Here is a 72089-nt window from a genome sequence, read left to right as displayed (position 1 = left end):
CACGCTGAAGGTTGCAGGAATGGGTCTAAATACAACATTTTCAGGTTGTTGTGGACACTATCGGAAAACAGAAGGTTCATCCATACATTCTACTGTTCCAACACAAGGTTCGGTTAAATTAACAACACATCATAATCTGGAGGATATTTTAATTATTCACACTAAGTGCTGACTTCAAGTCAATCCAACATGACTGATAAGCATGTCACTTCAGTTTGCAGTCAGCAGGCAGTCCATGATGACGACACCACCAGTACAAGCGAGGTCTCACTCAGCAGAAGTTCAGTAAAGGATTGGACATGTAAATATGCATCGTGGAAAGACGGCCCTGGTAACTGAGGCATTCGGGAACAGGATCCATAAATTCCTGAACAACGAAGTGTACGTATGTTACCACAGATACTGATCAATGTAAGTTACGGATGTAACTTAAAATCACACTTTTCACAAACTTATACATGTACATGGATTGTGATCAGTCTTCACTGTGGACTTGGATCCCGTAACAATGTTTTTGATTGTCTGTTTGCTGTTTAACGCCACAATCAGCAATATTCCAGCTACATGACGGCGGTCTGGAAATAAAATCGAGTCTGGACCAGACAATCCAGTGATTTACATCATGAGCATCGATCTACGCAATTGGGATCGATGACATGCATCAACCAAGTCAGCGAGCCTGATCACCCGATCCCATTGGTCGCCTTTTACGGCGAGCATAGATTGCTGAAGACCAATTCTAACCCGTATATTCACGGGTACCGTAACGGTTCAAGTCCCATTGATTGTGGTTCGAAATCCCAGCTTTTATCGTTCACACTCGTGCTCATTGATTTAACTCTAGTGGCACACCTCGAAGTGCTTCGTCATTTCGAATGGCAGTTAGGTTAGGTTGAGAAGTCTCATTGAAAGCGTTTGTTTTCATGCCGTGTTCGATTCCCAACATGCGTATTAGTGTGAAGTGCGTTCTTGATATTTCGGCAATGATATTACTTGAGCCTTGTTAAAACGGCCCAGAAGCCTACTCGTTCACTGACAGCACTAGTTGCCATCCACACCAAGGCTGCACATCTTGATCAAACTGACAGTAAGCTGAAATAGGTATTACACCGACTCACTTCAAGTTAGCAACACCCACTCACTGCTAGTAAGCAAAACTTACCTCAAAAGTCGACGAGTCGGGATGTTCATAGCGGGGGGAAGGCAGGTCTGTGCCGAAAGCCCAGCCCAAACCGTCAAGTTTATTATTATTGTACAACAGGAACATTGGGAAGAAGTCATCACAGCTCATGTCCTTCTGTATGTTGTACCAATAGTGCACTCCTGCAAAAAGTGCAATGGTGTTACATAGGTCTATAGTTTTGTGGCGGCATAAATATATTTGTAGTAATTGTCAGTGGCTCTAAATGATGAAACTAATGATAAAACGTTTCCAAGTGCTTTGCTGGTCAGATTTAACCCTCAGTCAACAGAAATGAATGGGGCTTTTCAGAATGTTTTTGTACTGTAATTAGAGTAATCTGCCCTTTCTGGGTGGGACCGTTTCTAACGGCTGACTGTACCAATATAGCAGCGACAAGAGGGCGATCTGGAAACCTATTTGGAAACACCGAATTTCTGCCAACATCAAACACAATTCGTGATTAAAGACAGGGTTCTTTCAAGTCATTCAACAGTGAAAATATTCTGAACATTCGAATGGAGCCGACTATTTGGGCTGGGGATTTGTACGGCGATTGGATATTTTTCAGCTACAGCTGCAAAACCAGTCCTTTTTTCATCAAAACGATGAGCCTAAATAAATATAAATTGTAAAAACATCTTGCAACAATGTTTTTTTGTGGATCACAATTTCTTATTTTTTCACAAGTCTGAAGCATACTTTTTGCATTCAAGCTTTTTCTCGGACGTTTTTGTTTCGTATAAAATCACAGCACTTGTTGCATGCAAAATTATACAACCCACAAAATCCGTCTGATTTGAATAAATCTATTAACGACATTTATGTCGATTGTAGGGATGTATAGGATATGTAATCCCTGTGCAAAGGAAGGGAGCAATTAGCATAAAATGTGGTGGTCCAATGTAAACTTACCCATTCCGAAAAAAACATTTTCCATTACCCCATCCGCTTCCCGCTCCGTCGACATCGTTCATTGGGATATTGATGACGTTCCTCGGTGTGGAGCCATTTTGAATCAGCAGCTGTGTTCCTGTTCCTTCAGATGAGAACATTTCAGCCGTCCGGCCAACGCTGCAAATGGCACCTGTTAAAATAGTGAGTATGGTTTTATGCCACTTTTAGCAATATTCAAGAATATCACTGCAGGGGACATCAGAAATAGGCTTCACACATTGTATCCATGTCGGGAATCGAACCCGGGTCTTTGGCGTGACGACCGGTCCAAAAGACATATGTTCAAATAATCCATAGTATCCCCGACTCAACTTTACATGTGCTAACTAATGTTGTAAGTGTAACATGTTTTAATTATCCATAACGTCCACGACGCAACTGTACATGTGCTGATTAATTTTGCAAATGGCACCTGTTAAAATAATCCATAATATCCACGACTGATATTTACATGTGCTAATTAATGCTGCGGGTGTCCAAATCAAACCATAAGTCTCTTTTTCATATAAAGATATGACATGGTCGTACTAGAACATAGTTTCTCTCCAGAGTAATAACGATGTACTGTCAGTTAAACTGTACCAGTTACGCTGAAAATATGTTCTAATTCTACGAACAAAAGTAGATGAGACAACCTTTTAAGAAATGTTCGTGTCGTAATTGGATATTTTGTAGCGCAAAGACTCACGTCTTACTTATAAGTAATATGATAATGTGCGTGGTGGGAGGCGTTAATAAAATCCTCGATTCATGGTAATTGAGAGTAGGTTACGCTTGAAAACCAGTTTATATTAGTCGACAAACGTCATTTTCAACGCTTGTTGCAATTGGTTGTGAAAAAAGCACCGTACGCAGTTATTTACATCAAACCGTCCACACAAAATAAGCGATACAATTTTCCACTGAAATAACAAAGCTTCAGGCACCGTCAACGCTGAGAGGACGTTTTGGTTTTGTATGGTGGGTATACGTAATACGTGTCCCGTATGCACTTTAAACATTACAATATACAATCATCAGAATTATATTCACGACAAGAACACACGTTAATAACCAGCACTTAATGAGGAAAGTCACTTTAAATGTTCGAAGCGAATGGTAGAAGACGTTTTTGACGAATTCACTTTGTTCCCTATGGTGTGTTTGTAATTTAGGGAGGGGAGGTAATTCTCATTACTGGAGAGAACTACCGTGTGTTTGCCTTATATGAGTTCACGGGTGTTAGTTTTGAAACAACCACATCAAGTAAATCTGTTTGTTACAACGATATATTTTGAATACGCTGTCATCTTGTTGATGACTGGAATTATATCAAGATTACTATGACAACTAGTGTGAATACTATCACCGCGAATATTTCAACATATGATCACTCACTCCTCACTTTTGGTTGATCACACGCACACATTCTTTATATAGAAGGTGTTTTAGATTTATAAAGAAATGAACAATATAAATCTCCGATCATTTATTTGTTTTGTTTGAGCAACTGTTTGGGATCCAGTACACCTGTTTTATTTTTTTATGTTTAGTGTCACTGTGTGCTCAATCACATGCATATTCTGACGTTTTCTCAAAAAACACATTTGACCTGTATTTCATTGTGCCTTATGAAGTGTTTTTATCAGACAGGATGACTCCAACACTGCGTCGACGAAAGGCTGGACTTTTATACAGATCTAACTATGAAGGCCAGTCCCTTGCTACCTCGTAACCGCAGATATAATGGAGAAAACTCCAGCTCTTTGATGTCAGAATAATAGAGACCAAACAAGAAGGATCAGTAACCAAGTACAAAGTTCACTGCATTGGCTGGCTCTCCAAGTATGACCAATGGGTTGAGGACTCAAACATTGAAACAAGGTCAAGCCTGGAGAAGACAGTCTTACAGGACATTTTCATCAAGGACAACCTCACATTTTCACGTGGTGTAGATTATTTGGTTTTCTGTCAACAAAAACACTTCAATCGAAGACTGGACAACTCTACAGGAGTGAATTCACCTTCGTTGATGAACACTCACCAGACATCCTCTTTGGACAGGACTGGTGACTTCGACTATATCAACAGGGAAACTGTCCGCTTTGGATACTAGGAGAGAAAACCCCGTGAAGCGTACACAACTGACATGAAATGAAAATTGGTACATCGCGGATTTATCTTCTTCGTGCAGTTTGTGAGGGAGAAAGGAAACATGATTCAACAAACATCATCTTGTTAGCTCATTTGTTTTGTTTGACAAAGTAGCACCTGTCCTACAGTCTTACTTAAAGAAACTAGTAGCAAAGACTTAGAGAGAGAGAGAGGGGGGGGGGGGTGGGGGGGGGGGGGTGTTTAAACATCTACTTGTAACCTGGGAAAATGAATTCTATGATCTCAAAGTGTGTTTTTTTCTGAACTTAAAAAAGGAGTATTTTCGCAAATATGGATCAGTGATCAGGTAGGCTAAAATCCAAAATTGTGACGAATGTTGTCTACAAAACGAAAATACTTTGTCCAGATCACAGCGTTACAAACGAAAACACATGTTGTAGAAGACTGTAAAAAAGCCTTGGCTTTCATAAACATTTATGAACTAGACCCAGTAAGGGCAGATGGTGTTTAGTTTTATGGTGTTTAACTGAAAATACTGTAACCAGTGATAAGGAAAATATTGACACCAATTTAGATAGACTTTTGCATGTCAAAGATACGCAAAATATTTCGACAAATCATATCATGAGTTATCACTGACAATACTGTTTTTACCAAGGTCACATGTTTTGTCTCAAAAGATGAAAGAATACAATGATACTTTCAAAATAGTTAACACTCCAGATCATAGTTTTGGTGTACAGAAACTCCTGAAAGATATAATAGTGAGTGTGTGTCACACATTTTGTAAACAGGGGCTAAAGAGAAGTGACCACGACGCAACATTACACGTACCAATTGATTTTGCAAATGGCACCTGTTAAAATAATCCATGATATCCACTATTCAACTTTACATATGCTAATTAATGCTGCGAGTGTCACCTGTTTTAATAATCAATAATATCCTCGACTCAGCTTTGTACATATCTGCTCAGAGCATTTCACAACGTATATGGCAAATTGATGATACAGAGGTGGCGTTTGTGACGTGAATGTTTGTGATCGTCATGGTTCAAATAATAAATTTGAAACGATTGACGAAAATTAGGCCACGCCCACTATCTGATAACTGTTTCCTGATTTGTTGACAATAGAATGGGCTGGACTTGTGTTGAAATATTGCTATGTCTATTGTTATTTTTGTGTAAGTCATTAAAAAGCAATCTGTGAAGTTTTAACTGTTGACGTAATTTATTAATAGTATGCACAATGCACAGTTTGCTCACCGTTGTTTTTACGTTTGTACTTGCATAAACGCAAAAACTATTTAAGTCAATAAGTAATATACAGCAATATATGAAAAGGAGAGTATTGATCAACAGTACTAGCAACACTTCCGATTCGCTAAGCGTCGACTATCGCAACTTTATAATTTAACCGTTGGGGTAGAGTAGTCTACTGGTTAGAGCGTTGGATCGTTACGTTGAAGACCAGGATTTGAATGGTAAAATGTGTGAAGTCAATTTGTGATGACCTGCGGTGAAACGTCAAGAACAGTGTCTTGCGCTGAAATAGGGTGAATTATTATACCGAACTTTGGTAGTGGCCCGGATGTGTGTGTGTGTGTGTGCGTGTGCGTGTGCGTGTGCGTGCGCGCGCTTGTCGGTTTATGGTACTAGTCCATTGAGGTAACATGCCGCAGTTTAACACGTATGCGCTACTCGAACACAGTTTACTGACTCGAGCCGAGCAGTCCTTGTTTTATCCCCTCAATACCTAACGGCAGGAAGGGTAACAACAAATAACATCTTTTAACGTCTTTTGGTTGGAGGCGGCAGGGATCGAACCACCGACCTCCTTCTCTCCGGGCATCCGCTCTATACACAAGGAGTTGGTCAGTTCCAAAACTCTGTATGGTCGATGTACTAGTATATGTGGTTATGTCCAACTAACTCACACAACCCCCCACCCACAACATCACCACCAGTCCAAAACACCCACACCCTCAGTCCCTTACTTGGGTCAGTGAAGTAGGCTGTAATGAAGCAGTAGTCTCTGTCCGTCACAAAGGGGTTGTTCATTATACGTGCAAATGAATAGCCGTTATGTTGACCAGTGGGAATCTGGAAGAAGCATTTTCGTTGCTATTCTGTTTCAGCCACCCATAAGCCCGTGAAGCTACGGGGTAGAATAGGTCTTCAGCAACCCATACTTGCCATAAAAGGCGACTGTGCATGTCGTAAGAGGCAACTAACGGGATCGGGTGGTCAGGCTCGCTGACTTGGTTGATACATGTCATCGTATCCAAATTATCGATGCTCATGATGTCACCCACTGGATATTCTGGTCCAGACTCGATTATTTACAGACCGCCATCATATTGCTGGAGTGAGTGAGTGAGTGAGTTGGGTTTAACGCCGCTATTAACATTATTCCAGTCATATCGCGGCGTGTCAGCTTAATGTGGGAGGAAAGCCCGAAGTGATGCAGGTCTCAGACGTTGACCACTTTGGTGAAACCCACGAGCACGGGTATGGTGCTGACAAACCTAGAAACATAATCGGGGCGAACCGGGAATCGAACCCACAATCATAGGTTTCTGGCGTGCCAAGGGACGCAACTCTGCTCAGCGAATCGCGGCGCCTTAGGCGACTGGGCCACCCGTGCCCCCTCATATTGCTGGAATATGGAGTGCGGCGTTAACAACAAACAAACCAAAACAACCAATCAACCACCCACGTGTCTACGTTTGTTTTGAATGCCGCAATATTCCAGCATTGTTAGGGTGTCCTGTAAACACTCACGGCCGGACACGACAAACCAATTATTGATATTTTGAGCTATGTTCCACACCGCTGCCGTACGGTGACACTCAATCAACCAAGTCACCGAACCTGACGGCGGATCCATATTGTCGCCTCGCGCTACAGGCATTAGATAGAGGGCCTATTCTAAACCGGAATCCGACCCGTGAAGAACCGGGATAGAATAGCTCTTCAGCAACCCATTCTTGGCGTAAAAGGCGACTATGCTTGTCGTAAGAGGCGACTAACGGGATCGGGTGGTCGGGCTCGCTGACTTGGTTGATGCATAATTTCAATCCCAATTGTGTGGATTGATCCTCATCATATCGATCACTGGATTGTCTGGTCCAGACTCGATTACTTACAGACCGCCGTCATACAGCTGGAATATTGCTGAGTGCGGCGTTTAACAACAACCTAAACCGGAATCCACATGGAGCTATTTTCAATGTTTCTACGTATGTGCCCACACCCAGGGATATGATATTAGCACCTACCCCTGCCTGTAGGCCAGCGATGTAGCCATTCACGTCGAAGATGAGGATGACAGCTGTGTCTCCGTCCTTGGCATAGCGCTTACCAGCAAACTTAGAGTTCTCTGAAACAACATACATGTATTGTACAGGAAATGTGGCAGATTAAAATACATATATAATGATGCAATGACATTATTATGGTCCTGGTGTCGGTATTGATCATGACATCTTTTGTCGAAAGGGTAAACAAAAATGCTGGGATAAAAACATTTTTGCCAAGAAATGAGTTGAGTTGAGTTGGGTTTAACGCCGCTTTTAACAGTATTCCAGTCATATCACGGCGTGTCAGCTTAATGTGGGAGGAAAGCCCGAAGTGATGCAGGTCTCAGACGTTTACCACTTCGGTGAAACCCACGAGCACGGGTATGGTGCTGACAGCCAAGAAATGAATTTTAGTTCTTGGATGTACTATAATGTATTGGTACATTTGCCGCTTAATAATAGCTCAATATCAATCTATGCTCGACAGAGGACATGAGTCGTAAAAAGCTGTCCATCTTTCCGACGACCTATTTTTTTTTACCTCCAACTACAGAACCTTGGCTCAGTTTCTTCATGTAGATGAAGACAGTAGGTACTTTTTGATTCAATGACCGATTAGGGCTGATGTTTGCGACAGTCATAACATGTCTTATTTTGGAAACGATAACGATATAATGAAGTTAATTAAGTATGTCTAGACATATACTAATATTAATAATTATGATTACTTTATATAGGAATAATACAATATTTCACACTGCGAAAGAAATTACTACTTATAATAAAAACTGAGACCTGGGATTCGGGCCAGAGGCCATATATCTCTTACACGTCAAACGAACGCACGTTCCCAGACAAACGAATTGCGACGTCTGATAGACCTTGGCAACACGTGCCAGTGGTGGTGATGATGATGGCGAAATAGCATTTTTCATATATTTTGTCAAAATTTGATGAAAACCTCCACAGTTTGAGATGAGAGAGTATCCGTCCTCGATTACGCCCGACTCTGTTCTCGGAAGTTTGGCGAAGACGTTTGAGCTCAATATATTTAGTCCAAATGTGACTGAAAGAAAAGAGGGAAACAAGGTATGGACAACATCAAGTATAATTAATAACTGTATGTGCATATTTCGTGTTATTATCAACAGTACTAACATGGCAATACAGGATTCCGTTTGTAAAATCCTAAACAGTGAAACCACTTCAACGAAGTTCGAGATCTTGTCCGTTTTGATAAATCCAATAAAATCATTTATATTGTTGAATTTTTTCTGTCTCTTTTGACACTAATGTGATTGAAAAGATTCAGGAAAACATGGCAAATATGCAGACCTCGCTTTCGAAATGTACGCTTGCACCCCATATACAAAGTTGTCCGACTCCTTAGCTTTGGTACCTCCCAATCTGTTGTCTGACATTAGGAGAGTGCCCTGGTTTGCTACCAGGAATACAGCCCTTCTGTAAATAATAATAATAATAATATTAATAATAATGAGACTATCCAGGAGATTGTCAGTGGATGCCCAGCTTTGGCATAAACACAGTATCCTAAGCGACATGATGGAATGGCTCGATCACTTTGTTACCGTCTTCGCCCTTCTTGTGGTTTTGACACAGAGGTCCATCTATGGTACGAACCAGAATATGTAGAGGGCGTCATGGAAAATGAAAAATACAAAATTCTTTGGAATAGGCCTGTATACAGCCTCAGGCGTATCCAGGCCAACAAACCTGATCTTGTCCTTTTTGATAAATCCAATGAAATCATTTATGCCATCGATTTTTCTGTCCCTTTTGACAAAACTGTGATTGACAAGACTGAGGAAACACATGGCAATAATGCGGACCTGGCTTTCTAAATGTCACGCTTGCATCCAAAGTACGAGGTTGTCAGACTCCCCATTGTTCTCGATCAGTGCCTTAGGTTGATTGACAGAATCTGACAATCGGGGCTGCCTGTAGAGGGGGGGCAAGGGCCCTGATCTGATCGGTGATGAGCCTAACCAGCCTGACCTTTGCTGCATTTAATTTATTTAATCCGTACATAATAATAATTGTCAGCGCTTCCTGGGAGATATCCCGCTCGCTGCATGTGGAGGGGGCAAAGGCCCTAAGATAATAATGAGCCTAACCAGCCGGACTGCCAGGATCACCCTAACCCTCTTTGTTGCATTTATGTATTTTAATCTGTATAATAATAATGGCGATAATAATACTAATCTACATGTAACCCACTCTCATTAATTAAATGCTGCTCTTTTCCAGCGTCACGGCTATGGACCTGAGACAAAGAGTCCCAGCCATCATAAAGTAATTAGGGTCCAATATAAACAATGCTCCGCCATACCTCATCACGGAAAGTCGTACTACAGACGGTTAATGTCAAATCACAATTAAAGCATTTGAATGGCAATAACATTTTCCAGGACCATGTATTCTCTTAAGACCATCGCATTTAGAAGCAATAGTCGTATAAAACAAGACAGATCTATTTAATCACAACAGTCCTCATGTTATTCCCACGTCTAAAAAGGAGACATTAGCAAATACATGTGCATTATCATTTTTCGTCAGGATAACAGAAATTTCTCTCCTTGTTACCACATGCAAGTTCAGCTTTACATGGGTCCTCCTTTGGTCAAAAGTTTGTTCCCCCTCTAATGAGTGTGTCACGCGTTGCACACGAGTAACGAACGGGGTGCACACCCGTGTGCAACGCGTTGCACACGGGTATCACACGCGTGGCGGACGGGTTCCACACGAATGACCAACGGGTTGCACACGGGTTGCGTAACGCGGTGCCCATGCGTGTAAGGGGAATGAACTAGGCAGTAGTGTATATATAAATAAATAAATAAAATAAGATAAATGAAAAATAATCACAAAACCACTATAATGTATTATAATATATATATATAATTCAGAAAGAAGCTGTATGCTTATATTTACGCAAATAAGCTAATTCAAGTTGGTTTCAATATAGATTCGATCATTTAAAACAGCAGCTTTAACAAATACCTTGTTACCTTAAGTTAGCATGGCACCTACCACACTCCTCGTGATTCACCCTAAAACGGTTCGTTCTGTTCACAATCTGTACCATGAGACATGACATTCGAGGTCCTGTTATTTGTTCCAAGGCAGGAAACAGAGCCGCGTTCAAGAAAACCCTTGCCGGGTTTTCATTCTGATTGTGGTCACTTTACCATAGATTGACCCCGAAAGGTAACTCAACAGTTGTCTCTTAATTAGGTTGGCAGTGTAGCACGGGTCCATGTCCCGGACATGTTAACCCAAAAGGCTCTGTTGCTTGAGTGGCACTAAATGCAACAGGGACAATTAGCATAGTTATAATAATCCCCATGCTACTCTGATTAGCCATCATGTAAGCCATCCTGGAAGCCATCACGTGCTGAAAAGGGTCAAAATTGGAGGCAATTTTGTTCACCGACTTCATACGGAAATGTCCGATGTTGTACAAATGCTAAGCTCATAGCAGTGCTTGGTAATAATTTATGATAGTCACAAATTACCCTGTATGGAGCTGATAAAACCTCCAAAATTCTGCACAGCGTGATCATTCAGTAAAGTAATTGCCTGTGTGGAGTTTATCTAAACATGACCTTCACTCAAAAGCTCCCAACAGCATCTGACTGCGATACTGTCATGATGTCAACACTGCAAGGAATTTAGTCAAGTTAGTATAACTGTCCCATCCAAGAAAATGAACATAAACATGGTGAAAAGAGACACGAAACTGTTTTTTTTAATACCAAATAACAGAAGTTATTTTTTTAACATAGAGAAAGGACAGCTTAGTGAACCTATCAGATATAGTTGAATACTAGTGAGATAGCCGATTGCTCACTTTCCATTTCCTTGGAAACAAGTGCCTACTATTTATAATATCAACAGAAGATACACGTTTTTCATCTAACATGTCTAATGTGATGTATCAGGCTTTAGCCACAATATACACATGAAAATATTACTGAACTCATCACATATTTATCACTATGTCCTTTTCCATTGTTTAAGTACCGTGTTTTACATGATTAATACTTGCACAGACTCTTACAAAATATGCACATTATTAATGAATATTTTAATTATTAATGACATTGACAGTTCATACGAAAAATGGCTAGTTGTGAAAGCTGAATAACTTTTATGCTTTCACATGGTCAAAATTTGGACGGCATGTTGATACTTTTCTTTTCGTTTTGATGTAAAGTATGCTCTGTTCATCTATCCTGTATCCTGATAACGAAACCGATGAGCCCCATGAAAGTCTATCGGCTGATTTTTGTCACTTAGGTACTGGTTGCAGTTGTCAACGATCTGTTCATGGTCCAGTTCCCGGAAAACATCATCGAAATACTAGTCAACCTCAGTAGTAGTACTGCTGGGTATGAGGCAAGTATGCTGGTGTTGGGAAGGATGATTTGTCATACATCCAGGACATTCAATACCTTCTACTTCCTTCGTTATTGCATCTTTAATGGCTCTGATATAAAACACATCCAGAATGTCCTCATATGCTAACCTAAGATTTCTAAGTGCTTCTTTTCTTGGTGTCTCCAACGTGTAGGACCGTCTCCCAAAACACAATGTGTGAGGTCCTTCGGTTGCAGAGAATCTTGCTGAAGTTAACAATTTCATGCCCGCTACGTGACAACCTGAAGTGGATGTGTATAACCGTTTGGAACGGTAAACCACCTATTTTCTCCTGTTTCTTATGGTAAAATGATATCGAAGAACTTTCAACATGGCAGCTGAAATCAATGAAAATGATTTCTATTGAGAAATATATTTCTGTTTTTTGTTTTTTGGTGTTTTTTTTCAATGTAAATGGTTTTAATTGTAAACGGTTTATGACTTAAAGTTTTTGTATTTAATATAAAAACTTTATGATGAACTAACATTTCGTTCGCTTGTGACAACTTTTTTGCATGTATCTTTTAAAAGAAAAAAAGAATGATATATGTATGTACCTTTTTTTTGTTTTTGTTTTGGGTTTTGACTGCTTCTTCCGACAGATTGTCATTGACATCATAACAAAAAAAACCACAGAGTGAGTATTGTTTTGTTTTGTTTTTGGTATGTATTGATTAAAAAACCAAGCCAAAAACATCAACATTAAAACCAGTAGGTCCAAGCCACGACAACCTACAGAATTTCATCATTCTCATCTTTAGGAAGTGGGACCATAAGGGAGACAATGCACACCATCACGCTTTAGCCACATTTTATTGTCTAAGGGAGACAGTGCGGTCTTTTGCATTTTGACTGTATACAATGTGTTGTGAATGGACTTGAGGAGCTTAAAGTGGGCTAAGAATTCTGCTTTTTCAAAAAGACATTCCTTCAACATTTCATGACGCATGTGTTTTTTGACCCATGATTTTTTCACCCCTTTTTATTTCTTTTCTTCTTTGCATTTCCCCATATTATTTATTTCAATCAGAAATGAATAACATTTTGGCTTTAAACCACAAAATTCTTTCATAGGAAATCCCCCACACTCATATTTCCATAAGCCAGATACTTTACAATTTAGTTTACTGAACAGATTCAGGATAATTTGAAGTATCAAAGAGGTGCATGTTTTCCTGCATGAAAACATAAGGATCATGTAATGACTCATTTGGCAGGGCTCAAACAGAATAGAGTCAGTATCAGTGAGACTGAGGGTGATCTGATGTCCATAATGCTTGACTAGTGTCTCATAATAAAATGTGTACATCAGGGTCTTTGCATGCTCCAAAATAGTGAATCCCACAGCGATGGGTTTATTTAGTTTCCACATTGATTCTAGTTCTACAGCCACAAGTTCATCTGACAATACATTCAGATTTTTGAAATTTGTCTTCGATGTGTAAGTTACGAGTCTGTTCCGATTAGTAATGAGTTCGACTCGTTTACATTTTCGAGGATTCTCTACTGTCTTTCCATAGCAAACATTGTTTTGCAGTTTTAGCCTGTCACGTGTGGCAGTATCCGTAGCCACTTGTCTATGTTAAAATTGATGTAGTCAGCCATCCATGGGGTTTGCTTAAATTTCAAAACTTTATAAATTCTTTCTAAGGTCAGTCCTAACCTGAGGTAACATTTAAATGTTTCATAATGAATGTCATAATTGCATTTGGGTTTCAGTGTGCAGAAAAGATTCCGTCCAGTGGATTTGGTCTTAGGAATACCAATCATTTCCATGAGCTCTTTGCAGTAAGGAGTAAGGAGGGATTGTTTGCTTTAGAGTAACGCTTTGAGATCTGTGCCACACCTCCCCGAATTCCCTTCTCTATAAAGTTGTAGTAATCTGGATGACTGAAGAGTTCTAACTGAACTCCTGTGTATTTCAGACAACATGTAAATGAGTATCCTGGTAGACTCAAAAAGTGATAAATGTCTAAGCCAAAATCTGCATATGACATGTGGCGGAAATCTTCCATGACATCACTTAAAATGAGTGTATCCACACAGACATAAAGTCTCATGAAATCTGCCAAAGTCGGAATGTCAAAAGTTTGCCACAATTTTGAGCAAATTCATAATCTTCATCCGAAATGTGTTCTTCGCTGAGAGATGAATAAAAAGCCTTTTTGGTCGGTAATTCAGTTTCATGAAAAGTGTCAAAATTACTCATGTACTCGTAACAGAATGGCAGTTTTCGAGTGAGCATGTCCACATGATCGGGAAATGCTTGGCTTAAATGGACAAAATACTCAGTGCCTTTCTCTTTGGGAGTTTCTGCCAGTTTTTCTAGAGAGGTTGAGAGAAATGTGAATGAGTCTATGAAAACAAGTTTATCAATACTGAAAGAGACATAGCTCTCTGTGGTTCTAGGGATAACCTTCAATTGCCTTTCTTTCATCTCTTGAACTGCTTCAAAGATGAGGTGTAGGTCGTACCTCTGGCAATTGTGAATCACAATTACCATCTTGCGCTGTTGATGATAGTTTAAATTGCAAGTGGAATGAGCTACACATCGCACTTCTCCTGTAAAATGATTATGATAGACCACTCTGTCATATGGATCCATAAATGTACCACAAATTTCAGTGTTTTGTACCAATTCACGCTTTTCGGTAGCACTAATATTCATGGGAATGGGATTTTCATACAGACTTTCCACCCAGTCATAAATGTCAAGCATCTCCCAAGCATTTCCCTGACAAATTTGTTTGCTGTATCCTCACCAGAATACACCACCAACTCTTTGGAATATTCTGGTATGGTAGAGACTAACTTGTACGCAAAAGCGCAAGGAATATGCCTTTTGGTTGCATTTTGTGCATCTATCCAATTATCAGATTTATTTTTGTCCAATATGCTTTCAAAGTCCGCATACACAACAAAATCGACAAGCTGTTTAAAAGAATGTTGTCTCTCAGTGAATTCAAGAACATTTTGGTCTTTAGATGGCATTTCAATTCTTTGCGCCTTTGTGAAACTGTAAGGTTTGTGATTTTCTAACCTCTCTTCACTTGTAAAAGACCACAAACATTTTCTGCAGATAACACGTCCGCCATGTGTGTTACCAGGACGGACCAAAGCTTGCAAATTGGTTATTAAACAGTAATGGGATTTTTCTCCCTCTGTTAACAACAACAAATCGATACATCTCTCAGGAGGTACATCGTCATTTTCAACAGTGCTATTACGTATGAGATAAATGATTCCAACGGAATCTTCATTCATATTGAGTGAGTGAGTTAAGATTTATAGTCACATCGGCAATATTTCAGCCATATCGTGACTAAATCAAGTTGTACAGTAATAATACATAACTATAAACTATAAAATCTGTCGGCAAAGGACAGTAAAATAACTAGAATATCACAGCTATAAATATAAAACTAGTAAGTAACTATAAAATTTGGACTAATCAATACAATACAATATAAGAGTTGGCTAGAGATCACAAGCAACCAAAGTTAGGCCACCACACAAGGGACCATGGGGACTTACGGTGCATCTGCTTCCTGCATGGTACCCCTGCAGGATTTACACCATCCCTCTGGTCACTGGTGATTAGTAGTAAGTTTAACCCAAAGCATTTAAAAACAAACAAGTATTCTGCGAATAAAACCAAGGAAAATGAAAAATACTTTGAATGAAATAGGACTTATGTACCCTCTCAGGGGGACAATTATTTTACATTACTTCAACCCCCTTTGAAGGTACAGCCACTAACAATCTCAGTTATTAATTCATTCTTCCAAATTAAAAATATACTTTTTACAACAATACATATCAAAATTTATCAATCAAGTCTATTTCTTTTAAAAAACCAATAATTAAATGAGTTCCTACATTAAAAAGATCCTTCATAGATGAAACCTGGAAATAATTATCCCTTGTGATGGAAAAATCAACACAATCAAGCAGGACATGCTTGACGGTGATTCTTTCATCACAAGGGATACAAAATGGAGGATCCTCACCTTTTAAAAGATATTCGTGTGTATACCTGCTATGGCCAATACGACATCGTCGCATGATGACCTCTTCAAATCTGGACTGACAGCCCAAGTAGGTGTAACCAATGTTTGGTTTAATTTCATGTAATTTATTGATACCGACTTGGGAGTCCCACTTCTTTTGCATCAGATCACAAATATAAGATCTGATTACAGGTTTATAATCAGTATATGGGATAAGAAGTGGTGTCACAGATTTGTTGAGTGCTGCTTTTGCAGCAGCATCAGCCATTGAGTTGCCTTTGATACCCACATGACTGGGCAACCAACAAAAGACGATGTCGTATTGGCCAGTAGCAAGTTCATTAAATAATTCAATAATTTTGATTAAAAGTGGATGTTGACATGAGATGTTATGGATAGCCTGCAGGCAAGAAAGAGAATCGGAAAATAGGATAAACTTCTGATATTTTGACTGTTTACTGATATATTGTAAAGCTGTTAAAATGGCATTGGCCTCAGCTGTGAAAATAGAACTATTGTCGGGTAATCTGGAGGAGATAGTCCTGGATCCAATGACAGTGGCGCTAGCAACAGCGCCACTATCCTTGGATCCGTCAGTAAATATAGATTTGTAAGTATTATATGTGTTTCTTAATTCATTATATTTTTGTTGATAAATAAGTTGATTTGTTTCCGATTTCTTTAATTTAGTTAATGTCAGATCCACCTCTGGCTTTACCAACTGCCAAGGTGGAGAAGACAAAAGCTGCGTGGGGGCTATAGCATCAAGATTAATTTTAGCGGCAGAAATATCAGATTGAAGTCTTATTCCAAGTGGGGGGAGAACCGATGATTTTTTATTATAGAGATTTTCATAAAGGGGGTGAAAAACACAGTCATATGCTGGATTCGAGTTATTAGAGCGTAATTTAGTGACATATTGTAAGGATAATTTAATTCGGCGTTGTTTGAGGGATGGTTCATCAGCCTCAACGTACAGACTGTCAATAGGAGAAGTTCGGAAAGATCCAAGACAGAGTCTCAGACCTTGATGGTGGATAGAGTCCAAAAGTTTAAGATTACTTTTGCAGGCTCCACCATAGATGATGGAGCCATAATCAAGTTTAGAGCGAATAAGTGCTCTGTACAGTTGAAGGAGGGTTTTCTGATCCCCTCCCCACTTGGAATTTGAAACAACTTTTAGCAGATCAAGGGCCTTCAGGCATTTATTTTTCAAATATTTTATGTGAGGTAAAAACGTTAAATGGTGGTCAAAAATAAGACCCAAGAACTTAGCCTCTTTTACAACTTTAATCGGAGTGCTATCTAAAATTAAATCAGGGTCTTTATGGGGTTTGTATTTCCTACAAAAGTGGATACAATTTGTTTTGGATTTTGAAAATTTAAAACCATTTTCTAAACACCATTTATTTATCTTATTTAGACATAATTGTAATTGTCTTTCGATAGTATGCATGTTTTTACCACGACATGATATGTTAAAATCATCCACGAATAAAGATCCATCAATGGAGTCATTTAAAACCTTAGAGAGACTATTTATCTTAATACTAAATAGTGTAACAGACAAAATACTGCCCTGTGGGACACCCTGATCCTGATGATAATGATCAGACAGGGTTGAGCCCACGCGGACTTGAAATTGTCTGTCAGTTAAAAATCTGGATATGAATTGAGGCAAACGGCCTCTCAATCCAAAATCATGTAAATCTTTTAAAATCCAGTGTTTCCAGGTAGTGTCATACGCCTTTTCCAAGTCGAAAAAGATAGACACTGCATGCTGGTTATTAATTATTGCATTTTTTACAAATGACTCTAACCGAACTAAATGGTCAACAGTACTTCGATTCTTTCTAAAACCACACTGAATGTTTGTAAGTAAATTATTTGATTCCAAGTACCATGTTAATCTATTGTTGACCATACGTTCCATGGTCTTGCAAACGCAGCTGGTCAGTGAAATGGGTCTATAATTTGATGGATCAGTATGATCCCGTCCAGGTTTTGGTATGGGAACAACTATGGCATCACGCCAGGAAGAAGGAAACTCACCTGACGTCCCGATTTTATCAAAAATCATCAAAAGGGTTTCTAAACAGAGTTGCGGTAAATGTTTTAAGAGTTGATAATGTATATTATCAGACCCCGTAGCAGTGTCATGAGCTTGCCCAAGGGCAGTATTGAGCTCATGAATGGAAAATATTTCATTGTAATCCTCCCCATTGTCTGAATTAAAATTTATTGGTTTCTTTTCTTGCTGCTTTTGATATTTTTGGAATTTAGGGGCATAGTTCGAGGAGGAAGAATGTTGAGCCAGAGTTTCACCAAGTTTATTAGCAATATCAGAAGTATTTGTTAATAATTCATTCCCATTTTTAAGGTGGTGAACACTAGATTTAGAACCCTTACCTTTAATTTTCTTAATCATGTTCCATACCTTAGATATCGGCGTACGGGAATTTATCTTGGAGACATAATTTTGCCAAGACTGACGCTTGTTTTGTTTAAAAGTACGCCGTGCTTTAGCGTTTAATATTTTAAATTTATTTAAATTGTGGACCATAGGATGGCAACGGAAATACTGTTCAGCTTTTTTCCTTGCCTTCCTAGCTAGTTTGCAATCATTGGTGAACCATGGTTTACGTATGTGAGAATTTGAAGAGGACTTCGGAATACATTCATCAGCTATTTTGTTGAGTTTATCAGAAAAAAGTTGAATAGGGTCGGAAACATCAAGAAAACCATCGGGTTTTAGATGATGAGTGCAAAGGACTTCATATAAAGCCCAGTTTGCCTTAGTAAAATTCCATCGTGATGACGGAGAAACATCAGATGGTGTCACAGATTGTAAAATAGTAGGAAAATGGTCACTTCCACTTAGGTCATCGTGGACTGACCATTCAAATTCCTGAAGTAAACTAGAATCTACAACTGACAGGTCTAAACAAGAGTAAGTGCCAGTTGCAGGATGTAGATATGTGTGAGTACCATCATTTAAAATGCACAAATCATTATTGAAGAGAAAATCTTCAAGTACTTTTTTCCTTTAGTATTAGTGGCATGACTACCCCAAAGTAGGTTATGGCCATTCAAATCTCCCATGATAACACAGGGCTTAGGGAGTTGATCATATAGTGTCTGAAGATCAGACTGTCGGAGAGAGTACGATGGTGGTATATACAAAGAACATAAAGTAAAAACAATATTTAGTGTTATACGTACTGCAATGGCCTGAAGAGGGGTATTGAGAGGAACAGGACTGTGAATGACGCCCTGCCTCACCATAACAGAAGATCCTCCAGTAGCTTTCTCACCTGGAGGAGAAAAGCAATGGTAAGAAACATACTGTCGTAAATCAAAATTATCTGTTGGTTTAAGAAAAGTTTCTTGTAGGCAAATTGCAGATGGTTTGAAATCCTGAATTAATAGCTGGAGATCATTGAAATTGTTCCGAAGTCCTCTACAATTCCATTGGATTAAATTGGGGGAGCAACTCATGGAGGCTCAATTGGAGAACGGGAGCGTGGGGAAGGTCCTCTATGCTGCAATGGCAGCGATGGAGTGACCTCCATATCTAGAGGTTCAAAAGAGTTATGAACCTCCAGTGGGGCTGTCAATGTAGAAGGCACCTCAGTGTGTTTAAGGGCCTTAGACTTTTTCTTTTGTTGTTTATTTGCTTTTCTGGTAACAGTAACATTTTGTTTCAATACAGCCACAGGTTCGGGGGGAGTTGCAGGGTTAGGCACAGTGTCAGTCTCTGGTAGAGGTTATGCTGAAAGCTCAGTTTGTGAACCTGATGAAGAAGAAGTATGGGTGACGGCATCATCAATTTTGTATAACATGGTCTGCACATCGGAGACCCAGGTAATTGCCGTTTGGCACCCATGATCGACTTTGAGAGTGGAAGAGGAAACTGCTGCAGAGTAAGATAGAGTCGAAGGGGATTACTCCTTCTCTAGTAATTTCTTTGCATCAGCAAATGAAATGTCATTGCTGTACTTGATTTTAAGAATCTTAGTTTGTCTGACAAAAGAGGGGCATGATTTTGAAAAGGACATGTGTTCACCACTGCAGTTGGCACATTTGATGGATTCTGTGCACTCAGTACCATCATGGTTTTGACTGCAGCGGGAGCAAACTTGTTTGTTGCGACAGGATTTTGCGCCATGTCCGAACTGTTGACATTTAAAACATCGGAGTGGATTGGGGATGTACACATCCACCCCGATGTTGAAATACCCGGCTTTGATGGAAGAAGGGAGCTTTGTCAGCGCAAACGTAAAAAGGTAGGTATTCGTTTTAATGAATGTATCACCATCCTTCCTAGAGAATCTTTTGACAGAAGTAACGCCTTGATTTTTAAGCTCTGCAGCAATTTCATCTTCAGACATATCTGAAAGGCATTTCGCATAGTCGCGAACAATACCTCGACAGGAATTCAGAGTCTTGTGAACTGAGACAACAATCTCAGTATCAGCAAAATGATGTGCCTGGAGCAGATTTTGAGATTGTTGTCTCCGAGCACATTCAACAAGTAATGAACCGGACCGGAGACGAGTAACATTTTGTACAGTTCCACATATTCCTTCAATAGATTTTGATACTACAAAGGGGTTGATTTTGAGGGGTTCACCATCAACACCTTCAATAACCAGAAAACGTGGCCAAGAATCAATATGTGGTACAGAATCCTCATCTGAAGATACTGCAGGATCTGAATCAATATGCCTGCGTTTACTTTTTGAGCGAGAACCAGATAAGTTTGGGGTAGCCATAATGAAAGAAAGTTTTTCGACACCCCTGATCCCCACCCACCATGGAGTGTCAACAAGGACGGTGATGTAGTGGAAGCCGACTACAAACACCAGGGCTACAAGGGTGTTATACTCAAGCAATAAGGACACAGGTAGCTATTTTTGTCAAACAGGGTTAAAAGTCAGGCTGGTTCTGCCCTAGACAGTTATCTGATGACAAATAGAACCCGGAGGTCCGTAATGCCAGATTGGCCCATGAGCCACCGCCTTCTGGCGTAAGACTCTAGGCAACTTTTCAATACAAAATTGATATTTCACACGAGTTATGTACGGCCAAGACCAAAATATACATAAAAATACAACACAGGTGTGCATATATACAATATTACGCACAGGGCCTGGCATGACCAGCCGATTGATAAGACCGGGCCCATCTTACCACCCGTCTAGGCGAAGTAAGGGTCGAAGTAGTGTGTTGGGCAAAGGAACACAGTTCCAGGAACCAATGCCCTCAACTACCAGACTCCCGTCCTCCGCCGACACAAGGACGCAACCCACGGCAAACAGGTTGCCCATTTTAGTCGCCTCATACGACCAGCAATGGGAGGCTGTGGAAATATTCTGCCCCGGTTCCACACGGGGGAAGAGCGATTAGCATTACCCAGCACTCACCACGAGGAGGTTGCTCTTCACGAGTGCCTCTTCATTCATATCCTCAGGTTCATCATAACCATAGACGTTTATATGTAACTGGTTCAGTTGCATGGGAAATGTCATGCCGCTAAGATCTAGTCTGTTGATGTAGGGTAAATAGTGTGTATAGCGCTCTCTGTGACATTGTGGTGGTGCAGGTCAAAGATGAGCGATAACTGAATACAAGAAACAACTGTGGTCATTGTCATCATCACTGCGAATGTTTAAGATGGATTTACGTCTAGAGCACAATTTTGCTGGAGTGGGGATATAAGAGGATCCTCTGAAAGGCCAAAACCTGACAATTTTAAGTTTGACTGACATGATCTGATCAAGATTAAGACCACTCCCTTCTGCCTCAAATTCCTCAACTCTTGTGCTAATGTGTGGACTTTTTTAGCAGACTTTTCAATCAGATTATCACTTACGGTGTCTATGCTCATATTTGTTTGAAAATAAGGCTCAAATATTTTCTGTTCACTGTCACTGTCTTTGGAAAATCCGACTTGCATACAAAGACTCCATTTTACACTTCTTTTCTCTTTAAGTTCAGTTTGCAAATGATCTAGAATTGTACTTTGAAGACTAGTAAGATACATGACAACATCAGCACCCTCGCCTTCACTTTCACTGGGGATAAATGTATATTCTCTAGCTTCCCCATTGAAAGCTTGATGTGAGCAGCCCGCCGGAGGACTTACACTCTGACTATCGGCTAAATCATTGGACTGCGACATAGGTCTTCTAGGTTTGCCTCGTCTTTTCCTAATAGTCTTACCTCCACCCCTTTGTGGTTTGTGATTACGTCTAACATGAAGGTGATACTTTTGTTCATTTGAACAAACTGTACCACACTGGATACAGCTAATTGGTAGTGGATGACTGTGTTTAATCTGTAATTGGAGAAACCTGCTAGTAGAAAAAACATCTTTGGCACTTGTCACACTCAAACAAAGATTTTTGTCCATGATCTTTTTTCACATGCTGTGTTTAAGATTTTCTGGTTCTGAATTCATTTTTGCAACAAAAAAACATTTATGAAACAATATGTAGTCCAGTTCACAATGTACTAATGAAAAGTGTCGTTAATTTTTTTTTGAGATTTGCTAAACTATACAATTTTGGAAAGGTTAGGACCTACTGAACTTGAAAACCAATGTTCCCATTTTTTTCAATGTCTCTATGGCGGCCATCTTGGAATTTCAAAATGGCGTCTACCAATAACTGGTTTTTACTATATTTCAAAAGATAAGTCAACTAAGCCTGTGATTTTATTGGCTAATTCTATATTTTTTAGACAATGATCCAAACATGCAAGAGACAATCTTCAAGATTAGCTCTGGCTATTCATCATGATACAAGAAATAAGAAGCTGGTACATCTCCTCCATGCCCAAGATTACTGTGTATCATATGGCATCACTTTGATGATGGAAACAACCCTTGCCAATGCAATTGTGAAGAACACGGAACAGTTCCAAGGGTTGTATGTGCCACAGTTCTTGAAAAGGGGCACGTTTGTCTTTTTTGCAGCTGATAACGCTGATTTGGCCGAGGATACGGCAGATGGCAAAGGTACCACACACGGGACAATAACTGCTGTGTACCAGAAAGCTGGAGAACCGATCTTACATATTACGGATGCACAGAGCTTTTCTGTGATCCCACACCACATAACTATAATGCCATGTCAGAAGCCGAGGCAGAAAGATATATCAACAAACGAGAGGATCAGTGAGTAAACTGTCAACAAGGAAAGCTCACTCATCTGGGATGGGTCGTTGCTTCAGTTTTATCTCGGCTGAGGGACGGAGGCTCTTGTCCATTTCCAGGGTGGGCCGGCTACAACTCACTACTGTGTACCAGCAAACGCTTGGCCAAGGTAGGAGCCTTACCTCTACTCCAAGAAGTAGAGCCTTACCTCTACTCCCAGAAGTAGCGCACGAATGGCCAACATTGCTGACAGTTATGATGCAGGTTCGCACGTTGAAGGAGTTTGCAGCAGGTGATAAGTTTCTCACTGTCATCACCTTTGACATGGCACTGTATGAGAAAGCATTGCAGTTAGTTGATTCCAGGCTAGATTTAAAAGGCAATGTTATGCCTAGACTTGGTGAGCTGCAAGCTGACACGGCCGCTTTAAGAGCACTCAGCTCTTCAATTGAAAATTCGGGATGGAAGCTGATCTGTATGGTTCTGCCACCGTCCGACAGATCCTCAAATGCGTTTGCTACGTGCACACATATACTCATACATGGCACTATATAAACTGGCAATTCCTCGAGGATAACCCTCATCTCAAAGTGGTGTGCATTGAGGCAACTGCATATGTAGAAGATGCAGTCCAGGACAAATATACGATTTGACTCAGGAGGATCTGGTCAAGAAGCTTCAGGATTGGGAAACAGAGAAGTCAAAGAATGCCATGTTTAGATCATTAATGAACTACCTGCATCATGGAGAGACCATTCTATTCTTTGTAGCAGCATCCTAGAATCCTGATCTGAACCTTCACCTTGAAGCAGGAGAAGCTATATATTGCAATGGATAGGATCAAGTACAAGCGACTTTGGCCACGCTACATACTTGATATGCACGACCTAAATTTCAACCACCCTGACATATGGAAGGAATTTGAAGAAGGCAACATAGCTGTCACCACAAGTGACATACCTTTTGTATCCATTGAGGCAGACCATGCCTGTGAACATTTGAACAAACTAATGAAGGTCCACGCCGGTCTTATTTGAATTCCAATAATTCAAATGCATGACAACGCTTCTTCATGGCTGCTCCTGAGCTTTCTTGCCTGGCAAAGGAATTCAAGAGCCAGTTCAGCATTGAAGAAGCAACACCATTGAACATCACAACCTTTCCCCAGCTGCAGTGAAGCGAGAGCATGGAGAAATGAGCAAAATCAAGGCTGCAATATGGACGCATGGCAATCCATTTGCAGTTGAAGGCCATGCACTCTACAACCTGATCACCCATGCCTTTACCCCAGACAAGTATGTGCCCCAGATCCTGAACATAGATGACACTGGGCCAAAGCTGTATGAAGAATATGTTGCTGGACGAATCAATGGAACTGTCAGTCTTTGGTCATCTGTAAAAAGACAAAACAACAAGATGCTCACATCTGGAAACACAAAACATGCAGTCAAGATTCGTGACACAATGACTGATATGAAGGTGACCAAAGATCTTTATGGCAGACTGATGGTGTTGGCCAGGTCAAACCGAGATGTGGACCAGAAGGAAGCTATTGGGAACTATGAATTTACATTGACACCAAGGGCGCTGTTTGCTCCAAACGGATCAGTGTTGATATGCAGTGACAAGTCCAAGTTTATACATGTCCTAGAGAAGCTGGTATCTGAGAAAGGCAGTACAATGGGACTCTTTGCCAGACGAAGAAGAGTGGTATTTGTCCTGGTGCTGACTAGGAAGCCAGCAACAATGGTTACAGTGAGAGATCTGAGCCAGGTTTTGTATGAAAAACTGATGAATCTCACACAAAATTTTGATGAGATTATTCTTGCATTTGACACTTATTAATCTCATTCCCTGCAGAGTACAACCAGAGAAAAGAGACGCCATGGTCAGGACCCAGTTCAGTACCAAGTCTCGTCACGATATGGCTGAAATATTGCCGATGTGACGTTAAACTTTAACTCACTCACTCACTCAGTACCAAGTCAGAGATGAGACGAGTATAAAGCACATACCGATGGGCAGATTCCTATCACATGACAAGACCAAAGTAGATTTGACTGAGTACTTGGCGAAAAGGACTCTGGAGTACAGCAGAAGTTCCTCCAAGCTAGTCATCACTTCAGAATCTGGTACAACTAAGAGCAACAAGGATCTCGGGAATTTTGATCAAAACAACCACGAGGAAGCTGTCACCTTGATGATATATATGTCTTGCAGTCTCTGCAGCAAGGCGACAGCCAACTATGATTTGCTGCCAAAGAGTACCTCCATCTCAATGACATCGGATGTTCTGCAGATCAAATCATTCTGGGATGTTCTAGGTCCAGAAAATGCGAAAGCTTTACCTGCATTCCTTGCTTTCTCAGGTGCTGACAACACTGGAAAGTTTACAAGAGTTGGCAAAGTTACTCTGTTTAAGACCTTCCTTGAAGCTGATGAAGACATAATTGAAGCCTTTATAATTAGGATGCTTTCATATTACGCCAAACTATCAGAAGAGCCGATGAAAAGTTTGGCCAGGTTTGTGTGTTCTGTTTATTGTCCGAAAGGAATCCAAATTAGCAACATTCCAGAGCTGCGATGGCACTTATTCTGCAAGTACATGGCGGACAGTAATAAACTGTCACCCACAATCGGTGCCCTTAAACATCTCATAATGAGGGTACATCTACAGGCTCGAGTTTGAGGCCAGGCAAGCATTCAACAACAAGTTCTACTGGATCCGATGCAATATGACTACCACAAGGACGTCGGAGGTCAGCTTAGACCAACTACCACTGATGTTCTTCCTGCACCAAAGGCTATTATCGAGATGGTGAGATGCCAATGCAAAGGAGATCCTCACAGAGGTGTTCTTGCGGGTCAAAAAGCTTATAAAGTGCACTAAACTCTACCCAGTGTGAAAATGATGAAGACTCACGTACTGAAAACCGAGATTCAGATGACAGTGATGATGAAAACGATTACTGATACATTAAAATGACAATCATAAAGTGTGCCCACTGTTGATGCTGATTTGAAGTTATATGAAGATTGTTTGATAGAAGTATCAAGATGTTAATCGCAAGCAGAGACACTATTTCAGTGTATTTGTTTTAAATTTAATATTTTGTGGTTAAAAAATGGTTCTTCATATTAAATATCTTACTTTACATTATACTTGGATGATTGTTGTTAGTCTGGGTGGATTCGTGATTACTTAAATCATATGTTTATTCAGCAATGCTTACAATATGTGTGGTCTAGAGGCAAAGTTATCGAACAAGTTGTGTTTTATTGGTCGCCATTTTGAAAAGCCAAGATGGCCGCCATAAAAACCCTGAAAAAAATGGGAACATCAGTTTTCCTGTTCCCTATGTCCTAACAATTCTAAAAATATATAGTTTATCAAATCTCCAAAAAATTCCAACAAAAATACATAAGGAACTGGACTAATGGCATGAACTCTTGAAAGGTGTGCTCTTAAGTTATCTTTCCTGTTGAATGATTTCAAACACAGTTCACAGGGAAACAGCTCAGGAGTTTCAAAACATGATTTTTGATGTGTCCATAAGGTATATTTTGAAGAAAAAGATTTCTGACAAGAAATACATGTATAAACCGGGCAGGTAGGGTGACTAGACATACTGAATCATATTCCTTTGAGAATTTCTCCACAGAAGATGACAAACTCACTCCAGTTTTTATTTACATGTCTGACAAATGATTGTGATTGCCCACCAGTCTGTAAAAAACATAAACAATTCAACTAATGAGCATAATTTGGAGATGGTTTTATGTCTTTATCAGTGTAACTTAAAAAACACACCAAAAAAACAACTATAATAGCATCTAGGTTAGTTACAAAATGTGATAATGAGTCTCACCTACCTCACCGACTTGTAGACACTTGGTTCCAAGAAAAAAACCACACAACATGGAAAGTGAGCAATGTGCAACCAACAGTTGCGGAGAGTGCTATGAGTGACTTCTCCAGATTTTTTTTTGCTTTTTAAGTGCAGCCTTGTGTTGGAGATTTGTATAACAGCCAATCCAAAGTGAAAAAATATAGGCGTTGTTCGTGCATATGTAAGAAATTGTACAATGTGACATTATATCCACCAATCAACGACAAGAAAAAAAAATGTTGACAACCTGCAATTTCTTTAAAAAAAAATTTAAAGATGGTATATTAATGTTAGGGTGTGATCAGTGAAACTTGTTTGGTGAAATCTCAAGGTTGTAACCAAACAAGTTTCACTGATCACACCCTAACATTAATATACCATCTTTAAAAAAATAAATTAAAAGTTAATGTAACTTCTGAGTTTAAAATATATACTGAGAGGCAATGAAAACGCAATCCAATTTTCAAACGTGAATTTTATTAACATAAGAAAGTTTCAAAGCTTGTATTAAGTATATTAGCAAGGACTGATCACGATAGAGAAATTCTGTATAGAGCAGTGTCCAATATCATCAGTTCCAACCCCATTTACAGGAGGGAGATTGAACATATCCTCGGTATCTGGTGTGTCCACCTTGAGCACGAACACAAGCTTGCAAACGCCTTGGCATGGAATCACATAAACGACGGATGAATCTGCTGTCGTCTCACACGCCTACCAAGTTCGTCCCACAGGTGCTCAATTGGGTTCATGTCTGGTGACTTTGAGGGCCACTGCATGACCTCCACGTTGTTTCTCTGAAGAAAATTCCGTGGCAGGATGGCAGTATGGGGCCTAGCATTGTCATGCTGAAACACTAGCCGGTTTCCACCATGCTGTCTTAAGAGAGGAAGCAGAACTGGCTGTAGAACAGTATCCACGTAACGTCGTGCCGTCAAGTTACCTTGCACAATAACAAGCTGTGATTTAAACACAACATTTATGGCTCCCCAAACCATTTCTCCTCCACCACCAAAGCGATCTCGTTCAATAACACAAGGTCGCACATAACGTTCACCTTGACGTCGGTACACGCGGAGCCGTCCATCTGGGAAAGAGACGTTAAAGCGAGACTCATCAGAGAAAACAACACACCTCCAACCGACGTTGCCCAGAAAACCAACTGCTGCAGCCCATCGCTGTCGTTGAAGTCTGTGATTATGCGTTAAGATCTGACCTTGGTACGGTCGACGTGACCGTATCCCTGCTGCAGCAAGACGTCGACGCACAGTTCGACTGCTGGTGGATCTTCCTCTGCTTCCGATAGTGTTGATAGCAGTCTGTACAGCTGTCTGAAATCGTCGTCGGAGGTGTTGCATGACAATATAGTGATCCTGACGTCCTGTTGACACCCGTTGAACGCCTGGGCGTGGCCGATCCTCCACCCTGCCTGTGACTTGGTAGCGCCTTCTGAGACGACTGACAGTTGATGGATGGACATTAAAGTGTTGTGCAACGTCAGTCTGTGGATTGCCAGCTCGCAGCATTCCAATGGCCTGGTGTCGCTGATCTTGGGTTAACCGCGGCATAGTGCATATGGACACCAGTTTCAAATCATGATGTGATTTTATAGGGGAGCAATGTGTACTGTTTGCATGCAATTCAAAAATCATGTCGTTCACGTGCATTTCGGACTGCAAGCTGAAGATGTGTTTTGGTGTTTTGTTCAGGATGGTGTGCACACAACCAAACATGTCTGTACACACGACGACAGACGACAATTATCACGCTAAGTAACATTTTTCAATAACTAATCACTTTGTTTTCTCCTCTGTTACTATTCTATGATAAAAAAAGGCTGATTGCGTTTTCATTGCCTCTCAGTATATATATAAATTGCAGAAGCAGAGTTTACCTGACATTTTTTTCTTTTCAACATGTGAAGTTTGGCAGGTTTTTTTATGTATTTGAACACATATATTTTTTGTGTTTTTGAAATTTAATAACTTTGTTGTGTTTTATGCCTTTGTACTTTTTATTGCAAAGAACAAAAAGGTTTTTTGGGATTATCTGCTTAAACTAATTATTTTTTTCTGTTTTCATGTGATCTTTGTATTTTGTAGCAAACCTAGCTTATGAATATTTTTTTTTTCCTTTTTTTCATCTGAAAATTTAAACAAAAATTTGACCCCCCAAAAAATGTTATAAAAAAAAAATCTCAAATTTTGGTTTTGCACTGATGACCTGGGCATTTCTTTTCAAATTTGTTTTTTTCTCATCCCAATGGAATGCTGATACAGCATTTTATTTCGTTTGCTTTTTAGTCTACACTGATTGGGTTTGGTTTTCTTCTTTAAAGTAAGAGTCTTGGTACGGTGGTTTCGTTAAATAGGATGAACGTGTTCAGAGACCTATGTGGTAACTGACAATAAAAAAAATCCTTAATTTATGTAAATTTTATGTCAGAAAATGACGCAGGTGTCCTTTTGTCAAAAAGACCACACATTCACATTACAAGAGCGGTACCATCTTTATCCTAAGTTCTTAAGTCCAGACACTCTGGCGCCATTCCTATTTTTCTTGCAATGAAGCATAACTCAATTAATTGGAAGTTGCTGACTTGACAAAATACGCAACTGTTTCTCTCTCTTCTATGAACATCATAGAGATTGGTCCGTTTTGAAACCAAATGATGTTCAAGGGGATGGTTTACTTTACTAATGGTATTGTTCAATATTCACAACTTCATTGATTATCTGTAACGTAAAATTATTGTCCCCCAGAGAGGATATGTAAGACCACATCATTCAAAGTACATTTATTCTTGCCACAGTTTTAGACGTAGAATATTTGTTTATTTTAAGTGTTGGCTAAATTGCATATAATCACCAGCGGCTGAAGGGATGGTGTAAATCCTGCTGGGGAGTCGTGCAGGTAGCAAAAGTATTGTAAGTCCCCACAGTCCCCAGTACGGTGGCCTAACTTTGGTTGCTGGTGATCTATAGCCCATTTTTATATTGTATTGTTGATTGAAAATGTATTCTTTTTAAAGCTCTCAACTAGTTTTAAAATCACAACTGTGATACTCTAGTTATTTTTACTGTCCTTCGATGACAGGTATTTACTCCATTCAAATTTTTGTATTTTATGTCAGTTCTCGTCACGATATGGCTGAAATACTGCCGATGTGACGTTAAATATTAACTCACTCACTCACTCATTGATTATCTTTCTATGACATATTATCAAACTGCTGTTAGTCAGGTTTAAATAAAACATCTGTCAATCAAAAAGTATTTATTTCCTGATATAAAAAACAAGTGTGCTGCAAAAATCTGTTCATTTTATCTTTTGGCTCGCCTCTATTTTTCTTTCAAAAATGGCAGACAGTAATAATAACGACGAGTGAAGAATAATGCTTGGACCAGTATCAATGTAAATCTCTACCAAGACCCTGAGAAACGGAGGGTAACTCCACATATGTTCACATATGGAGAAATGGTAAATATCTCTCCATGTCTGGGTGTGTGTGTGTGTGTGTGGTGGGGGGACTTTCGACGCCTCCTCAGCAAACATGTAGAAATAATGGATGCACTGGATGATATGGAGGTCCTGTCCGCAGACATCCTTCCAGAGATTCATGCGTCAAGGAGGAGGTATCATCCGTATGGCAGTAAGTAGATGTATACTATTGCATTTTATATGAAGAGAATTGAGATTTATGTCTCCTTATATATTCTTTCTTGAACCTGTTTCTAGGTTTGTCAGAACCATACCCGTGCTCGTGGGTTTCACCGAAGTGGTAAACGTCTGAGACCTGCATCACTTCGGGCTTTCCTCCCACATTAAGCTGACACGCCGTGATATAACTGGAAAACTGTTAAAAGCGGCGTTAAACCAAACTCACTCACTCACTCTTTCTTGAACCCCAAAAATGTAACATTGCATCCAAATGTTGTTGTTTACCTAAACTGATTCTTTTAGTTAGATAAAAAAACAACCTACAGATATATGTACATTTCATAGATTTCTCAACACATTATTAAAAACATAACCACAAGACATTGATTTTTCCCTCAAAATCTTTAAACATGCTTTCCACTTACGTTTCTGTTCAGTATGTTAAGCTTGTAAATGCAAATGATAGAAATTTGTCATACTGAGATACATGTGATTTTCACACAGTTAGTATTAAATTTCATCCTGTTTGTTAAGGTGGGTTTTTTTCAGAGCAGCATTCAAATAAGCCTTTGCCTTGTTTGCTTCATTGTACTTTTGCAGAAATAAATAAGTTTAGAACACATTATATATCGCATGCATATCAAGTAAATAGGATTATTATAGGTAGTAAGTTTGGAATAAAGTTTTGAATGTTTTTTGTTGAAATTGAAGTAGTCTTCTTTTTTTGTTTTTAAAAAGTCATTCTTTGTGTTTGAAGGGAGAGATGAATTACTGGTAACCGTCAATGGGGATGAGAGACAGGTGCATGAAGGGCTGTCCTCATTGTGCCCAATGTTGAATGCACCCTGGTATCAACAACAACCACAAGCTTCACAGTCACCCAGACCACTGCAGCTGTCGCAGACCTACCCAGCAGCTGCTACATCTACCTCCCTGGCACCTGATCCACTGCAACCAGCCCATGGTACCACAGGCCTCGCTCCCTCGATCGCTGCTACCAGAGGTGTCCCAGTGTCTGGTACTCCGACACTGCAACCAGCCCAGTCTGCCATGGTACACACTCCACCTGAGGTACCACAGACCTCCCTCCCTCGACGTCAGCTACCGGAGGTCTCCCCAGTGTCTGCTTCTCCGACACTGCAACCAGCCCAGTCTGCCATGGTACACACTCCACCACAGCAAAAAAAGTGTAGGTTTCCGTCTTCCGGAAACCTTCCGGATACCTACCAATTTTGGATCCGGAAACCTTCCAAAAAAATGTCAAAATTTGGGGGGTGCATTTTGTTCACTTAAGTGTGAAACACATAAAAAATGATCTTGAAAATACCAAGAAATTTGAAGGGGTGCTGAAGGCATCTGGTAGGTTTCCGGAAGGTATCCGGATGCAAATTTTCTTCATGTCTTGTTTCTGGTAAATAATGTTAGCCTGTGCATAACAGATAGCTGTTGTAATATTCTGTGTTACTTTAATGGTAAATATCCTCCTAAAACATTTTTGGAGAAGACAATTGTTCAATTTCAAATATTGTTCTTTTCAGATGTTAATGGTATTTAATGAACAAACATCAGTTCTCGTATAGTGATATCCTTAAATTTCATGTCCAGACTTCCAGTTTGTACTGAGAAAAAGAAAAAGTCATTGACAATGTGCTCACTTGGGCCTTTGGTCCCTAGTGAGATGATAATAAGACTATTTGTAACGGTACATGTACTTGTTATATCAAAAATGCTAACTTCATTGAAATTTGCCTCACCCTAGTTTTATGGTACTACAGTGAGCTCTTCCTGAGTTACTGTGAATTCTTTTATTAAAAGAGATTGAGAGTTAATTTGACACTGGAGTTGTAACCAATGCTCATATATGTGTATTCAAATAATATAACTATGTGCTTAATACTTCACTAATATCTCCAGAAATAGGCATTTTAGTTATAATTGCAGAAATACTTTATGAATGACTCCTTTACTATTGCCTTGATCTTACACTTCAACCCTTCATGAGTTTTCACTTTGGAGTGTGAATTTGACCTTCAATATCAGTGATAAATATTTCAAAAACTTTTCAAAGAGCTTTCCAGCACATAAACCAAATATGCAGTCCTTTGGTAGAATTCAACATATCATTGACAAAAATATGAAAATAATATAACCAGTATATGAATAAAAGTTACTATGATTTCTGCAGAAAAGGCAATTTAGGCGAAAATGTAGTATATATAGGTCACGCACAACCTTTTTCCAACTTCGACCCCTGCCAAAAGGAAGAGTTAGACCACAAACAAACTTTTTGTCTGGTTGTGACTTTGACCTTTGACATAACAGATCAATGTGTCATCAGACGTTCTCAGAGCTAAGGAAACATGTGTTATTTATTCCTGAGATGCCCAAGCAATGCATGGTTTCATAAGATAAGTGTGGCTATTAAACTGAGGCAAAATCATGAAACATCCCCATTTACACAGCTGGCAAATGAAACATAAGCAACAATCAAATTATCAATTTGTTTTATTCATATGCCTATAGTATATCGCACATTGAACAGTGTTCACGTGATGGTTCCTGATGCAGTATGCAATTTCATCCTATTCTTCAAAACTCACAGAGTGTGATAACTGTTCGCTTGACAGTACCTACGGAAAATGTTCACCAGTTCAGAGAACTTACTTTCCCTCAATCCTCCTTTTCTTTCTATATTGCCATGGATGAACAGGAACCAGGATGAGGGTATGCCAGTTGGACTATGTCTGCCGCATTGTGTTAGTAGAATTGTGAACTTTCCATTTGGTGTTTGGATCCACATTGAAAGACAATAAGTCCCATTTATCATTCCTTTCAAGTGTTTACCACATGGCTCAAGACAATAATTTCTTGAATGTCCTGGAAGGATCCCACTCCAGCTTGGCATTGGTTGGTCTTCTCACATTAGCAAGACCAGCCTTTGTGTGTCCCAGTACCATTTGGCATACAACTTCTCGGTCGGCCTCCATTGAAATAACAGGACCCTCGTCATCCCTGTCTGCAAATCACCTCTGATATCTTAAGGGGTGCACACTCTGTTAAGTACTCCCTTATCTGGTCCTTCCAGATTGTCCACCTGGAGTACTCATCCAGGGATCTCAAGCAGGACTTCGGTTTCTGCAGCATTATGTACAAAGATTTTAGCAATCAAAAAGAATTGTTGCCACATGTACTTACAGATAGAAGGGAGCAAAATCACTTAAGTTATCATATGTGAGTCTTGTTATATGCCAAACATTTAAGATAATCACATCTCAAATCTCAACCAGACAAACCAGTGATTAATGTTATGAACTCGGTCCAGACAAACCGATGATAACTGTTATGGACAATATCCCACATCATTGTGGTATGATTACATGCGATCAATGAGCCTACTCGATCACTACCTGATCTATTAATTAGGCTTGTATGGCAAGCATAGACTGCTGGGAATATTTTTAAGAGATGTCATTTAGTGATTGTTTCGACTCATCAACATGGGAAAATATATATTTACAATTCTTGTCATATAGCCAATCTATTGTTGGATGCAGCGTTAAATAAGTGAGTTGGGTTTAACACTGCTTTGAACAGTATTCCAGATATATCACCGCCTGTTAGCTTGATGTGGGAAGAAAGCCCTAAGTGATGCAGGTATTTGATGAATCCCACGAGCATGTGTATAACGCTGACAAACCTAGCAACATAATCGGGGAGAACCAGGATTTGAACCCATGACTATAGGTTTCTGCTAAGCCCAAGAGATGCAACTCTGCACAGCAAATTGTAGTGCCTAAGATAATAGGACATCTGTGCCCACAGGGATAAGGAACAAATTGAAGAAAAATTTGCAAAATAACCATATGAACCAAACAGAATAATTTCAAAATATTTATCACTCACTGTTGCTCTTCACTTGTTCCTCATTGCTTCTCTTCTATGGTCTTTCTTTGCATTGATGCTGCACAGGTGACTGTCTCTTTTATTCATCCGGACATTCTACAAACATAAGTTGCATTCACATCACAGAAATGTCCAAACTGTACATGTTGTACATTTGATTCAAATGAAAAGACCCCAGTTGTGACTTACAATTGCCCTAATTATAATAATTCATGTCAAACATTCAGAGATGACATTTATCCCCATATTTAACAAATGTCAAAACAATATTTTGACAACACAGTCAGGGTCATTCAACACATACATTACATAGGGATTAACTTGTTCAACAATGCAGAAAGATCCTCACCAAGTCAATATCATTCCATGAATTATTGCTAATTTTTCTTGAAATGCAAATTAATGCAATGCAGTATTTATTTTTATTTCCAAGCTATTTGTTTGGCTTTTCCATGGCACTGTTTTGACAGAGATCTAACCTTGATATGACACTTTGTTCAGAAATGATATGAATAAGATAATACTTTATTATTTCCAAGGAAATTTTGGTTACATTGTAAAAGCACAGAGAAACAAGTATAGGATTCATGATTTAAGTTAAATACACTCATACATACACACAAACACAACGGCAAAACAACATCCAAACACTAATCAACTAATGAATCGAGTGGTCAGACTAGGTTGTCATGATACTCTGAGGGCATTGATCTTTGCTGATAATAACAATCACTTGATTGACTGGTCCATGTTCAATTATTTACAGGCCGCCATCACAGAGCTCGAATATTGTGATTGTGATTTTTCACATTGAATTGAAATATACCATGATGAATACATGTAGTTTGTAATTATCACACACAAAAATACTCACTCATTACTTCGTATCCTCCCTATCCTCTTGTTTTTATAAATGACCTCATTACAGCCCTTAGACAAGCACAATGTGGCATCCGTGCATATGGTATGGATATTCCTGCAGTCTTGCTTGCCGACGATACTACACTTATTAGCGCATCACCGAGAGGCTTACAAACATCCCTTGATATTGTACATACATATGCCTCAAGGTGGCGCCTAACATATAATCCATCAAAAAGTGCAATAATTGTGTTCACCAAAGCAAAACGCAAGGGATATAACTGTCATTGTAAACTTGGTAATATACACATCACTACAACTGACTCTACGGTGTATCGTGGAATACTTCTAACATACAATCTGTCCTGTAAAACAAGAATTGAAAAGTACTGTCAGAAAGCAAGACAAAATATTAACTCCCTAAGATCTTTAGGATTAAATAGTTATGATCTTCATCCAATTTCAAGCGTGAAAATATGGCTCAGAATGATACTCACAACCAGCCTTTATGGATGTGAATTACTCTATGACATCAAGGGTCAACATGCCGCTCTGTTGGAAGGCACGCAAAGATATTTTGCACGCATTGTACAGGGTCTTGATACAAGATCTCCCTCAGAATCTACTATTTCGAACCTTGGACTTTGGACAATTACTGCATATATTGATAAATGCAAACCATTTATTTCTTGGTCGTTTATGCAATCTGAACTGTAATAACTTTGCAAAAGATATTTTTTGCGCGTCCATTGCAAGCCCTGTCAATTCAAAGACAATCTGTGGAGATCTTAAATCAACACTTGATAAATACAATCTGAGTCCCTACCTTCGTGCATATACTCAGTACGGTACTTTCCCTCCAAAATTGAAATGGAGAAATCGTGTTAACGAAACTATATGCAAATACGAAGAACAATCATGGCTCACAAATGTATCAAATAACGCAAGCATGTCCCGTTATAAGAGAATTCATACGAAATTAACATACCATGTACTTTGGCAATTAGCTTTTCTGTACCCGGAATATCGACCTGCTTTACAACTCTGTGTGAAAGTCTCATCACGTAGTAAACTTTCGAAAGAGTGCATGCTCTGTAATAGGCATGCTTTTGACTATGACAGCCACGTTATTTTACATTGTGAGGCGCTGATATCAGAAAGAAATGCGTTTTTCTCTTCTCTCATTGACGTACTTGACGTTCAAAAATATGTTGATTTTGAAATGCAAGATGAAACAGATATGTTATCAGTCTTATTTGGGGCTGAAACAAAATTTACTCACAATCTGGATCAACACACCTGGGAAACTATTATACTTCAGTTCTCCTCGTATCTGTACAAACTAAGGCATCTTTTGATATATATCTTCTAGTGAAAATCTGTCATCATTTAGGTATCTGAATTTGATAAACTGTGTGTAATTGTAAATATGTTGTGCCTTTTTTTATTGTGTTAACTGCGTGTAATTGAATATATATTATTCATTGTAATCTTCGGAATCGCATCTGGAGGAAATAAAGAATCTCTCTCTCTCTCTCTCTCTCTTCGTATCCTCCCTAAGGATGTCTGTGAACCTCCCCACAAACCCTGAACATGCTGAAACAGAAAAAAACTAACTTGTCTTAATCCTTTCAAAGTTTCAGTGTGAATTTGTTAAAGATTGATAAGCTGCCATTATCATGATTATTCATTGTAATCCATATCTCACTTTCAGGTGGTTCAGGTGGCAACACATGATTGGAATTGAATGCCACGTTTTGTATGACATGCACTTTTCCAGATTTATACCCTTGGTAACTAACCCGTATCATCAAATCCCAGCGTTATGTTGAGAATAAGGACACGACCCTTAAAAGTCCTACACTTGTAACTCTTATGCAAGCCCAAATCCCATGTCACAACAAACGCTTGATTGTAATAATAACAAAAGGTTTCCGAAAACAACAAAACTAAAAGGCCCTTGACGTTTACAGTAGTAACATGGAGATCAGGAAAATATCTAAATCAATCCATTCCATAAGATCTCTGTATAGAAATCATGGAACATTATGTCTCGAAGCCCTGCTACGTACTTGGCATCCGCAAGCTGCTCTTCCTTCGGCTGTCAATCGAGTTTTCGAAATACTTGACGTCCTCGTTGTGAATGGCTCCGATGGATTTAGACCGGGATTTCAGGTAAGGAATATGTGAATAATATGGATCACGTATCAAAGTTATTTATCATCTGTAAGCCACTTATTCAGTTTTATATATGTTAGTAAATGTGTGATTTTTTTGTTGTATGATAAGCAATCTACCTAACTTATGTTAATCCTTGCTAATGGGGATATAGGATGTAGAAATATGTTTGCCTACTTATATTCCTTTAACTAGATACTCTAATGTGACTCATTTTCTTAGTTTCGTACCGTCAAAGCAATCTGTGGTAGTCACCAATCTGTGAGAATGGTTAATAGACTAAACTTACTTTTGCAGGTGTCAAGAATCAAGAACAAATTAAATGACAGAAGTTTCGCAACTGTGAACATAGTGAAGTGGAAGATAAGACATTTGAAAGGTATGGATATTTTCACTTGAACTTGTTGAAGAATACCATGATGACAACTTTATCATGTTGGGAATTTTGGCGTTTGGGTAGCCTAGTGGTTGAAGTGCTGAAGACAAGGTTCGATTCTTGTCATGGGTACCATGCATGGTACAATGTGTGAAGTTCATGTCAGGTGTTCCTTGCTGTGGTATTGCCCGGTGAAAACAGCACCTTGTTATTTATTTTACCTGGTTCATGGCATCTGACAGTGACCATCTGACAGCGTGGATTGTTGTTCAGAATATCAATCACTGGATTGTCTAGAATCTTGGGCCTACCTTTAGAATACAGTACCACAAACCTTTCAAACAGGTCACAATACCCTCTGATGTAATTTGTAGTATTTCCATGGACCCTAGCATGGTGATCTACCTTCAGCTGCTGGCGATCTATAGCCCTTTTTTGTATTGTACCGTTATATATAGTGATATCTTTTATAGTTGTATGCTAGTTTTAAATATTAATCTGTGATATTCTAGTAATTTTACTGTCCATCGTTGACAGCTTTTTATGTTGTATACATTTATGTATTATTAATGTACTTCTCGTCACGATATGGCTGAAATACTGCCGATGTGACGTTAAATCTTAACTCACTCACTCACTCATTTGTAGTATTTTGTTGCCTGACACACTGGCAAAACAATGCCTTGTGATGTCAGGGGTCATTGGGTGTACATATATATGCTCTTTTCAGTGGTCTATCGTCTCCACACGCTATGTTTTTGCATAAGCCAAGCAATGTTGACAGTTTTAATTATTTGTTTACTAAATTTTACCTGCGGCTGCGCATTTTATATCAGTGCTTGTTTATGAAAGCACCTTTGTTTCCTATATGTTTTTTATTTCATTTTTTACTTATTCCAGTGGTTAAATTGATTATATATTGAAACTTATAATGTGCAATAAGTGGGTTATGGCTAAAACGTCACCGATTGGCAAAACCCATGCCGAAAGCGAAAACGGTGATTATTACTTGGCGAAAATGGCGCCTTATTTTTTTTACCTTTGTAAAATAAATGAAATTAAACTTGGATTGATAACTTGCAAAGACCAATAATTGTGAAATGTTAAAACAAGTTTACATTAGAAATTAGCCTCTACTCCAACGTACCCTATACGCGAATTTATTGTGATAACATGCTTTGAAGTAAAATATATGGAATTAAACACATCTTCAAATACCTGTATTTCGCTATAAATTTGACTACGGTTTCTGTCAAATTATCTATTCCTGCCTCAGGTAAGGATGCAGTGATTTATTTAAGTGCACACATGTATCACAGATATACTCTTGAAGTCTATGAAAGTTATTTACAAGTGATACACATAAGGACTTAAAGGAGGAAATGTATTGATGTCAACTTCTTTATTATGAGGATCACAAAATTTCTGAGTATATACTTACTCCTTCATTAGGTTAATATTCACGATTCTGCTCCAATTGCTTAGATCAATGCCCACATTGTCAATCACTGGGTCGTCTGGTACAGACTCGATTATTTACAGATCACTGTCATGTGGCTGGAATATTGCTGAGTGTGGCGTTAAACAACAAACACAACATGTTTCTACTACCTGTCGTTGTGGATACCATTTTGAGAATCCTACACATTACATCTTTTCATGTCATAACTATTGCCATCTTCTAAATAATATGTACTACTACATGTGTTTTGAACATATTTATTTCAAAATGTAATGGATTTGCAAACAATCTGATTGCCTTTATATATGATTATCAAATACTCAAAAAGTATTAATTACAATAAAGTTCAATACTATCAGTTAAGCAATAATGTAATCATTAAATTGTAAGTAGATAATTCAAGTATGAAACCATATTGATTAAATCTAACAGATTCTGACAAAAATGCATGTATCGATGATTTCTTTCAATGTTTTCCTGTACATAATTTTCAACATTACCATATTAAGCCATTTTTATATCATATTCATGTGTATAATAATACATATTATTTCTAATAATCGGGTAATTTGGACACACAAATATAAAGCAACCCAATACTTGCCGTAACAGGCGACTATGCTTGTCTAAAGAGTTGACTAACGGGATTGGGTGGCGGTCAGGCTCGGTGACTTGGTTGAAGCATGTCATTGATCCCAATTGTGTGGGTCGATGCTCATGATGTCAATCACTGGACTGTCTGGTCAAGACTCGATTATTTACATATAGCCGGAATATCGCTTGAGTGCGGCATAAAACAACAAACCAAACCAAATCATAAAAAGCGCCATAAGTCGGGATGGGTCATTTGAGATTAGCAAGTTTTATGTGAACTTAAATCATTACAACCTGATCTGAGTCGTGAAAAGACATGACTTTGATTCAGTGAAAATTTGCATCATGATAGTTTCAACTGTAGGCACAGTTAATCTAAACAGTTAATCTGATTTTTGTACAGTTTCTGTTTATTAATTGTTAAATGTCTTTGTGTTCAAATAAGCTTTGCCTCTTCACCAACCCTATTCCTCTTTTGGAATAAATAGTGTCTAATTATTCAAATACCATCACTACTAATCATCCTTGTGAACAAAACAAAGAAATGCACATCAAAACTGTTATTATTATATATCAGATATCTCATAAAGTAGAAAAAAACTGTTACCCAGCAAGATACATTTCCTTGGTCCCCAGAAGCATGTTACATAGTAAACTGACTTGATAGGTTGAATAGCAGTCAGCATGGTTGTAAATGCACAACTGACTAAGCCGTCACTACTCAATTAAGTAATTAACAGACAATTGCAAGTGCTAATACCCACCCGACACTAATTGCCCTGTTAATCCCTAGCCCACAATGAGTTGACATTGAGTTCATTTTGCTAATTAGCTTTTTTTAGAGTAGCAAGGTAATAAACATCAAAGGTGGGGCAGGCTTTGATCATGTGTTCTGTAGAAAAGATGATGTCACTTGTTTTATGTTTATTTAGGATTAGCTAGATCCCTTGATGCTACCAAGGCAGCCCTTGAGATTATCAGACAGTTTGGCTGGACACAAACAGATGTCTCCCTTGTAGCACACTATGTGTCAGACAAGGACTTTGACCACTCTGTGCAGATGCATATCAATGCATAAAGAACATTGGGTAGATGATTCAATAATGTCATGCAAGTCAAAGTTGGGTTTCACTGTATTTAGAAACAGACGATGTATCCAAAACTTAATAACAGTAATCATGATTAATTTAAACTTTGCCAGACCAATATTTTTGGCAGATTAAGATATGATAAAAATATGATAATGATTTTAGTCAAGAATATTGCCATGAATATTTTAATTAAGATCAGAACAAACGGGGAGGGTCACCCAAAAATTGTGAGAGTCTCTGGGTAAGCCGTTCGCGTGCGTTCAAGGGAGATAACCGAGTGCGGCTTACTTACCATCAGCTGCCAAGAAGAAGAAGCGCCAATAAAATATACACCTATAAGTACATCGTCATTATTAAGCGTAATACAATGTTGCCTTCAACCAAGAAGACATTGGAGAGAGAATGAGGAAATTCTCAAGAGCTTTGACTGTCTTAGGTATCCAAGAAAAGACTTTTCGTCACATTTTGAGAGCTCCTTAACCGGATGTGCAGACCACTTGAGAGTTCTTCGACGGATCAGCTGACTACATGTGCCTAAAGTCAGGTCTCATCGTATTGTCAACGCAAGTTACACCATGTGAATTAATTATGGTAATTCCTACAAATACAATCGTGATCTTTGCTGTAACACACAGGAAATGTTATGTAATGAGAATGTCGGGCAGGTGTTTTGTTTATGTAATAAACTTGTCAGTGTCACCAAGTTGTTTATACAGTGATTTATAGCACCTCGTTAAAAAATCAAAGCTAGCATTTCCTCGAACCCACGAATTTTGCACGAGAATTTTTAGTTGTTTATACAGGGAATTATGGCATTTTCTTGAATCCATGAATTATGTATGACAATTTTGATAACATGAGAATCGCAAATGCTTACGGAACACTGTAACGCAGTGGCGAAAAAAAGGAGAAATGTGTTGGAATTGAGACAGCAAATTTCAATATATTAAAACAAGATAACGCGGTTGGTTTCCGTGGATATCGCCTGACAAACATGTATGTTGGATTTTATTATATATAAATCTGCCGTCACACAATTGAATCGAAAATTACAGTCCTCAAGAAAATACATTTTCAGGAAAGATCGAAAGCAGGAGAAATATATTGGAAATTGGGGGAACATGTGGTATTTTATTAGCGATTTTAATTGTGAAAGCATATATATGTGTGTGTGATGGCGATACTCACCTCAATGTTACCTTCCGCTACTATATTATGTGGCGATACGGTACGGAATAATTCGAGCATGCGAAAGACGTTCGTGGGATGTTAGTCATGTCAGTCGGCATTTGTCACCTTGAGTTATCGGCACGGACACGTTGTTTAATGCCAGAATATATACATGAGAAATCTTTGTCACATGTGGTAACCAAGCACGATATGTCCACGAAGTTCCATATTTTTAACATCCGCGCGATTTCCATCTGAAAAACGGTACCCATTGTTGTAATCTGACCAACCATGATCCGGCAAAAATGATGACGGACAAAAAGCTAAATTCCGGCGCAGTGGTGACGAGGCATTACACCTAATTTGCATATCATGTGACACAACATTTCGTAAACAAATTATTTACCAAAATTATTTAGACTGTATTGCTACTGGCTATAAATTATCGCCAACTCCCCGTTGTCGCACGGGATATCATTTTAATTTTGCTCGTTTTCATTAGAAGAGAGAAAGATTTATCCGAAAATGATGAACAAAACACTTGAGGAAATATTTTTTTTAAAAACCCCACAATAATCGCCAAGCCCGAATACAGCTTTATCAAAGACATGTGGGCCATCGCGACTAATTCACTCGAAAATAAATAACAAAACACAATGACGCACTTCCGTTCTGGCATTGCTTTCTATCGGTCAGTCATTTCTTTCCCAAAATACAATTCTGAAACCTATTTGAGCTGTACGTAGCATGTGTATATATCGAAATCCATAGTACATATGATAGCATGTAGAGATCGAATGTGGGGAATATTGGTTTGCAGACGACAAATTTGTAATGTCATTTGTATAACTGAAGCGTATATGCGTGATCACGTGGCACGTGCTGTCAAGACGACGGGAAAGTTATAACAGAGATCAACTAAATCATTTTTCACGAACTGAAATCACGGAGTGACAGAAAGGAAAAAAAAAACTGCCGAAAAATGTTCTGTAATGAGCATGTCGGGCAGGTGGTTCTGTTTATGTAATAATAAACTTATCAGAAGTTGTTATCATGGTTATACAGGGATTTATGGCATTTCCTTGAATCTACGAATTTGATAACATTAGAATCGCAAATGCTTACGGAACGCTATAACGCAGTTGTTTTTAACTATTTTCGCCACCTTCCATGCGTAACGCGGTGGCGAAAAATATTTCAAACGCAGGAGAAATGTGTTGGAATTGTGACAGCAGATTTCAATATTTTAAACCATGATAACCATGATGGTTTCCAAGGGTACCGCCTGACAAATATGTATGTGTGGTTTTATTATACATATGAATAGAAAACAACAGTCGTCAAAAACCGCGATTACAAGAATAAATAGCTTTCATTTTCAGAAAAGATAAAAAGCAGGAGAAATATGTTGGAAATGGGGGGGGGACATGTGGTATTATATTAGCGATTTTAATTGTGACAGCATATATGTGTGTGTGATGGCGATGTTCGCCTCAATGTTCCGTATCGCCAGTGAATTATGCAAATGAGATACGATGACATGCCAGCAGCCCATGCTTGCCGTAAAAAGTGACCATGCTTGTAAAAGGCGACCAACGGGATCGGGTGTCCAGGCTCGCTGACTTGGTTGATGCATTGCGTGGGTCGATGCTCATGATATTAATCACTTGGTTGTCTGGTCCAGACTCGATTATTTTACAGACCGCCGTCATATAGCTAGAATATTGCTGGGTGCGGCGTTAAACAACAAACAAACAAACGATGACATGCATCAACAAAGTCAGCGACCCTGACTTGGTTGATGCATGTCATCAATCCCAATTAATTACAGACCGCCGTCATATAGCTGGAATATTGCTGAATGCGGTATTTAATATATGTTGTGTTGGAGGGAGCGTTATTTACATAAGCCAGTTTGGCCTGTTTACAAATCTCAGATGAATAAAATATGATTAACCTATTATTACATGTTGCGGGGTGTCTTATTTCATACAAAACCAATGTTCTTAAACACATCACCTTCGGTGAAACAGAATTATTTCCTTGTTTTAGCGTCGATTTCATAATGCTTACATGCGTATGGGATAACATAAGATTGTTATTTGATGTTATTAATATGCTGTGGGGCATTTGATATTTACAGTCCACATGCCCACGGTGATTTTCTAATATATATTTCATATGCATACAGTACTTCTAGAAATAATGCAAATTCCTCAATCGGCATACACATCTGCCATACACAGGAAACTCTGTATATTTAATTATCCACTGTGATTAGCTGTTAAACAGTCATCCCCCGCGATAACGCGGGTCTCGGGGCCAATGGACACCCCCGGCGTTATTCCAATTATGGAATGTAGGTCGGGTGATAGTTGAACTAAAGAGGAGTCCAATACATGTACTGTATATGCACACTTGATGACGTATGTACGTAAATGCGCATGCATTGTTTCGACAGAAGAATTGCCGGTGTTTGTGAGAATAAATACAATGTATGATTTTATTTTTGTTCGAGTAAGATCGATCTTTTGTAGAAGTTTTGATGTTCCGTTATTGTTAACTACTTTGACTGTTGGGCCCATTTGAATGCAAATATGGTTAGATATACATGAATGAAATAATCTTTTGGGCTTGAAATTTCATTACTTCGCCAGAGATTGGTGTCCCGTCATGTCGGGATAGCGTAAACCACGCAAACAGTGCATTGTCCAGTGTCTGGTCGTACGCCGTCTTGGGGCGGTCGGGTAGCCTAGTGGTTAAAGCGTTCGATCGTCACGCCGAAGACCCGGGTTCGAATCCCGACATGGGTACAATGTGTGAAGCCCATTTCTGGTGTTCCCCGCCGTGATATTGCTGGAATATTGCTAAAAGCGGCGTAAAATCAAACTCACTCATGTACGCCGTCTTTTCCTGCTTCATGCCAAGGCCTCTGATGTCTTCTGTCTTTGGCCTGTGAATCTCTTTCTCTCTTGATCAACGCTAACTTCTCCGCAATGCTTGTCGTCTGCTTTTCACTGATGCCATGTTGAAATGGTACACGAAAAACTGGGAACTGGAATTTTATATACCCAGTATGATTTCAGCACTAACTTCTTCTCACTTTTAATGTTGTTTCAGATTAGTTTTAACTCTTACACACGCGACACGCTTGATGTTTAAAACTAGTCACAGCACAGATTGATGTGTTAAATTGATGAAGATGGAAGTCGAATCATAATTGGGTCCAGATACGGAAAACCTACGTCGTGTGTTGTAAACAAATTAAAAAAATAAAAGGTGTTCATTGTTTTTTGGACATTAATTGTATTAGGTAATCCCTGTACTATCACCAAATACGCGTAATCAAATGGGAAGCAGCATGAAATTTATTGGAGCCAGTGATCACCCCGCAGTCAACTGGGATGACGCAATACAGCACGTGACTTCTCCAAAAATGAACTTACCCCTCCCCTATATATATGAGAGAGAATCACGATTTCTTTTAGATAGAGAGTGGTTTAGGGTGTTGTATATGGCGCAGCCGTAGTCTAGTTTTGATCTAATTAGTGTTGTATATAGTGAGAGGAGGGTATCTTTGGATGCTCCCCAGTTAGAGCCGGTGAGACATCTTAATGTGTTAAGGTCTTTGCTGCATCTAGTTTTTAGGTTTTGGACGTGAGCCTCCCAGGTGAGGTGTTGATCGAAAATAAGTCCTAAGAATTTGGTTTGTTTTTGGAATTTGATTGTTTGGTTGTTTAGCTGGAGGATTGGGTAGGCAGGTTTCATGTTTTTATGTTTGAATACTACTCCTGTTGTTTTATCTGAGTTAAGGGAGAAGCCCCATTTGTCTGCCCATTGTTGTATTTTATTTAGAGATTTTTGGATTAAGTTTTCTGCCATTTTAATGCTTTTAGTGCGGATCCATAGGGCTCCATCATCCGCGAATTTTGAAGTGTTTAGTTTAGGGGATAAGCCCTCGAATAGATCATTTATCATTATATTGAAGAGGGTTGGGCTGAGAATGCTGCCCTGGGGAGTGCCATTTTCTAGGGGACACTGGTCCGATAGCGTATGGTCTATACCCACGGTAATTTTGCGATTGTTTAGGAAATCTTGGATGAAGTTTATTATTTGGCCTTTTAGTCCTATTTTTTTTAGTTTTTGTATTAGCCCGTGGTGCCATACCATATCGAAAGCTTTAGAGAAGTCGAGGAATATGCCTATGGTGTATTGCTTGTTTAGCTGTCCTGTTTTTATATCCTGTTCTAGTCGGGCAAGGTTATCGAGAGTTGATCGGCCAGGAGTGAAGCCGCTTTGGTCGGGGTTTATGATGTTGTTTTGGTCTAGGTAGTGCTGTAGCCTATTTTTAGTCATAAGTTCCATTATTTTGCAGAGATTTGAGGTTAGGGATATGGGCCTATAGGAGTTTGCCTGATCTGCTGGTTTATTTGGTTTAGGTATTGGGATTACTAGAGCTTCCTTCCATGAGGATGGGACCTGTCCGTTTAGGTAAACTAGGTTGTATAGTTTAAGTAAAGTTTGGAGTAGTTTGGTAGGTAAGTGTTTGATTATTTGGTAAGAGGTGAGGTCTAGGCCAGGGGCTGTTCCTTTTTTTCTATTGTTTAGTACGTGATTTAGTTCTTCTATGGTATAAGGTTGATTTATTTCTAGGTTGTCTTGTCTGATTTCTTTGGAGAATTTTATTTCTTTATTTAGTTTATCTTGGAATTTCTTACTGAAGTTACTGTTGCTACTAACTTTAGAGAAGTATTTGGCTAGGTTGTTGGCCTTTTGGTTGGGGTTAGTTGAGTTGTTTATATTGGGGCTTTTTTTGTGCCGTTTGATGCCTCGGATGGCGTGAATTTTGCGCCACACCTTCCTAGCGTCGGTGTGGTGGTTTAGCTCCTCACAGAATTTTTTCCAGTTTTTGGTTTTAGCAGTTTTAACTAGGTTTTGGACTTGGTGGTTTAGTTCATGAGCTGTTTTGAGATGAGAGGGGTCTCGTTTAGCTCTGTTGAAAGCTGATTTGCGTTTTAGTCTAGTTAGCTCTATTTCCTCATTCCACCAAGGGACAGTGGGTTTTCCTGGGTTGGATGATTTGAAGGGGATTGCGGATTTGGCTGCGTTGATTATGAAGTTAGTTAGGTTTTGACAGAATGTTTCGGGGTCTGTTGTTTCTAAATCGTTTAGATTAGCTTCGTTGCATAATTCTTGGAATTGGTCCCAGTTGGCGTTTTTGTACTGAAATTTAGGTTCCTGTTTAGGGGTTTGATTTGGTATTTTTATATTTCCTAGGGTTATATTTATGGGAAAGTGGTCGCTGCCAAGAGGTACTGGGTGGACGTCCCACATCAGACTTTGTGCTAAGTCTGGCGTACATATTGTTAAGTCGATAGCCGACATGGTGTGGTGGATTTTGTCGTATCTAGTTGGTTGGTTATTGTTTAATAGTATTAGGTCATTTTTTTCGATCCACTCTGATATTAGTTGTCCATGGTTGTCTAGTTTATCTGCAATGCCCCAGGTAGGATGATGGGCATTGAAGTCTCCTAGGAAGATTGTTGATTTATTTCCTAATTGGTAAAGGATGTCCAGGTCTGTATCTTTAATTGGTTTTAGTGTTGAGTGATAGATGTTAATGATTTTTATTTTTTGGTTATTGATGGTGACTTGGATTCCATTAGCTTCTAGATTAGGAGTGTTTACTTTAACTTCCTCGTAGTTAATATCCTCTCTAACGTAGATGATTATACCTCCTCCTGTTCTGCCTGGGATGGTTTTGGACCTGTCGGTTCTTACTGCGTTATAATTTGGTAGGTTGAATTTAGTTTTATGTGAGAATTTGGTTTCTTGAATACAAGCTACATGGGGACCTTTATCTATTTTGAATTTAGCTTTAAGTTCAGAACCATGGCCGGCGAGGCCATTGGCATTCCATTGAAAAATGTTTAGGCCTTCCATTGGGAAACTGGGTGGATTTATGTTTGGTTTAGGCTTGGTTTAGGTATTTACTTTAGTAGGTTATTAAGGTTGCTGCTGAAACGGTCGAAAGAGGTGGTGACGAGTTTTAGTTTATGTGCTACACCAAAGAAGGCTTTGGAGCTGGCTTCTGGATTAGACTGCTTTAACATGTAAGCTAGTAGGAGGACTAAGTTGTTTAGTTTTTTGCTTGCTACGTTTTGGGTGAGTTTTTTTCTATAGCTTTTGGTTTTGGGGGCTGACAAGGTAAGATCTATCTAAAAAACTTGACTCAATCCAATACCAAGCCCTTAAACTAATTACACGCACCCAACATGGCACCTCCTACACCTCACTTCAGGCCCTTACAGGAGAAATGCCACTAAATCTACGCAGGGAACATCTAAGCCTTAATTTCTGGGCCGCGTCCCAAACAAACCCTCTCATCCAAAACCTAATTAACCAAAACATTAGCCCAAGAAACCAAGCTCTAGCTCGCAAACACCCCTTACTCACCCCAATATCCCAAAGAATAACTAACTACCTCAATGAACACCAAACTCAAAATCTTAAACAAAACTGCAAAAAATCAAATATCTTCACCCCTAAACTCAAAATACCCCAAATAGACACAACGCTAACTAACCAAATAAATAAACAAACCGACCCAAACATAGCTAAAACAACCACACTTTCATACATACACGAAAATTGGCCAAATTGGTGTCACATATACACTGACGGATCTTCAGACCCGATCTCCAAACACACAGGTTTCGGAGTCCATACCACACAGCCAGTTATATCCACACAATCTTACCGACTCCCAAACAACCAATCTATATTCACGGCCGAACTTATGGGCATGGCCTCAGCCCTGCATAACCAACAATCAAAAAACCACAAAAAAATCCTAATTCTCACTGACTCGCTAAGTGGACTACAAGCCCTCCAAAACAAAAATACCAAAAAACGACCTAAATTAATAAACCAAATACTTAAAAGCTCCAACGAACTAACAAAAGCAGGCAAACAAATAACCTTCTTGTGGATCCCCGCCCACGTAGGAATTTACGGCAACGAAAGCGCCGATAAAGCAGCTAAATTATCTCTCAAAATACCAGAAATAAGCCTAAACCTACCCATCTCAAAATCAGAAATTAAAAGTGTAAACAAACAAAAAATAACCAAAAAATGGCATAATCAATATCAAAACTCAAATAGCCAAATCAAAAAAGTGCTCAGAAAACCACTAGCCAAACCTAAAATCCTTCACCCCTCTAAAAAAATTGACAGATTAATTACAAAACTCCAAACAGGACACACGAACCTAAATAACCACCTAAAACAACTTAAAAGACACACCACAGGCAACTGCCCCCACTGCAAACAACCCGAAACCACAGAACACGCACTCATCCACTGCACCCACTACCAAACACACAGAACCACACTACAAACCAACCTCAATCTAAATAAGGTTCCTACTCTAGATGAAATACTAAACCCTCAAAATAAACTAGAAAACTTCAAGGCCCTAGGCGTATTCCTAGTCAAAACAGGCCTAATTAAGCGCATCTAAAAACTAATTAATCTACCAACCCAAAATCCAATAAACATACAAATACCCACCTCACCCAGCTCCCTTAGTTCCCTCCTCCATCCACCTCGGCATTTATTCCAAATTTTAAAATTTCAAAAATCGATATAAGCAACCCCTAAAAGCCCCCTCTTGTGTTGCACACACCACTTTCACCCTTCTCGGAATACACTAAATGGTCTGGCCAGGCCCGTGTGCGAAATACGCTGCAGTCGGAGTGAGTGAGTGAGTTATGATTTAACGTCACATCGGCAGTATTTCAGCCATATCGTGACGAGAAGTACATTAATAATACATAAATGTATACAACATAAAAAGCTGTCAACGATGGACAGTAAAATTACTAGAATATCACAGATTAATATTTAAAACTAGCATACAACTATAAAAGATATCACTATATATAACGGTACAATATAAAAAAGGGCTATAGATCGCCAGCAGCTGAAGGTAGATCACCATGCTAGGGTCCATGGGGACTTACAGTACTTTTGCTACCTGCATGGACCCCAGCCGGATTTACATCATCCCTTCCGCTGTTGGCGATTAATGACAAATCTAGCCAGAATAAATGAACATATATACTACGTCTAAAAACGAGCAGAAATAAACATACTTTGAAAGACGTGGTCTTACATACCCTCTCAGGGGGACAATAATTTTACACTACTTTAACCCCCTTCGAGGATATAGCCACTAACAATCCCAGTTACTGAATAATTCTACCAATTATAAAAGTTATTTATTTAATTACAAACTATAACAATCAAAATTTATGCAGTAATTCGATTTCCTTTAAAAAACCAATAATTAAATGACTACTTACCTGATAAAAAAGATCCTTGATACCTGATACCTTGAAATATTTATCCCTTGTGATGGAAAAATCAATGCAGTCAAGCAGGACATGCTTGACCGTGATTCTTTCATCACAAGGGACGCAGAATGGAGGATCTTCACCTTTTAAAATATATTCATGAGTATAACGTGAATGGCAAATACGACATCGTCTTAAAATGACCTCTTCAAATCTGGACTGACAACCCAAGTAGGTATAACCGATATTCGCTTTTATTGCATGTAATTTATTTATACCCACTTGGGTGTCCCACTTCTTCTGCATTAGATCTCTGATGTAAGATCTAATGACAGGTTTATAATCACTGTATGGTAAAAGAAGTGGTGTCACAGATTTGTTGAGTGCTGCTTTTGCGGCAGCATCAGCCAGTGTGTTACCAACAATCCCAACATGGCTTGGTAACCAACAAAAAACGATGTCATATTGGCCAGTCGCAAGATCATTAAATAACTCAAGAATTTCAATTAAAAATGGATGTTTAGATGACATATTTTTAATAGCCTGAAGGCACGAAAGTGAATCTGAAAATATAATGAAGTCTTTATATTTTGATTTCTTCTTGATATATTGTAGTGCTGTTAAAATTGCGTGCGCTTCTGCAGTGAATATGGAACTATTATCGGGTAAACGTGAAGATACTGTTCTGGATCCAATGACGGTGGCACTAGCAACTGCGCCACCATCCTTGGATCCATCTGTAAATATAGATTTATATGTGTCATAAGTGTTTCGTAATTGATTGTATTCTTGTTTATAAATAAGTGGATTTGTATCAGATTTCTTAAGTTTTGTTAATGTGAGGTCTACAGTTGGTCTTACCATCTGCCAAGGAGGCGATGAAAAAAGTTTTGTCAGAGCTATATCCTGAAAGTTAATGTTCGCAGCAGAAATGACTGATTTAATTCTTATTCCTAGGGGTGGAACAAGAGATGTTTTCTTATTGTAAATATCTTCGTACAAAGGATTAAATACGCAATTAAAGGCTGGATTTGACTGATTGGAATATAATTTAGTGATGTATTGTAAAGATAGTTTCAGACGGCGTTGTTTAAGAGAAGGCTCATCCGCCTCAACAGACAGACTCGGAATAGGAGAAGTGCGAAAGGCTCCAAGGCAAAGCCTCAGTCCCTGGTGATGGATAGTATCAAGTTTTTTTAAATTACTTTTACAGGCTCCACCGTAGACGATGGAGCCATAATCAAGTTTGGAACGGATCAGTGACCTGTATAAGTGTAGGAGGGTAGTCTGATCCCCTCCCCACTTGGAATTAGAAACAACTTTCAACAAATCGAGTGCTTTCAGGCATTTAGCTTAAAGAGATTTAATGTGTGGTAAGAAAGTTAAATGGCTATCAAAGATGAGTCCCAAGAATTTGGCCTCTTTAACAACTTTGATAGGGGTGCCATTCAAAAATAATTCAGGTTCTTTATGCGGCTTATATTTTCTGCAGAAGTGTATACAGTTAGTTTTAGACATAGAAAATTTGAACCCGTTTTCGAGAGACCATTTATGAATTTTATTGAGACAGATTTGTAACTGCCTCTCTATGGTATGCATATTTTTACCACAACAAGATGCATTAAAATCATCCACGAACAGTGATCCATCCACTGAATTACTTAAAACCTTGGACAGACTATTAATTTTAATACTAAACAAGGTGACAGACAATATACTGCCTTGTGGGACACCCTGATCCTGATTATAATGGTCAGACAGGGTGGAACCCACACGGACTTGAAATTGTCTGTCTGTTAAAAATTGTGATATAAAATGAGGCAAACGGCCTCTCAAACCAAAATCATGTAAATCCTTTAAAATGCCATGCTTCCAAGTAGTATCGTAGGCTTTCTCAAGATCAAAGAAAATTGATACTACGTGTTGTTTGTTTACAATAGCATTTTTCACAAAGGATTCTAATCGTACTAAATGGTCGATAGTACTTCTATTTTTTCGGAAACCACATTGGATATTTGTAATTAGATTATTGGTTTCCAGATACCAAATTAATCTATTATTAACCATTCGTTCCATGGTTTTACATACGCAGCTTGTTAAGGATATAGGTCGATAGTTAGAGGGATCTGTATGATCCCGGCCAGGCTTCGGTATTGGGACTACAATGGCATTATGCCATGAAGTAGGAAAATTCCCTGATGTCCATATTTGATCAAATATGTCTAAAAGTGTCTCCAGACAAGAATCTGGTAAATGTTTTAAAAGCTGGTAATGAATGTTATCAGCTCCCGTTGCTGTGTCATGAGCTTGCCCAAGGGCGGTATGTAGCTCATGTAATGAGAAGACTTCATTATAGTCTTCACCATTATCAGAAGTGAAATTAACTTTGATCTTCTCCTGTTGTTTCTTAAATTTTTGAAACTCCGGGACATAATTAGAAGGTGAAGAATGTTTCACTAACGTTTCTCCAAGTTTATTGGCAATATCTGTTTTATCCGTTAATAACGTGTCACCTTCCTTAAGATGGTGAACAGACGATCTTGAACCTTTGCCTTTTATTTTCTGCACCATATTCCACACCTTGGATATGGGCGTGCGGGAATTTATTTTGGAGACATAGTTCCTCCAAGACATACGCTTATTTTGTTTAAAAGCACGTCTTGCTTTGGCATTTGTAATTTTAACCTTATTCAAATTATGGACTGTAGGATGTCGGCGAAAATATTTTTCTGCTTTCTTCCTACACTTTCTGGCCTGTTTGCAGTCATTTGTGAACCATGGTTTACGAATATGGGAATTCGCAGAGGACTTAGGAATGGTTTGGTCAGCAATGTCATTCAGTAAATCCGAAAACAACTGTATCGGATCTGGAATATTCTGGAAAATGTGATGTATTATTGTGTCAGTACACAGTACCTCATATAAGGACCAATTAGCCTTGGTAAAGTTCCATCTGCATGATGGTGGCTCATCAGTAGGATTAACAGTTTTAAGTACTGTGGGAAAATGATCACTCCCGCACAGGTCATCATGGACTGACCATGCAAATTCGTTATACAAGTTTGAGTCTGTGAGTGACAGATCGAGGGCAGAATAAGTTCCAGTGGCTGGATGTAAATATGTTGCAGAATCATCATTAAAAATACACAGGTTGTTGTCAGAAATAAATTCCTCAATGATTTTTCCTTTAGAACTGGTATTTGCACTTCCCCAAAGCGGGTTGTGTCCGTTCAGATCACCCATGATGATGCAGGGCTTTGGGAGCTGGTCATACAGATTTTGAAGATCAGACTGTCGAAGATCAGAAGAAGGAGGGATATACAAAGAGCACAGCGTAAAAGCAATGTGCAGAGTCAGACGAACAGCAACAGTTTGAAGATTGGTATTTAGGGGGACAGGACTATGTATTATCCCCTGTCGCACCAAGATAGAAGAGCCTCCCGTTGCTTTATCTCCTGGAGGAGAAAATGAATGATAGTCATTGTACTGTCGTAAGGTGAACTGATCTGTAGTTTTCAGGTATGTTTCCTGAAGACACAATGCTGACGGTTGAAAATCCTGTATTAATAATTGTATCTCATTAAAATTATGCCTAAGTCCTCTGCAATTCCACTGTATAATGTTGGACAATTGAGTCATGGTGGCTCAATTGGAGATCGCTCGCGTGAATGTGAGGAGGAACTACTCCTCCGCCTGTCCGGTGAGGACAGAGTAACCTCCATATCCAGAGGCCCAAATGAGTTCTGTAAAGGAACGTCTGAAGGTGAAGGGACGATCGGTGCTTGTTTTCTATGCAATTTCTTTTTCCCTTTTTTGACTGATTAACAGGTTCTTTCATAGACGTTTGAGAATGTTTCTCAGGCTGAATCTCAGTTTGAGATCCTGAACTAGAGTGAGTGGCAGTAATATGTTCAGTGAGTTGAATAGTAGCAACAGGTTTTTCTGACTTGACCCATGTCAAGTCAGTCTGGCACGAAATAGAGGATGTTGCTACAGAGCGAGAGACTGCAGCAGAGTAGGAAATGGTAGATGAAGTCGTGGTCTGATCTTTAAATAGTTTTTTGGCATCCAGGTAGGATATGTTTCTTTCACATTTGAGTTTCATTATTTTAGATTCCATTTGCCACACAGGGCAAGATTTTGACGAAGCAACATGTGGGCCAGAACAGTTTGCACACTTCAAATCATGATCGCAGTCAGAGCTCTCATGGCTGTCACCACAGCGATGACATACCACAGAGTTGCGACAGGATTTGGAACCGTGACCGAAATGTTGGCACTTGTAGCATCGGAGCGGATTGGGGACATACACATCCACTCCGATGTTCATATAACCTGCTTTAATTGCCTGTGGCAGGGATGTACGGGCAAACGTTATGAGATAAGTATTAGTGTTTGTGATGACACCATCTTTCTTCATTGTGAAACGTTTAACTTCAGTAACGGCTTGGTCTCCCAACTCTGAAACGATTTCTTCTTCAGACATGTCGGACAGACAACGAGCTCTGTCACGAACAATGCCTCGACAAGAATTTAATGTTCTGTGCACAGACACAGCAACCTCAATATTGGCAAAGGTAGAGATAGATAAAAGATTGAGAGATTGCTGTCTCCGTGCACACTCCACCAGAAGCGAACCACTACGGAGACGGGTGACGTTCTTGACCTCACCGCAAATCCCAGACACAGCCTTAGATATGGCAAAAGGATTCAATTTGATGGGTAGTTTGTCAGCAGCCTCAATTACCAGGAATCGAGCCCAGGAATCAATATTTTGAGAATCATTTCCAGTTGTAAATTCAATTTCCTCTAGACGTCTCTTTTTTTCATTTCGAGAAGAACCAGATTGTTGTTGAGCCATGATGAAAAGAATATAATTCAGCACCCCTGTTCCCCACCCGCCATCGAGTGTCAACAAGGACAGTGTTATATTGCACCGGATATCCAGGATGCAAACACCAGGGATACAGGGATGTTATACTCCAGCAAATATGACTTGAATAGCTATATTTATCTACCAGATGTAGTGCCAGGCAGGTTCAGTCCATGACAAGAAACTGGAGACATACAGAATACAGAGGTCAACATCACCAGATTGGCCCATGAGCCACCGCCTTCTGGCGTAAGACTCTAGGCAATTTAAATCCATCAAAAATTGGTAATTCATACAAAGTATGCTTGGCCAAGTCCAAAATATACATTATAATACAACACAGGAGTGCATATACAATATTACGCACAGGGCCTGGCATGACCAGCCGATTGATAAGACCGGGCCCATCTTACCACCCGTCTAGGCGAAGTAAGGGTCGAAGTAGTGTGTTGGGCAAAGGAACACAGTTCCAGGAACCAGTGCCCTCAACTACCAGACTCCCGTCCTCCGCCGACACAGGGACGCAACCCACGGCAAACGGGCTGCCCACTTTGGTCGCCTCTTACGACCAGCAATGGGGTGCTGTGGAAATATTCTACCCCGGTTCCACACGGGGGAAGAGCTATTAGCGCTACCCAGCACTCACCACGAGGAGGTTGCTCTTCACGAGTGCCCATCGCTATTTAGACCCGTTAATCCGACAGCCTCGCACTCCCGACATCGACACACCTAATTTGCAACGAACCACTGAAATCACTTATTAATTAGTCTCGTTAATCCGACACAGTCATCAACGTACTCCGTGGTCATCTGCCCGCGAGTACACAGACACGTGTTTTGATGCGAGACGAGTCGGCGAGTAGCTGCATATTTCAACGGCTGCAGAGATAAACTTGCTTAACAATAAACAACTACTGCTTTCAATAAACAAAACAGGATTAATCACATGCCTTGATTACCTCAATCTTATTAAACTCATATACAAAATCTCGCAACCGCTGTGTACTTTACAGGTCACGTCAGAACGACCTTCCGCGAAGTTTGACCGACCAATCAAATTACTAACAGGAAGTCGACACAAGCCACTATGAAAGCAGCTTTCTAAGCATTTGCGGCACTAAAGTACTCACGGAAATGAAAAAAAAACTGTTTTTTTCGATCTCAGATTTTAAATAAATGCAGTTAATATACAAAATATAGAAATATTCAAACAACTCAATTAGTACTAATTGGGCTTTGGCACAAATACAGCGTATCAAAGGTTTAGACTAGTACTTTTCCAGTTGTTTTGTTATTTCGTATTTACATCTACGTAATGCTTTGTGTCGATTATTAAATCAAAACAGTTTTTTTCCATTTCCATGAATACTTTAGTTTCAAATTGGCGACTTGCATTCCCAACTATGCCTTATAAAGTATTTTAAGTCAGACATACACTCCGTATCAGTAGTTTTTGAAAACGTATTCCGCTAACATTTATTACGAGTTTGAATCGTTATCGATCGTGTAGTTGTCCGATTTTCGATCACGAACGTTAAAACAACCTAATTTCGTTTATAATAAATAACAATAGACACGATGAAACATACATGTAAACACGCGCGCGCACTGAATATCACAGGCAACATTGTGTGTAGAAAACATATTGTCCACGTGTTTTCAGAATTTGAAAAACCAAGTAAGCTAATGGAATGTATGCCCGGGTAAAAATATTTGCATAAAGCGAATTCCGACCTGTCGATAACGGACAAGTACGTAAACCATCTGTCTAGTCATTGAATAAGATCATGTTTTCTTCCCCATTTATATTTATACTTGATGTTATTTTTCTTATTGTTGCCATAACACGCGCAATTGAACTTGCAACAAACACCCGCCTGAAACACGTAGTGCTCTTTGTGATGCTGATGTATCCCATAATTATTATTGTTCGTGTTCACTAATAAATGGAGCTGTTGATGACATCTGAACATGATTTCAGAATGAACATATATATTTGGTGGGACTAAATATTTCATAAAGCAAAGAATCAAGACAACAGCCGTACGGATTTCTTCCGTTGACTTTTATTTCTAACATCCTCAAATAAACGATCAAAACGATATGCCTTAACCAGTCAGGGTGGCCTCTTTGGGATGTGGATTTTCAATTCCTACTGCAGGACCCGGTTTTTCTCGTGCGTGGGCAAAGTCACTGAAGCGCGTGTAAAAGGACTTTGAATATTCTGTGTATTGGTGTCACGTCACCATTAGCGCTTGGTTGATTCCCGGCCTTCATTACCACAAGGAGGCTCGTTTGGGTGTCTGCGGCCTGTGCGGTTAGCGGGTGATTGTGGATACATGGAAAGACGTGTGTGTACTTGAATGTGTGTGATTTAAAATTGACGTGTTGCACTATCAGGATTGTTTGAAAATTATTACGTGAACTTCACGAGTTTAGTGGTTTATCTATTCATCATAGCACACAATGAATGGTCTACGATTCAATACGTCATTCAGTAGATGTTGAGAGTTCACACAAGCGTGTGGGTATTTCCTATATCAATTACCCGTATTTTCTTGAGTATAGTGCGCAACCCCCTCTAGCGGATTCAGTATTTTAGGGGGAAAAATCGAATGTCAAGTGCAGAAATAAATTACACTGTAGATCTACCCCTTCAGCGAATTCCGGTAAACGAACGGGTGATGAGAAACTTGGTCAGTACAAATTCAAAATTTGAGATAAAAATCACCAGACAAATTTATTTACCGTTTAAATTGTATTTTTTGTTCTGCCAGGCATTGTTTTACATCCAGGGATTAAGATTACCTTGTGTATTTTCTCGTAAACTAAGCCGGACACAGCTATCAGTTGTACACACGTTTTCTTGGAATCTACCGGTGATTCGGTCAAGACACACCCAATGATATATAACTTTACAGTATTTTAATGCAAGGATCGGCAAAAATTGTATCTGAAACTATTTTTTATCAAGAATAATATATCCCAATATCTTGTTAATTTAGTTGCAGCTTTTACTAAACATATTTTAAATAATAATAACCCTTAGCGAAGCAGCTGATCGCTATTGCCGGGTATTAATTTTTCACATGGAACCAGTCTGACCAGTCACCGTCAAGGCTCTCGCGCACGTGATCGCGAGAACTACGTGTTGACATAGAATCGTCAAACTATAACAAATATGACTTTTAACGAGTCAAAGTATGGCATTTATGATATATGTATCCATTCTCTGTCAATTAAAGTTCGTTTCAAGGCGTCAATAGCGGTAATCTGACCGTGGTCGCTGTTAATAAAGGTGAGTTGCGCGATCTTCCGCTCGCTTCCACGCGATTTCGCCGAAATTAATTAAAACAGTATTTAAAGGAATTTTGAATAGAATTAATGAAATAATTACATACATAAGTCCAGATATAAAAAACCAACACTTTTTATAGCCAGACAGTGTCATTACATGATTAATTTGCGTACTTTAGTATGGATTTGTTGACATGGTATTTCCGGTGTTACGTGCCCACGGCAATATCTTTCCATGGGGGAAAAAAATCATCAAAAGTCATTATTTCGTGTATAATGCGCACCCTCTTCTACACAGCTATGTTTTTTGGACAAATATTGCGCACTATACTCAAGAAAATACGGTAGCAGCTGATTAGTTATTTCATCCACGTCATGGAACAGTTAACATGATAGCTGCAATATTGTTAACGAGCTGCATGAAACTATAAACTCACTCGCTCATTATGTTGTATTTTTAGATCACTTACATGACCTGTCTGATTGAAAGTTTTGATTATTATGAATAGTTCTGTTTTTTATGTATAAGAACCTATGTAACTTAGTTTTGCATTGTCTTCCATATATTTGTAATGCAAACATTCAAGCAAAATTCAGGTGAACCGTGTGGCGCTTAAGGTATTGTTTTTGAAGACCGGATACATTTTTGTATTTTCTGAACACTTTTCTGTTTGCAATGGCTTATTTACATGTTCAAAGATTGGTTAAATATCAGTTGCAAGATAAATTGTCAATACCCCACTGTTCGAGAAAACAACTTTTTACATGTGTAAATATGTGTTTCATAATTTTTGAATAACTAGTTTCTAAAGATGTTATGAATTGTTTCAGAACTTGGATTTCACAATCTGACACCAGCTACATTTAAGAAGATCTTGCTCAGACATGTCAGACAAGGGACTTGCCGGATGATGAACAATCCTCCCGATAACAACCAACAGATTCACCTCAGAAAGTGATGATTCTGAATGAATAATGCCACATCAGTGTGACTATAGTATAGTGACTATATATAGTATGACACTAATCAAGTCTGAATGAATTTATGCCAAAGCACTGTGACTGTGTCCAGGTTGTGTACACCGACGCTGACTATACAAATCTGAATGACTTTTGTGGTTTACTGCAGAAACATAATTTACTTTACGTATTCTTCTTCCATGAAATTCTTCTGAGATTTGACTAATTTGTTTATTTAGAAAATTGCATTGAAGAGTCTGTTCTGTAAGTTCTTGCAAACACCACTGGTTACTTTATGCTAGTTCCTCTTCTTGCTTGATCAAATTTCAATTTGTGATATGTACCAATGAAATGTCATATAATCAATAAATATGATTTTTTTTCCAAAAACATTATTTGTTTTGCTTCATAAGCATAAAGAAATATGATACTGATCAGCCATAACATAGGTGCTGAACAAATATAAAATATACTAATGCCCTGAATGTTTTCCTACTATGAATACAGCTCACTTAACAAAAGTTGTAGTTCCACGCTAGTAATCAAATGACATTGATATTTTTTTTCTGTGCTCTATTTAGGTGTTTTCTATGGATGCCATTAGTCTTATGCACCAATTTGGGACAATTGTATTGTGTTTCGTACTCCCATGAAACTACACTGTCCAGATATAACAAGTACTGATACCGTTCCAAACTAATCTTTTAATTTCACCAGGGCCAAATGCCAAAGCACATAACCAATGACTTTCCATTTTTTCTGAGTGAGAATGGTGTTATGCCACTTTTAGCAATATTGTAACAATATCACGGTGGGTGACACCAGCAATAAGCTTCACACATTTGTACCCATGTCGCGAATCGAACTTGTGAACAATGCATGCCCACATATCTTAGTTTTATGAGGATATTTACAACTAAAATAACACAGAATATCACAACAGCTATCTCATATGTACAGGCTAACATTAATAACCAGAAACAAGACATGAAGAAAATTTGCATCCGGATACCTTCCGGAAACCTTCCGGAAACCTACCAGATGCCTTCAGCAACCTTCAAAATTCTTGATATTTTCAAGATCATTTTTTATGTGTTTCACACTTAAGTGAACAAAATGCACCCCCCAAATTTTGACATTTTTTTTGGAAGGTTTCCGGAAGGTATCCGGGCCGGATCCAAAATGGGTAGGTATCCGGAAGGTTTCCGGAAGACGGAAACCTACACTTTTTTGCTGTGCACCTGAGGTACCACAGGCCTCCCTCCCTCGACGTCAGCTACCGGAGGTCTCCCCAGTGTCTGCTACTCCGACACTGCAACCAGCCCAGTCTGCCATGGTACACACTCCACCTGAGGTACCACAGGCCTCCCTCCCTCGACGTCAGCTACCAGAGGTCTCCCCAGTGTCTGCTACTCCGACACTGCAACCAGCCCAGTCTGCCATGGTAAACACTCCACCTGAGGTACCACAGGCCTCCCTCCCTCGACGTCAGCTACCAGAGGTCTCCCCAGTGTCTGCTACTCTGACACTGCAACCAGCCCAGTCTGCCATGGTAAACACTCCACCTGAGGTACCACAGGCCTCCCTCCCTTCTACCTTGAGACAAACTCCCTCCCCGGCACAGTCCACACTCATGATGTGACAGTCCACACAAGGCCACATCCATGGTGTGATAAAAATAAAGTAAACTAATTATCATTAATAATTTTTTTAGGTGTAACAGTTATTGTTGTTGGGTTTTTATTTAAAGGAAGAAAAGCATCATGTTTTTTTTATATTTTTTCATTTCAAAAGTAAAACAGAAAAGAAAAGGAAAAAGAATCTCCTTTCCTCCCTTCATGGTTTTTTCATCAAGTATAAACTAGTGACTTCAGTGAGCACTGAGAGTTTTATCAACCCAGTTGGATTCTGTGTCCCAGTCATAACAGTATGTGAAAAGAGTTATGTAGACTCTACAAAAAAATTGTTCCAAGTTCATAGTCAGTAACCAATATAGGGTGAGGTTTATCAAGCCAGCTGGATTTGATGTCTCATTCATCAACAGTGTGTGGTAGAGTTACTTTGACTGCACTCAAAATGACCTAAGATCATAGTCAGTGAGGTTATATCCCATTAGTTAGACGTCCCAATTGTTAGACACTTTTACCTAGGCAAAGAGGGATTATACCTACAGGTGTAATGGATAAGTCCTTATTAGATTAAAGTACTGAGTAGGGATAGGGGACTCACAGTTTAGGGAGTATATATGTTACAATTTCGTTTAATTAATCTAAAATACCTTACTCTCAGCACAGGTTCAATAGGCATGAGATTAACTATGTAAACTATGGAGTAGCTTAATTGTCTTACTGTATGATCAATTGAAGGTGTTGAGTTGAGATTATCTACTCATCAAACAAATAAAAATGATCTTGGGGTACGTATCATTATCAGTATCGATGATGGCTGGTTTAAGGAAAGTAGAGTACATCACCTCTCGGCGTGGAAGTAAGCAGTTGATATTAGATGGATATATTTACAACAGAAACCGCGAGAGGCAAACCTGCACACATTGGAGAGGTGTCGTCAAGACATGCAATGGGAAATGTACGACTGTCGGTGACTTTCTTCGCAATCAGTCGGAACATAACCATCCACTTGAAGATGAAACCAGAGTGACCTTTGTCAGCAATCTTCGTAAAAGAGCGCGAAGAAGAAACCACACAGATGCAAGCATTGTACGAGGAGCAAGTCACTCAAGTAGATGAAGCCAGCATCCCAGCGATGCCATCATTTCAGAGCGTGAAAAGTGCACCCTTTACATGGATGGTACCTTCACAGCATGTCCAGGTTTATGGGATCAAGTATACATCATTCATGCCAGAGTTGGTCAAAGCACCTTCCCTCTAGTGTTCGCCCTTTTGCCAGATCGTCAAGCAACAACCTATGAACCTGGGTGGATGATGACGCCAGATTCTCAATGCGCATGTGGAACCATTTCGAAACTGATGGACCCAGAACCAACGACAACCTTGAGGGATTCCACAGCCGACTGAACTACTTACTGCCACATGTTCACCCTAACATCTACAGATTCATTGAAGTCATCCAGAAAGTCGAGTTCAGTGAAAGGACTAAGGTAATGCAATTGAACTTTGGTGCGGCACCACGCTGACGCAAGAGTGAGTGAGTGAGTGAGTGAGTTATTATTTAACGTCACATGGGCAATATTTCAGCCATATCGTGACGAGAAAGTACATTTATGATACATTTATGATACATATATTTAAACTGAATAAAAAGCTGTCAACGAAGGACAGTAGAATAACTAGAATATCACAGACTTGATTTAAAACTAGTTGAGAATATTAAAAGGCAGTAAGCATTAATGAACATCACAATTTAAAAATGGGCTAGAAATCGTCAGCAACTGAAGGGAGATCACCATACTGGGGACCATGGGGACTTACAGTACTTTTGCTTCCTGCATGGACCCCGGCAGGATTTATATCATCCCTTCAGTCACTGGCGACAGTGTACCAGTTAAGCCTTAGATTAAAATAACGAAGATACTACGTTTAAAAGCCTAGTGTGCAGAAAAATACTTCGAATGATTTGGGACTTACATACCCTCTTAGGGGGACAATAATTTTACGCTACTTCAACCCCCCTCAAGGGTACAGCCACTAACAATCTAAGTTATGAATTTCGCACTACCAATTTGTAAAACAATACATTGAACACATCAAAATTTATGAAAAAGCTCTATTTCCTTTAAAAAACATAATATTAAACGAGAATTAACATCATTAAAAAGGTCCTTAATTGTTTTTACATTGAAATATTTATCCCTTGTGATGGAAAAATCAACACAGTCAAGCAGGACATGCTTGACCGTGATTCTTTCATCACAAGGGATACAAAACGGAGGATCCTCACCTTGTAATAAATATTCGTGCGTATATCTGCTGTGGCCAATACGACATCGTCGCATAATGACCTCTTCAAATCTTGACTGACAGCCCAAGTAGGTGTAACCGATATTTGGTTTAATTTCATGTAATTTATTGATACCTACTTGGGCGTCCCACTTCTGTTGCATAAGATCTCGGATGTAAGATCGAATCATGGGTTTAAAATCAGTGTATGGGATCAGAAGTGGTGTCACAGATTTGTTGAGGGCTGCTTTTGCAGCAGCATCGGCCATTGTGTTACCTTTAATACCAACATGGCTTGGTAACGAACAAAAGACGATGTCATATTGGCCAGTAGCAAGATCATTAAATAACTCAAGAATTTGGATTAAAAGTGGATGTTTTGAAGACATATTTTTAATTGCCTGAAGACATGAAAGAGAATCTGAAAACAGTATGAATTGTTTATGTTTAGATTGATTACTGATATATTTAAGTGCTGTAAAAATGGCGTTTGCTTCTGCAGTGAATATGGAACTGTTATCAGGTAAACGGGAAGAGATTGTTCTGGATCCAATGACAGTGGCACTAGCAACTGTGCCACCATCCTTGGATCCATCGGTAAATATAGATTTATAAGTGTCATAATTGTTTCTAAGTTGGTGGTATTCTTGTTGGTATATTAATTGGTTAGTATCTGATTTCTTAAGTTTGGTTAATGTCAGGTCTACCTCTGGCTTTACCATTTGCCAAGGAGGAGAGGAGAAAAGTTGAGTAGGAGCTATATCTTGGAGTTTAATATTTGAAGCTGATATTGCAGATTTTATTCTAATTCCGAGTGGTGGATGGAGTGCCGATTTCTTATTGTAAAGATCTTCGTAGAGAGGATGGAATATACATTCAAAAGCTGGATTTGACGGATTAGAATATAATTTAGTGATGTATTGTAGAGATAATTTTAGTCGGCGTTGTTTAAGAGAAGGCTCATCTGCTTCTATATAGAGACTGTGAATGGGAGACGTTCTGAAGGCTCCAAGACAAAGCCTCAGACCCTGATGATGTATCGTATCTAGTTTTTGTAAATTACTTTTGCAGGCTCCACCATAGATGATGGAGCCATAATCAAGTTTGGAACGAATTAGTGACCTGTACAAGTGTAAGAGGGTTGTTTGATCCCCTCCCCACTTTGAATTAGAAACAACTTTTAATAGATCGAGTGCCTTCAGGCATTTAGCTTTGAGGTATTTAATATGCGGGAGAAAAGTTAAGTGATGATCAAAAAAAAGTCCCAAGAACTTGGCTTCCTTAACAACTTTGATAGGAGTGCCATTCAGAAATAGTTCAGGGTCCTTATGCGGTTTATATTTTCGGCAGAAATGTATGCAATTAGTTTTTGATTTGGAAAATTTAAACCCGTTTTCTAGACACCACTTGTTAATTTTATTAAGACATAATTGTAATTGCCTTTCAATTGTGTGCATATTTTTACCCCGACAAGATAGATTAAAATCATCCACAAAAAGTGATCCATCAACTGAATCATTTAAAACTTTTGACAAACTGTTAATTTTTATACTGAATAAAGTGACAGACAAAATACTGCCTTGTGGGACACCCTGATCCTGATTATAATGATCAGACAGGGTTGTACCCACTCGGACTTGAAATTGCCTGTCTGTTAAAAACTGGGATATAAAATGAGGCAGACGGCCTCTTAATCCAAAATCATGAAGATCTTTTAAAATACCATGTTTCCATGTTGTATTGTAAGCTTTTTCTAAATCGAAAAAGATCGATACAGCATGTTGTCTATTTACAATGGAGTTTTTAATGAACGATTCTAAACGCACTAAATGATCGATAGTACTTCTGTTCTTCCGGAAACCACATTGTATATTGGTAAGAAGATTATTTGTTTCCAAGTACCACACTAATCGATTATTTACCATGCGTTCCATCGTTTTACAAACACAGCTAGTAAGAGAGATAGGTCGGTAATTTGATGGATCAGAATGATCCCGCCCAGGTTTGGGTATGGGGATAACAATGGCTTTATGCCATGAAGGTGGAAATGTCCCTGCTGTCCAAATATCATCGAATATATTCAACAAAGTTTCAAGACATGATTCTGGCAAGTGTTTAAGTAGCTGATAATGAATATTATCAGCGCCTGCTGCTGTATCATGAGCTTGCCCTAAGGCAGTATGTAGCTCATGTAGTGAAAATACCTCATTGTAATCTTCACCATTATCAGATGTAAAATTTACTTTTTTCTTTTCCTGTTGAAGCTGATATTTTTGAAATTCAGGAGCGTAATTAGATGAAGAAGAATGATGAGATAAAGTTTCACCAATGCTATTGGCAATGGCAGATTTATCAGTTAACAAAGTATCGCCATCCTTCAGATGGTTAACTGTAGAATTTGATCCCTTGCCTTTGATCTTTTTAATCATGTTCCATACCTTGGACATAGGGGTACGAGAGTTAATTTTGGAGACGTAAGTCCGCCAGGATTGACGTTTATTTTGCTTAAATAGACGTCTTGCCTTGGCATTTGAAATTTTTACAATATTTAAATTATGGACAGTGGGATGTTTACGGAAGTACTTCTCCGCCTTCTTACGACATTTCCTAGCTTGTTTGCAAGTGTCATCAAACCACGGTTTACGAACACGTGGGTTGATCGAGGACTTAGGTATTGATTCATCAGCAATTTCATTCAGTAGATCTGAGAACAACTGAATCGGGTCAGTAACATTTTGAAAAGACGTAGGTAGTAATTTATCTTTGCATAAAGATTGAAATAAAAGCCAATCAGCCTTCACAAAATTCCATCGAGGTGAAGGTGGATCATCAGCGGGATTAATTGGTTTAAGCACCGTGGGGAAATGGTCACTCCCACATAGGTCATCATGGACGGACCATGAGAATTCATTCAACAAAACTGAATCCGTCAAAGACAGATCTAATGATGAATACGTACCAGTTGCAGGGTGTAAGTAGGTGTCCGAGTCATCGTTAAAGATGCAGAGGTCATTATCAGAAACAAAATCCTCGATGACTTTACCCTTTTGATTAATGATAGAACCTCCCCATAAAGGATTATGCCCATTTAGATCACCCATGATGAGACAGGGCTTTGGGAGCTGGTCGTACAGTTTTTGTAGATCATTACGCTGAAGATTTGAAGATGGAGGAATGTATAAGGAGCAAAGTGTGAAGGCAATATGCAGTGTAAGTCTAACTGCAACAGCTTGCATATTCGTGTCAAGCGGAACAGGACTGTGAACAACGCCCCGCCGCACCAAAATAGAAGCTCCTCCAGTAGCTTTATCTCCCGGAGGAGAGAAGGAATGATACGAACTATACTGCCTTAAATCAAATTTGTCGGTTGTTTTAAGGTACGTTTCTTGTAAAGAAATTGCTGATGGACAAATATCTGTTGATAATAATTGCAGTTCGTTAAAATTGTGCCTAAGTCCTCGGCAATTCCATTGAATTAGATTCGAATGATTCATGGTGGTTCTACCGGAGATCGTTCACGTAAACGTGAAGAGGAGTCACCACTGTCGTGGTGTGAAGATGGGGTGACCTCCATCTCAAGAGGCTCAAAGAAATTATGAACATCTGTAGATGTGTCAGTGAGAGTAGGGATCTTAGTTGTGATTTTTCTGTTTTGTTTTTTCTTTTGTTTTTTTGCCAATTCAGTTGATGGTTTGTTGGTAGCTGGTATATCAGGAGTGGGTGAAGATGGGGCAACAACCTGAGTCACAATGATAGAATCTGGAGACATTTCACCTGGGCTGACAGAATGAGTTGTTTGACTGTCACATGATGTAGTCAGAGGCAGCGGGTGTTCAGAATGTGTCCACGTCAAGTCCGTCTGACATTCTATAGATCTACTGGTTGAAGGGCGAGAGACAGCAGCAGCAGCAGCAGCATAAGATTGTTTGGATGAAGGTGTCCGGCTATCAAAGAGTTTTTTGGCATCAAAGTAACTGATGTTGTTTTGACATTTGATTGTCAAAATGTCTTTTTCACGTGTCCAAAAAGGGCAGGATTTAGATGATACTACATGTTCACCCTTACAATTTGTACATTTCAGGTCTGCTGTACAGCCTGTACCATCATGATTTCCACTACAACGGTGGCAAACAGTTGGACGATCACATGATTTGGAGCCGTGCCCAAACTTCTGACATTTGTAACATCGGAGCGGATTGGGGACATACACCTCCACTCCAATGTTAAAATAGCCCGCCTTAATAGATTGTGGAATTGTTGGAAGAGAAAAGGAGAACAAATATGTATTGGTTGGAACAATATTTTCACCATCTTTTCTATTGAAACGTTTCACTGATGTGACATTCTGTGATTTAAGTTCTTCCAAAATGTCATCTTCTGACATTTCTGCCAGGCAACGAGCTCTGTCGCGGATGATCCCCCGACTCGAATTCAACGTTCTGTGTTCGGAAACAACAACTTCTGTGTTAGCAAAGCTAGTACATTTTAAAAGATTAATAGCCTGCTGTCTCCGTGCACACTCCACCAAAAGAGAGCCGCTCCGGAGCCGTGAAACATTCTTCACCTCACCACAGATACCTTCAATGGCTTTAGAAATAGCGAAGGGATTGATTTTCAAAGGTAGTTGATTACGTGATTCCACTACGATAAACCGAGCCCAAGAATTTGAAGTTTGTGAAATAGAAGCATCGTCGTCAGATGAGAAAATCTCAGCTTCCAGACGTCTCTTCTTGTCATTGCGGTTTGAACCAGATATATTGTGAGCCATGATGAAATTAATGTATTCAGCACCCCTGCTCCCCACCCACCATGGAGTGCTACAAAGAGCGATGTTGTCCTGCACCGGATCTCCAACATGCAAACATCAGGGATACAGAGGTGTTATACTCCAGTAAGAACAACATGAATAGCTGTATTTGTCTATCAAATAAAATGTCAGGCTGGTTCGGCCCATGGCAAGAAATTGAAGACATACAGAACTCAGAGGTCGAAAGTACCAGATTGGCCCATGAGCCACCGCCTTCTGGCGAAGACTCTAGGCAATGTATACAATCCAAAATTGAGAACATACACAAGGTATGCATGGCCAAGACCAAAATATACAATAAAATACAACACATGTGTGCATATACAATATTACGCACAGGGCCTGGCATGACCAGCCGATTGATAAGACCGGGCCCATCTTACCACCCGTCTAGGCTAAGTAAGGGTCGAAGTAGTGTGTTGGGCAAAGGAACACAGTTCCAGGAACCAGTGCCCTCAACTACCAGACTCCCGTCCTCCGCCGACACAGGGACGCAACCCACGGCAAACAGGTTGCCCATTTTAGTCGCCTCATACGACCAGCAATGGGAGGCTGTGGAAATATTCTGCCCCGGTTCCACACGGGGGAAGAGCGATTAGCGTTACCCAGCACTCACCACGAGGAGGGTGCTCTTCACGAGTGCCCTGACGCAAGAGAATCTACAGAGAGACAGAGAACCGCCTGGTACGCCTCAAAGATCAGCTGCAGCAGGGTGACAAGTCTGCTATTGAGTATTTAGATGCTTGTGGACACTTGCTTCGTTTGGGATAAAACTGTAAAAGTTATTAAATGTAAAGTTTACATTATCAAAAACTGTCACAAAGTGATGTTACAAACTGTATAAAATTTATCAAATGTAAAGTGTCATTAAATGTGAAGTATAATATTAAACTATCTATTTAAAGCTGCTTTGCTTTGTTTGTCAGATCTTATCTGGACTATTCCATTTTAAAGTCTGAGGTAACAAGCATAAGGATTAGTGTGCACTCAACCGTTTAAAGTGTTGTTATAAGCTGTCTAACTATTGGGACGTCTAACTAATGGGAGGACACTTAGTCAGTAACCAATACCTTGTGCCCAGCGAACTGTCAAGTGTCCTGTTCTACTGACCTAGTCATCTATTATTGCTACTGGTGAAGTGTACTGAACTGTGTCAATGATTTTATCCCTGAAGTGCATCTCATGCCATTCAGTAATTGCCTCTGTTACCACTTCAGTGATTCTCGAAATCCTACACGTATTTCTATTGTTTCTGCTTCAGTGATTTCAATTGTTTCCGCTTCAGTGACCGCAAGGCAAAACTCAAACTCCTATATTTTCAACTACTCGAAATACTCGGCACTATGATCCATTGTTAGTTGCAAATTGTCTTTGAATGACTTGAAGGGACTGACAACAAGGGACCTACTTGGAGTCTCTCTATATGTTATGGAGTAACTTGAATCAAACTTGCTATGACTGTCTATTAAGCCGATTAAGCCCCTCTTAAATATTGACAAATGTTGATGGAAAATAAACTTGACGTCTTTATGAGTGACTTTTCTCAGTACATTAGTTGCCATTATCGGGAATAGAAGTATCAGAGGAGTACGGGCCATGTATCGTGCTACATTAATAATTGACAATTGTAACATGCTGCGGACAGATGTCCACAATGAACTAAGAAGGGTTTGCTATGTTAATGTTACTTTATCGAAATACATTCCGCTGGGGGCTCTGCAGCGAAATCGATACAATCGTCGATGCCTGTCTTCGGAGAGACGACTTAAATGTAGAGGTTAACAAAATGGCTGCCGAGATCCAATGAAGTGTTTATGTATCGATTACTTTTGTTCACTCTCAATTACTTTACAGAAATGGACAGATGGAAATGGTTTTGTCGCTGAAGGCCTGTGATAGTATATCCAATTTGCAGTCGTGATATTTCTGTTATATACATGTATGGGAAATGTAAACCTATTTCTCTACTTGGGGTTCTTAATTAAATATGTGATAGCATTTGAAGCTTCAAATATTATCTTTGTGACCTAAGTAACTCATAAACCGAAAACATATTTGAGCTTATTTAGCTCTTTATTTTCAAACACGCTGCATATAATCAATAATGACATCTTTGACAACAAATAGGATACTGAAAACCAATACTGCCTATTGTATTATATATACATACATAATACAAAGCGTTCAGTGCCACTAGATAGAAAGCTTATTCGTCATACATGTAGATTACGTGTCCGAGTTCATAAAGTATCCAATTCTCGGTAAACGAAACATGCATTTGTGCACAGTAAAAGGGCAAACAATGCCAATTACATTTACTGACAAACTTGATTATTCAAAATTGCACATGGTTGTGGTAAGCAATTTCTGTCAATTAACTGTGTCATGGCACATACAAAAAGTACCAATTCTCTATGGTTTGAAAAACAGTCAAAGTTAATTGTATTGTGTACAACATTAACATCTGCTCTCCACTGTGATACTCTTGTTAACTGCTTAAATAATATTACAATAAGGAAGGAATCTCACACTGAAAAAAACATGGACAGGGGATTTAATGTGCACAGTTAACGAAGCGAGAATACTCATTCATGAACAAAAGTATATTTATTTTCAAATAAGCATTCACACATATTTTACAATTATTAAGGACTATACATATTTAGTTTCACATTAAAAAATACCAAATAGTTTTACAAAAGAAAGTGTCCCATTGAAAATAGATGAAGATCTTACTGTACCTCGATGGTTTTGTAGACAATAAAACAAGTATTGTTGCCTTTTGTTTAGGAGTGTGTATTGATGACTTGCAAATTTTGATTAAGTTTTATTTGCAGCCCTTTCATTCTACATTTCTAGAAGGCCACAGAAATCGTTAAATACCACCACGCACTTTCGATGTGATACCATGACCATCGGTTTGGTAAAATCGTTTTGCAATACAACTTAAATTAAGATAAAAGCTCCTTCCCTCTATATATCATAATGATGATTCTTAGGACATTTCCACAGTAATTGCACCCCTTTACATGGAGCTGTCTTCATGACAAAAACAATGTTTTCATTTATTCCAGACACTCAGGAAAACACCATTTCCAAAATTATATAGACCTCAAAACTGACATTACACTCTAGGAGTGATATTGTCAATAAACCATCAACTTTGTCATATAAATGACATTATATTGTAACTACATGTAAGACTGAATATATAAGTGACTAAACATAGCTCATGGACAGTTCATGTTATTGAATTATTAATAATGTATTTAGAAGCTATTCACTTCTTTTGCGACGATTGTAAGAAACGCTCAGAATACGACATCATAATAATCAACACAAAGAGTGTAACTGTTTAACTCGATAGTGTACAAATTGTAACAACAAGGACACAAAAATTGCAGTAAAATCACATTTAAATTGTTGATTCTAATTTTTACTTCGTGATGAAAAATGTATGGTGACAATTATCAAATAGTATCGTGCTTCCCTGTCAATATAACTGAAACAGGAATGTTAGATAAAAAGTTGGACAAAGGTCGTCCGGTGA

The 72089-nt window shown here is 39.1% G+C and overlaps 2 protein-coding genes across 2 annotated transcripts; one reads left to right on the top strand and one right to left on the bottom strand.

Moving 5' to 3' along the window:
- Positions 1–206: 206 nt before the first annotated feature.
- LOC124128671 lies at positions 207–7738 on the bottom strand. Its single transcript, XM_046492106.2, has 4 exons — positions 7514–7738; positions 2096–2138; positions 1163–1323; positions 207–367 (listed from the first exon to the last, which is right to left on the bottom strand). The coding sequence occupies exons 1-4, from the start codon at positions 7628–7630 to the stop codon at positions 272–274; spliced, it is 417 nt and encodes a 138-aa protein (XP_046348062.2). The 5' UTR covers positions 7631–7738; the 3' UTR covers positions 207–271.
- A 22859-nt stretch (positions 7739–30597) lies between these two features.
- On the top strand, positions 30598–61457 carry LOC124126613 (uncharacterized protein DKFZp434B061-like). Its single transcript, XM_048393868.1, has 4 exons — positions 30598–30685; positions 31451–31854; positions 33779–33880; positions 61071–61457. The coding sequence occupies exons 1-4, from the start codon at positions 30598–30600 to the stop codon at positions 61455–61457; spliced, it is 981 nt and encodes a 326-aa protein (XP_048249825.1).
- Positions 61458–72089: the final 10632 nt, after the last annotated feature.

The sequence above is a fragment of the Haliotis rufescens genome, unplaced genomic scaffold (genome assembly GCF_023055435.1).
Source record: "Haliotis rufescens isolate VD_foot unplaced genomic scaffold, xgHalRufe1.0.p SCAF_12, whole genome shotgun sequence".
Classification (NCBI taxonomy): Eukaryota; Metazoa; Mollusca; class Gastropoda; order Lepetellida; family Haliotidae; genus Haliotis; species Haliotis rufescens.
This window is presented reverse-complemented; position numbering and strand designations above follow the sequence as displayed.

Excerpts from the sequence above, each read along its gene's own strand:
- LOC124128671 (XM_046492106.2), bottom strand. The coding sequence starts at position 7,630 with ATGTATGTTGTTTCAGAGAACTCTAAGTTTGCTGGTAAGCGCTATGCC. Across the intron at positions 2,139-7,513 it reads TCGCTGGCCTACAGGCAGGG|CGGGAAGCGGATGGGGTAAT; the intron begins GTAGGTGCTAAT and ends ATGTCGACGGAG. Across the intron at positions 368-1,162 it reads CCGACTCGTCGACTTTTGAG|GAATTTATGGATCCTGTTCC; the intron begins GTAAGTTTTGCT and ends TTCGTTGTTCAG.
- LOC124126613 (XM_048393868.1), top strand. The coding sequence starts at position 30,598 with ATGGATGCACTGGATGATATGGAGGTCCTGTCCGCAGACATCCTTCCA. Across the intron at positions 30,686-31,450 it reads GAGGTATCATCCGTATGGCA|GGAGAGATGAATTACTGGTA; the intron begins GTAAGTAGATGT and ends TTGTGTTTGAAG. Across the intron at positions 33,881-61,070 it reads AAAAAGAATTGTTGCCACAT|GCCTCCCTCCCTCGACGTCA; the intron begins GTACTTACAGAT and ends GAGGTACCACAG.